The sequence below is a fragment of the Erythrolamprus reginae genome, chromosome 1 (genome assembly GCF_031021105.1).
Source record: "Erythrolamprus reginae isolate rEryReg1 chromosome 1, rEryReg1.hap1, whole genome shotgun sequence".
Taxonomy (NCBI): Eukaryota; Metazoa; Chordata; class Lepidosauria; order Squamata; family Dipsadidae; genus Erythrolamprus; species Erythrolamprus reginae.
This window is the reverse complement of record NC_091950.1, coordinates 264,885,986-264,947,843: the sequence shown is the minus strand read 5'-3', so window position 1 is coordinate 264,947,843 and position 61,858 is coordinate 264,885,986. Positions and strand designations below refer to the sequence as shown.

General features: G+C 41.4%; 4 protein-coding genes across 8 annotated transcripts in view; 3 read left to right on the top strand and 1 right to left on the bottom strand.

Annotated features, from left to right (window-relative positions):
* Positions 1–1,226: 1,226 nt before the first annotated feature.
* On the bottom strand, positions 1,227–9,714 carry LOC139156840 (small ribosomal subunit protein eS7). 2 transcript variants are annotated; one of them, XM_070732947.1, is made up of 7 exons: positions 9,627–9,714; positions 7,127–7,208; positions 6,709–6,780; positions 5,208–5,351; positions 4,958–5,022; positions 3,395–3,545; positions 1,227–1,348 (listed from the first exon to the last, which is right to left on the bottom strand). In XM_070732947.1, the coding sequence occupies exons 2-7, from the start codon at positions 7,199–7,201 to the stop codon at positions 1,271–1,273; spliced, it is 585 nt and encodes a 194-aa protein (XP_070589048.1). In that variant the 5' UTR covers positions 7,202–7,208; positions 9,627–9,714; the 3' UTR covers positions 1,227–1,270. The 2 variants fall into 2 exon arrangements, with proteins under 2 accessions (XP_070589048.1, XP_070589049.1); XM_070732948.1 differs by lacking the exon at positions 9,627–9,714 and adding an exon at positions 8,104–9,625.
* A 4,028-nt stretch (positions 9,715–13,742) lies between these two features.
* RNASEH1 (ribonuclease H1) lies at positions 13,743–41,350 on the top strand. 3 transcript variants are annotated; one of them, XM_070732945.1, is made up of 9 exons: positions 13,743–13,911; positions 14,130–14,201; positions 17,516–17,637; positions 19,856–20,020; positions 29,841–29,940; positions 33,516–33,570; positions 35,743–35,827; positions 38,515–38,639; positions 40,793–41,350. In XM_070732945.1, the coding sequence occupies exons 2-9, from the start codon at positions 14,152–14,154 to the stop codon at positions 40,868–40,870; spliced, it is 780 nt and encodes a 259-aa protein (XP_070589046.1). In that variant the 5' UTR covers positions 13,743–13,911; positions 14,130–14,151; the 3' UTR covers positions 40,871–41,350. The 3 variants fall into 3 exon arrangements, with proteins under 3 accessions (XP_070589046.1, XP_070589047.1, XP_070589045.1); XM_070732946.1 differs by having other exon boundaries at positions 13,785–14,004; XM_070732944.1 differs by lacking the exon at positions 13,743–13,911 and having other exon boundaries at positions 14,032–14,201.
* On the top strand, positions 20,174–23,476 carry LOC139156838 (tigger transposable element-derived protein 1-like). The gene is made up of 2 exons (XM_070732943.1): positions 20,174–21,407; positions 22,018–23,476. Exons 1-2 carry the CDS (start codon positions 20,999–21,001, stop codon positions 23,415–23,417), a joined length of 1,809 nt encoding a protein of 602 aa, XP_070589044.1. The 5' UTR covers positions 20,174–20,998; the 3' UTR covers positions 23,418–23,476.
* A 14,117-nt stretch (positions 41,351–55,467) lies between the features above and the next one.
* The window catches only part of ADI1 (acireductone dioxygenase 1), a 21,283-nt gene continuing 14,892 nt past the window's right edge, over positions 55,468–61,858 (top strand). Inside the window, exons 1-2 of one of the 2 annotated variants that reach the window (XM_070732941.1) lie at positions 55,468–55,657; positions 59,798–59,890. In XM_070732941.1, coding sequence (XP_070589042.1) covers positions 55,538–55,657; positions 59,798–59,890 — 213 coding nt within the window. In that variant the 5' untranslated portion in view covers positions 55,468–55,537. The remainder of the gene's footprint in view (positions 55,658–59,797; positions 59,891–61,858) is intronic. The other variant, XM_070732942.1, reaches the window with a different exon arrangement.

Here is a 61,858-nt window from a genome sequence, read left to right as displayed (position 1 = left end):
AAACTGCAGTTTCCATTGCTTTGACACCTTATCTAGTAAAGCTAAATCATTTTCCATATTACAGACACCTCCAGAAATATAAATCCTACTGCACACTTTAGAGTCATCGGCAAATAGGCAAAACTTCCCTGCCAAACCTTCCCGTCACTCACAAACATATTCAAAAGAATAGGACCCAGAACAGATCCTTGTGGCACACCGCTTATAAACTGTCTCTGCTCAGAATACTCGCCATTAGCAACAACCCTCTGATGTCTACGCTTCAGCCAGCTGCAAATCCATTGAACTATCCAGGGATTAAGTCCAATCTTCACTAACTTATCTATCAGCTCTTTATGTGGAACCATATCAAAAGCTTTGCTGAAGTGCAGATAGGCAATATCCATGGCATCACCTTCATTCAACACCTTTGTGACATAGTTAAAGAAATCAATGAGGTTAGTCTGACATGATTACGGTAATATAAATATCTAAAACTATAAACCCCAGTTAAAAACCCACAATTCAAACAATCCAATCAACACACGTCAAATTCATGGCCCCTATACCTGCCGGCAAAGCCAGGTCTTCGCAGCCTTTCGGAAAGCCAGTAGGATGGGAGCAGTAAGGAAATCGCGGGGGGGGGGGGGGGTGGTGTGTGTTTCCATAGGGGCGGCCACAGAGAAGGTCCTCCCCAGTGGCCCCTCCAACCTGCATTGCTTAGTCAATGGGACATGGAGAAGGCAAATCCTGTGTTGGTCTCTGAGAGGCATATGGCAGTATAAACATTTGGCACAGCCAAATAATTTAGAAATATGTTTAAGGTGACATTTATTGGTCGCAAACCAAGACATAAGGAATTTGATATGTTTTACACTAAATCGAAATTTTCAGCTCCTTTCATTACAAATCCTGGAATATTAATTTTCAGGATTCAGTATTTAGATGTATGCTTTAATCTTCCATATAATTTAACCCTCTTAACTCCACTTTGGGATACTTAAAATTAAAAGATAGGCTTCTGATGTTTTATGCTACGTATCATAGAAGTTCTTTGCCTCTCTTATCACTCAATAGGATGAATCAAACACAGAATTTCATTATTCAATAAGTGCCAAAATATGTAGTCATGACTTTCAATTATGTACTTTGACCAGCTATAAATTTGTTACGTCATCTTTTAATCAACCAAGTATATAGAAATTTTAGTTTCATACTTAAAGAAAAGAAGCATGACATTTAAAAAATATGAAGAATTAACTTTTATTAATTCATATATAGTTGTTGCACTTTACAGCTGAAATTCTGGAAATTCAAACACAACATCTTTGCCTGTCAGCTTCTTGTATACACCAGAAAATGTTTCAACCTGCAAACAGAATAATGAAATGTTAGCAAAAGTGGGAAACATAAAACATTAGTGATACTAATATCACAATATTAAGAAAGAAAACTATAAAATGATATGCCAAATCTGAAATTAAAGAAATATATATGGTAATACCATATATATTTTTAAAAAGCTGATGGCCACCCACTACAATACTCTAAGATTAATTTATACATCACTGAACATTTATAGGAACAATACATTTGGCACAAGACCATGGGAGCTGGCAGCAGAATCAATATTGACAATAGAAATCACAGTCAACCTGGCTGGTACTTAAAATGATAAACCACCAGAAACCCTCAGGGATGGCAGCTACACCATGAAATAAAAGAGCTAATAAATACAAGGCAGAAATAGCAACATCTGTAATTTGCCAAGAAAATAAAATGTGTCCATGTATTCACTAAGAATCAAGCTCGAAGTTGTCTCTACCTCCAATATTTTAATATTAGATTCAATATTATTTTCAAATAAAGAAGCAATTGAGAGTAATCTCATTACACAAATATGTCAGATTATGTATAAAGGATGTTTATTATTTGTGGTAGCCACATTCTAAAAAGTCACTGTGAATAATGAATTAGTAAATACTGAAATCTCAGCTAGAAGGGTGGGCATCAAGTATTTTTGACCTAAGCATTACATTTTGCAGCTACCGATAAATTTTGCAAGGTGGCAAATTCACAAATATGAAATCCGTGAATAAGAATTGAGTGTAATTTATATAGAGTCATTACACAAGCAGCATAAATCAAATAAACATAAATTAATCCCTTTACATAAATTAATCCCTGTTAAGCTAAATTCCAGTATGAAAATTTTCAAACATCCTTATTCCGGTTTGTTACCAAAACAAGGAATAGACAGAAACTCTATTTCCTGCCCAAAAGACGCAACTACATGTAGCAGATCATGTGAAATGAGGGTAAGACACAAGAAATTCAAAAACTATTATAAATGAATCTGTATTCAACTGCTATTACAAACTTCTTAGCGTTTTTGCAAAACATTGTTAATTCTTGTCCACATTTAGTTTGGGTTTTGGCCCAACCCAAAAAATATGATTTGCAATCTGCCTGACACGAAGTCCACTAAAATGAGCTAGAATAAACTGTGGTTTCACTCTATATCCAAGGGTCTTTTTTTTGGGGGGGGGGGGGGGTAATCCAAGATGCACAAAGTCCACTAAAATGAGCTAGAATAAACTGTGGTTTCACTCTATATCCAAGGGTCTTTTTTTTTTTTTTTTGGTAATCCAAGATGGTGATTCTGGAAAACTCCAGAATTTTTTCTTCTTGCAGATTTTATTATTCTGGGTAGTGATTGGGGTGGGCCATTCAATGAGCTGGGGTGGCGCAGCAGGTAAAGTGCTGTACTGCAGGCCACTGAAGCTGACTGTAGATCTGAAGGTCAGCGGTTCAAATTTCATCACCGGCTCAAGGTTGACTCAGCCTTCCATCCTTCCGAGGTGGGTAAAAGGAGGACCCGGATTGTGGGGGCAATATGCTGGCTCTGTTAAAAAGTGCTATTGCTAACATGTTGTAAGCCGCCGTGAGTTTAAGGAGAAGGGCGGAATAAAAATCGAATAAATAAATAAATATGTAAATTGTGTAAAGAAAAAGCATTTCTACATATTCTGGACATATTCTAAATAAAATATAGGACATGTTTAAATGCTGAACTATCATTTAATGACAATTTCAAAGTGATCTGTTCCCACATCATCAGATTCTATATATTCCTATAACATATGCCATAACTTACCTATATTCATTATCTAGCCTAAATAATGCTTTATATCCCTCTTTTCAACCAAAAGCAAAACAAAAGGTACCATATTTCAGCAATTCCACGAAAGTTCAATCACAGGACCAATTTTATAATAATCTCTGTCCTTTGATCATTTGCCAAGTTTTAGTTTTCAAATGTGTCAGCTTCACCAAATGATCTACTGCAGTTTATTTTATGCATTTTCCAAAGGTTTTTTTTTAGCAAAAGCAAACTCCTCCAACTTTTCCTTACCTTGTGTTCAACATTGTTCTGTTGCGCTTTGTCTAAATGGACCTTTATAAGCCGACTGCCATCCAGTTTTACACGGATTCTCTTGCCCACAATTTCACTGGGGAAAACCAAGTCTTCAAGAATGGCATCGTGTACTGCAGTAAGGGTACGGCTAAACAGAAGAGAATCAAACATTTGCTACAGTGCCTTCAAATTGTATACAACTACTAAGGCAATGGTCCCCAATCTTTCTACCTTGGTGGCCCAGAGTGGGGGTGACATGAGTGGCAGGATCATAGGCACCCAAATGGAGCTTTGCGCGTGAGCAGAGGTCCCTTGTGTGTGAAATTTCATTTGTGCTCAAATGCACTCGCAGAAGCAAAGGGCACAGGGGTCCGTCAATCACACAAGTATAATTTCTCACGCACTTGCCCATCGGTCACATAGCCCAGTTAAAAACAGACCATGCCTCAGGGTTGGGGACCCCTGTACTAAGGAATCATTCAGTTTTAAATTAAAAGTGGAATGGTTTAAATCAAACATTCTAGTTCAAAAACAACACTGCATTACCTAAACAGTAAGATTAGATTTAAAATTTTAAGTATAAATGACATTTTACATTCCAAGCTGACAATAAAAAACTCCGTTGCTTTTTAAATGATCAAATATTATCAAAGTACTAAATTCTGCAAGATTTTAATGTTTCTCAACTGACACATTTTCAGATGGTTTTGTTGTTTAAAAAAATTATTCTGGGAGATTGCCAAATGTTGTTTGCTAACCCAATTTAAGGTATAACTTTAGAAAACTACGTACACAATGAACTGTTTTAGTTCATTCCTGCTTATATCTAGGGAGCTATTCAACCAAATAACAGCAGCTTCTGATAGCAATTCCCATTCCTTCAATAGACCAATATAAATGAATACTTTTTGAAAATAATTTTATGCTTGGGTAGACATATTCATCTACCAGTAGTCTTCAACTTACAACTATAATGGGGCCTGGGATTTCCATCATGTCATGACTATTGGAAGTCGAGGCATCCATGTGACTAACCTATTTTTTTAACTTTTTTACAACAGTCATTAAGCAAATGCCACCATCATTAAGCAAACCCATTATCCCTAATAGATACTTTTTGTTAAAACTGTAAATAAATGTCTGTTTCCAGCCAAAACAACCCACATCCCCATAAATTAGTTACATGACCATTGGCTGCTGCAAATGGCTGAAACATGATGTAGTTGCTGGGCATCCAAGATGCAATCATGTGACTCCTAGGAAGTTGAGAACTATCTGTAATCCATTACTATTTGCTCCAAATTTTAACAGATTTCTATTGGCTTCTGCAGATGCCTTTATTATTTGGTAATTTATTGCCAAATTATTATAGATTAGACCTAACATTTCATTCAATGCAAACCATGTGCTATAATCTGCTACAGACCATTCATACCGAGACCAAATAAATAACCAAATAAACTCATACCGTTGCCATTAAATGTCTCAAACTTCCAAACATTAAATCACATTAACTTATAAATAGCATGGAAGAATTTTCCCCCCAAAACATAACATTACCTCCTGGGACGCTTCTGCTTGTTTTTTGTGCGACTTTTTCTTGTTGGCTTCGGTAAAATTCTTCTCTGTTAAAAAATAAGGTAACAGCATATTTATAAGTGACAGAAGACTTTTATAGCAAATTAGCTTTTGGTGAGGCTAAAACAAGTTTTCAGTGCAATACAAGGAACCGAGTAATCATACGCTGTGGACTACGAATGTCATAAATGAACTGATCTAAAATACAGAGTCAAATATGACGAACACCTACCTGGGCAATGAAAACAACGTGTTTTCCACTGAATTTCTTCTCCAGCTCACGAACTAGCCGCACCTGAATCTTCTGAAAAGATTTCAGCTGGGGAACTGGTACGAAAATGATGATTGCTTTTCTACCACCACCCACTTCAATCTCCTAAGCAAAGAAAAAGAACTGGGGATGAATATGATTCACATTTTAAAAGTATGAAACTAGCAATGTTATTTCCATAAACACAAATGATCCAAAAGTATCTTTATTTTTGGAATTTCTACAGGCAAAAGTATAATCTGGCAGTCCATCTCTTCTTCTGCATTAAATTCTAACAAATTGCTATGGAAAAATCTTAGACAGAATGTTTGAATCCAACTTAATGAAAATAATAATTCAACACCTTGGTTTTGTAGCAAGGAAATTGCATTTATCAAAACCTACTTAACTACCTTTTTATGAACCTGTAATCCCTTAATTCAGAGTAGAGTCGGGCAACTGGATAGAGCGGAGTGTTTGCAGGCAAAAACAGGCCCTTTTTTGCAAAAATTGGGGTGTTTTTGCCTTTTCCCAGCCCCCTGGAGGCTTCCCAAACCCTCCGCATGCCCTACACAGAGTGTTTTGGAGGCCTGCAGAGTGCTCCTGGGGGCTAGGGAGGACAAAAAAATATTTTTTCTTACTGACCTCTTTGAAATCTAGGTGCATCTTATACACCGGTGCGCTTTATAGTCCAAAAAATACAATATACTGACTTCAAGCCAAAGCATTATAAGTACCTTCTACAATTTTGTGATTGTAGTTAATGTACACCCAAGGAGTTTTAGGAACATACAGATTACCTTTAAGAAGCTTTTTATTCGGAATAGGTTTTTTGGGTATCAACAACTAATCTATTGAAGCTCACTTATGTGAGAATTACTTCACAGAATGCCTATACAGGTAGTCCTCGACTTACAACAGTTCATTTAGAGACTGTTCAAAGTGACAACAACACTGAAAAAAGTGGTTTATGATCATTTCTCACACATGACCTTTGCAGCATCTCCATGGATGCATGACTTACATTTGGATGCTTGACAATTGACTCACGTTTATGACTGTTGCAGAGTCGCTGGATCATGTGATCACCTTTTACAATCTCTGACAAGCAAAGCCAATGGGGAAGCCATATTCACTTAACCATGTTATTAATTTAACAATTAGTGATTCACTTAACAAATGTGACAAGAAAACCGGGGTAAAACTCATTTAGCAACATAGGTTTTAGGCTTAATTGTGGTTGTAAGTTAAGGACTGCCTGCATTGGAGTTTATTCAAGCCTACAGCAATTTCCAGGTTTCAATGATAAAAGTAAATCAATGGTATGGATGGATGAACTATAAAACGAAACACTAGGCATCATATCTGGATATATTAGATTACTGTTGTCCTGCATCCTACTCAATTGTCTGGGATCTTTGGGGTCCATGCATAAAAAATATGTATACAAAATATATAATCCCAACCAAAATTTACATATTACCTTTGCTGCTGTAATATTCAATTCTCTCAGCTGAGCCTTTAAGTCAGAATTCATCTCCAACTCCAAGAGAGCCTGAAGATAAGAATATTATTAGATTTATAACTTGGATGTTTTACTTTTCATAAATAATTATATAACCACAACATTTTGATTAAAATACATAGATGAACTACACAGTCAGCTGAAATATCTAGAAGCTATGAGTCCAGGTTCCTCTTAAATACACTGAAATACATAAGGCAATTTCCATTTCTATTGAAGGTATTTCAACCACATAAACCTTACTAAACTTTACCCCTGCATGTTGATTTAGGCTACACAAATCATAAAATCCTTAATATCAGCCAGCCCATTAATCATATTTTAGAACCGCTCTTATTTCCTTCAGCCTAAAATTTTCAACAAAAAGGGCACATACCTGGGAGATGCCAGATTCAAATTCATCTGGCTTTTCGCCATTGGGCTTCACAATCTTTGCGCTCGAACTGAACATGGCCTTTCTACAATCAAAAACAAAACAAAACAACTTTTAGTACGGAATAAAAAATATTCCTCCAAAAAGTTAAGGAATAGAAAATGTTGGCTCCCTGCGATTAATTTTTCTGCTAAATCTGAAGATTGTAATCTACAACATAAATGAATGTATGCTATATACTATTCAAAGCAGTGATGTGTTTAAGGATATAGGATTTAGAAAAAGAAAATCCAAGTTCAACCATCTGCTTGACAATAATATCTGAAGTGCATTTTTCACATGTGCATAAATGCTTACAAGAGTAGCCTATCTCATAGGAATATTGTACATGGTCAATACAGGTTGAAAAGTACAGTACATGACATTATTATTTTCACACAGCCCTTCACACACACATTTAAATCACAATGCTGGATTAACAGGATATTCTCAGAGCAGTTACAATAAAACATTCCATATGAATGAGGTGATCAATGACTTCTTTTCCAAATACCATCTAGAAATCAGATTGTATAATGGTACAGAAAAACAATTTGATTCTAGATGATCCCAAAGATGTTTTTTAAAAATGCCCCATGTGGACTTCGTTTCTTTCCCCTGCAGATGTTTTGCTTCTCATCCAAGAAGCTTCTTAAGTTTAGTTCAGAACTGAAGAAGGTTCTTGGATGAGAAACAAAAACAGCTTCAAGGAAAAATAAAGTCCAGTTGCCTTTAGGAAAAAACCACCTTTGGAACAACCAAGACCTGGAAGACAATGTCTATAAACAAAGACTGTATGATAATACACATAAATACTAGAGCAGCTTTCTAAAGAAAGAAAATAGATTTTGCCATGTAGGAAAGCAAATCTTAACTTCAAACAGTGATATGGTTGGTATTCAGTATGTGGGAAATGCAAATTGGGAAAAACTGCAACTAACCTTGTGTTAAATTCAAAGGCCTTTAAGCAAAATTGCCTGAATGATGATGATGATGATGATAATAATAATAATAATAGTAACAACAGAGTTGGAAGGGACCTTGGAGGTCTCCTAGTCCAACCCCCTGCTTAGGCAGGAAACCCTACACTACTTCAGACAAATGGCTATCCAACATCTTCTTAAAAACTTCCAGTGTTGGAGCATTCACAACTTCTGGAGGCAAGCTGTTCCACTGATTAATGGTTCTGTCAGGAAATTTCCCCTTAGTTCTAAGTTGCTTCTCTCCTTGTTTAGTTTCCACCCATTGCTTCTTTTTCTACCCTCATCTGTCATCTGCACCTCTATAACTGTCTGGTTTGGTTCTGCAACCCAACAAGACAGACACAGACTTCAACTGATAATCAGAACTGCAGAAAAAACAATTGCTGCCAACCTGCCTTCCATTGAGGACCTGTACATTGCAAAAAAGAAGGCTGTGAAAATATTTACTGACTCCTGGCAACCTCAAAAGTTGCTATAGAGCACTGCACACCAAGACAACTAGACACAAGAACAGTTTTTCCCCCAAACACCATCACTCTGCTAAACAAATAATTCCCTCAACACTGTCAAACTATTCACTAAGTCTGCACACTATTACTATTAGTTTTTTCTTTTCATTCCTATCACCCACCTCCTCCCACTTATGACTTTAACTTGTTGCTTGTATCCTTAAGATTTTTATTAATATTGTTTCCTGATTGCTTATTTGCCCCCTATGTGAATCATGAAGTGTTGTACCTCATGATTCTTGACAAATGTATCTTTTTCTTTTATGTAGGCTGAGAGCATATGCACCAAAGACAATTTTATTTATTTATTTATTTATTAGATTTGTATGCCGCCCCTCTCCGTAGACTCCTTGTGTGTCCAATCACACTTGGCCAGGGATCCCCAAACTTGGTAACTTTAAGAATTGTGGACTTCAATTCCCAGAATTCTCCGGAGACTCGGATATTACATTATAATACTGTATATTAGTCCATCCACCATGTGCCATCCATGAAAGCTAGACGAGCCATTTGCTACTGAATAAACATTGTTGTGAAGCAACAGGCGGAAAAGGGGGGCAGATTATTTTGCTGAAAGCTACGCCGCAAAAGTCCATTTTGCCTCCCGGATAACGCTGCTGGGATGCCCACGAACGCTGAACACGAGAACACGAGCGTTACGAGGCCTTGGCAAATTTGGGAATCTATTCAGCCCAAGTACCATCAAAATGCACAGTCGGCTAATATATGCTTCTTCCTCACGGGGTTTGTTTCCCCCACCATAACGTCCTTCCCCCACCCAAGACGACCAGGCTCCTTTCCCTGCCGCCAGAAGCCATCGGCCACTAAGAAAGGGCGAATCGGATGCATCCCAAGACGCTGGGCCTAGAAAAGCACATTGCCACCAACTCGGCGCCACATCGCCAGATCCTCCGAGGAAAAAAAACACGCCACCCCATCGCCTCCCGCCAGGCCCGAGCCGATCATACCCACCACTTTCAGCGCCGGCCTAGAAAAAGGAAGAGCTCTCGCGAGAACACCGCTTCATCCCCGGTGTGGGAAATGCTGGACTCCTCCCTCTTTAACTCTTCGAAAGGGTCAATGGGAAGCCTGGAAACGCGGAAGGTTTCCGCCCTTCGTGAAGATTGCTGGCGGGAGTAAACTCCGGGCGGAAACTCCGTGAAGCTTCATCGGCAAAAGTCCGCCTATGAGCGCTTTTTTTAAAAAAAGAGGGAAGCGAGAATCGGCTTTAAGCCGCTCGTTATATACGTAACAACATACGCGTTCCCTTTTCAAATATTATATGGCAGCCTTTATTAGAGAATGGGATACAGTCCATTTAATGCAGAGGTCTCCAAAACCTTGGCAACTTTGAAGACTTGTGGACTTCAACTCCCAGAGTTCCTCAGCCAGCAAAGCTCCTTTCCACCTCCTCAAAGCTGGCTGAGGAACTCTGGGAGTTGAAGTCCACAAGTCTTAAAGTTGCCAAGGTTTGGAGTACCCTGCATTAAATGGCTTGTATGAAAGTGTGGAGTGTGTGTGTTATTATTTTACTATTTTATTCTTATATGGTTTTTATGTCCGTGTAAGCCACCTTGAGTCACCATGTGCGAACAGGCAGCAATATAAATTTTCTAAAATAAATAAATTAGCCTCCTTAAAGTGGCAACAAAGCATGTCACCTTAAGTTATTCATTTATGTTTTTTTATTAAGCAGGATAAAAAGAGAAAAAATTGAAGGAGAAAGAAATTGCTCCAAATTGTTTGGAAATTGACCACTAAAACAAAATGTGAGAAAAGCCTTTCCATTCCTTGGAGTCTGACAATGATCTGGATTAGTGCCTGGAGTTTTATTGGCAAGATTTTCAAAAGTGGTTTTCCTTTGCTTTCTTCCTAAGATTGGTGGGAAAAAGTGACTGGGCTAAAGTCACCCAGTTAGCTGTCATGCCTCAGGCGGCTTTGCATTTGGGGGGGGGGGGGGGGGGAATTTTTGAAATTAAAAAAATGCAGTATTATAAATTGATTTTTTAAAAAGTACTTTCAAATTTGTTCAGCTGAGGACAAGCACATAAGATGAATAAGTAGGAAAATCAAATTTTGTAACAATAAAGACTATATTAATAGGATTACATTTTTAGGGTTTCAATGTTCACTGAACTTGGTTTTCTTCTTCTTAACATCAGATAGGACAAGCTTATGAAGGTGAAAGTCGAAAAATTAGAATATCGTGTATATGTTCATTTCTTTCATATTTTATAATGTGTAACTTAAAAAGTGAAATGTAATATATGATAGATGTTCATAACATGCAAAGCAAGATAGTTCAAGCCATGATTTGTCATAATTGTGATGACACAGACTGGAAACTTGCATCTCATTTGGAAATCAAGGACCCAGAGTATGGAGGAAGAATGGAGAGGCGCACACTGCAAGATGCTTGAGGTCCAGTCAGCGGTGGGCTACTAGCCGGAACGCTAAATTGCACTTGCGGTGGCTCATAAGTGCTTGCGGGGCCAGCGTGATTTTGCTTCTGCACCTATGGAGGCATGTGTGGAAGCAAAAAATAACTCATTGAAATATGGGCGCACCTGTGGCTCTGTGCGCAATTTTGTTACTTCCACAGGTGCAGAAGCAAAATCACGCTGGCCCCGCAAGCACTTATGAGCCACCGCGGCGAGTGCAACTTAGTGTTCCGGCTAGTAGCCCACCGCTGGGTTCAGTGTAATGTTTCCACAGTCTGTGTTGATTTGGGGAGCCATGTCATCTGCTGGTGTTGGTTCACCGTGCTTCATTAAGTCAAGGGTCAATGGAGCTGTCTACCAAGAGATTTTGGAATACTTCATGCTTCCTTCTGCATACAAGCTTTATGGGGATGGTGACTTAAATTTTCCAGCAGGACTTGGCACCTGCCTCCTCTGCCAAAAGCACCAAAGCCTGCTTCAATGACCATGGGATTACTGACTACACATCCTTGATGGGAATGTGAGGAGATTCAAAAGTTCTGAACTTTAATACTGAAAAATATAAATGGAATAGTTAAAAATGAATTGCGGGTGGGATGGGACATAATAGAAGAAATTCAAGGAATGAAGACAGAAGAACAAGTTAAGGACTATGATAAAAGCTGTTCATGCAACTATAGTACAGTATATGGATAGAAGGATAAAAGTATAAAACAATGGAACGATTATATATTTGAACAAGTACAAATGGAAATAACTCGTATTATCTCACTGAACTGTTTATGGGATGAAAAAGGTGAAAGGATAAGAAAAAAATTGGAAACTTTATTTTGCATGGGTGGAAAGGAATACGGTCAATAAAGACATAAAGAAGAAATTGTCTAGATTCTAGAACTCTGACCTGGCTGGGCCTATGAATAAGATAGAACTGAGGGAAGGGAGGGAGAGGATTAAGAGTGGAAAGTATGAAAATTAAAAATAAATAATTAAAAAAAATACTGTCCTTGATTGGCCAGCAAACTCACCTGATCTGAATCCTAGAGAATCTATGGGGCATTGCCAAGAGACAGATGAGAGACATGACACAGAACAATGCAGTAGAGTGAAGGCCACTATTGAAGCATCCTGGTCTTCCATAACACCTTAGCAGTGTCACAGACTGATAGCGTCCATGCCACGCCACATTGAGGCAGTAATTGCTGCAAAAGGGGCCCAAACGAAGTAATGAGTACATATGCATGCTTATACTTTTCAGAGGTCCGATATTGTTCTATGTACAATCCTTTTTTTATTGATCATAAGTAATATTCTAATTTTCTGAGATGGGGATTTGGGGTTTTCATAGCTGTACAGTCATCACAATTATGACAAATCATGGCTTGAACTAACTTTTAAGTTGCATTACTGCAATAAATATGTTTGCAAGATATTCTAATTTTTCACCCAATAAATCCCCATTCCAGTGACAAAACACTGTTAATGAAATATCTGGAAGAACCAAGCTCTGAACACCTAGGGTTTATTCTGATCTTTTTTATTGTTTGGATGCTATCTCAACTTATTTTAAAAGCATGCAGTCTATGTTTTTTTAAATTATATTACTTTAAACCAAGTCTATCACAGCCCATGCTGACCATGCCAGGTTAATTAAAGGGGAAAAAGTTCCAATATGTCACATAACTTTGAGACCCCTAAATTTGATACCCCTGCTTTAACAGGTTAGCTTGGATGACCTGGCAACTGTATGAATAAAACAAATCCATTATATGGATTGTTTGTCAGCTTTCAGAAGTGCCGAGCTTGAATTCAAGTACAGTACTGTAATCTATTTTTGTTCAAAAGTTGATTTCTAAGTTTAGTAATTCTTTTCCATCAATTTGCTAAGAACTGTGGTCAGGAGAGACCAAATAAGTCAACTTGCCTAGGAAACAATAGGGATTGTGTAAAAGAGGAAAAAGAGTTACGCCAACTGAGATCACCAAATAGCCCTACTCAAAAGTGCAAAACACTTTTATTTGGAATCCTATGCAATTGTTGGCTGTCTTACATTTCTCTTTCCCAGTAAGTTTTATATCCATCCCACTTTAGAGAGGATTTTCTCATTAAAACTTTCCCACATGAAAAACTGCGCAACTAAATACCACACATAGCTTCACAATTCAAAAGAGGTTCGTTATCATCTTGTTTTTTAGAAATGGCAGAAAATTTTAATTTACTCCTGGTCAATTTTTGTAACATGTGGTTTACAATATTTGTCACAAATTATAGAAGATACCACCTCAATCAGCCAGACGCTACTCAAAGAGTACTTAAGAACGAAACAGAATAGTAGTGCAGCCTAAGTGTTGTAAATAAATTCTGCTTTTAAAAATTAAAATCACTTAGCTCGTGTAATTTCAATCGTAAATCTAAAATAAATCACCACCAACTATTCTTATTGCAGCTCAAAAGCGAGCCGCCTGAATTTAATGGGGATCAAAATGGCTACCATTTCGATCTCAGAACAACAGAGTCCCTTTCCCGCCTTCAAAACAAAAAGCGAAAAACTCGCGCATGCGTCAAGGGAAAGCTCGCTTGCGCCTTTCCCGTTACCAGGGCAGAAACTAGAAGAAAACGCGATCGGCGCATGTGCAACACACTAACTTTCGTTCTCGATAGGCTCTTAAAACTGCCTTGGGCAAGGTGGGAGGTCCTAGAGACAAGGGGGAGGGGATCACGTGCTTCCGGTTTCCATCTAAGGCTTTTCCGGTCGAGTTGGCGCGCTGCTCGCAGTCACGTGGGATCGGCTTGCAAAACATTCTGCTCAGCCAATTTGTGTCAGTGTCTCCGGTTCTCGGTCCCGCGGTTGCGAACTACCTCCTGGAGGGCTTTCGATTAAGCTCGTCATCCCGGAAGCATTACTCTCGAGAGTGAGACCGGGAGGCAGTGCAGACGCAGGCGCAGATGGGAGGGAGCGGGTGGAGCCACGGCTTGTTATTATGTGGCGTCGGTCTGTAGATCTGCTTGTTCATCCATTTTTGCCCCCCGTTTCTAGAGCCCCCGATATCGGCGGTAACATGTTCTACGCGGTGCGGAAAGGTAGAAGAGTTGGAGTGTATAGCTCCTGGTGAGTAGCTACGCATCTTTCTCCCACATCGTAATGTTTCAGTCTCTCTCTTTAATAATGATTTTTATTAAGTGTAAACATTAAATTTACATTAAAATTATATTATTATTAATAGTTGACTTCTTTTTATTATTGCATTTTGTATTGTACGCCGCCCCGAGTCTTACGGCACTGGGCGGCATAGAAGTCGAATCAATTAATTTAATTTAATTTAAAACATTAAAAAAATACCTGCCATTATCACCGGCCTTTCTAATGAGTCAAATGAGAACTGTGAAAAAACATCAAAAAACCCAAGTAGAAGAAATTGAAGGACAGAATGGCTGGCGCCAAGAGGTCACCAAGACAAGCATCCAGCACTACTGGTGTTATGCAGTCAAAAAGAAAATCCAAATGAATTACTGAATGGATATGCAAGCTGTACAAATGTGTGAATTTTACTTAGCAATTCAGAGTTCAGATCTCTAGCTAAATATATATATTTAAAAATTACAATTCTGTACAGAAATTAATTTTATTATTATTTCTAGTACATGCGGATCCCCCCCCCCCCTAAAGGTGTAGTAAGGGGAAGATATCCGTTTATTTGTTAATTTTTCTGGTTTTGTAAAGTTTTGCTTAGCACTAGATTTAGTGTGTTTTGTAAAAAAAAAATCTCATAATTGTAAATTTATTTTTGTGTTTTCACTTTTCATAGGGCAAATACAGTACAGAGTGGTCATATTTTAGTCATTAAAACATATTGTGCTGTTTGTCAAGTACTGCATGTGAATAGTAATATTATTAATATTTAGTTAGTATAGTAATAGTAATTGAAAGGGTTGTATATGCCCCAGTCTTGGAAATTTAAATAGTTTTATTATATAGTAGGTTTGATGTATTTGTTGTAGAAAAGGACCAGTGAAACAAAATGAAATTGGAAGATTTATTAAATGTAGATTATCCTATTGCTCTAAATAAAACTCACTGACCCATAAAAAATAAAATAAAAATACATTAAAAACGAACATATAGACCAGATAAAACAACAATATAAAAAGAAAGTGGTTGGAAAAATTTGGGAGGAAATATGGAATGAGGGCCGGTGGTAGTATAAAAACAAAAAGGAAAGGGTTGAGAAATTAAAAGGAAATGGATGGGAAGTAATGGAATTTTGAAGAAAGTTTTTTTCTTTTTCTACATTATAGTTGTATTATTATTTTAACTTTCTAATAACCATTTCTTTTGACTAAATTATAATGAGATAATTGTTTCGATTTTGATACCTTGTAACCCAATATAATTGGTTAATCAAGAATGAAAAAACTTTTTTGCTTTATGCAGATATTGATTTCTAGTATTAGAGGTAGATACCTAAAGAGAATAGAATTCTGTATTGGTCAAGTATGATTGGACACATAAGAAATTGTATCTTTGGATTCATATGATCTCAGTGTACATAAAAGAAAATATACATTTGGTTGTGGCAATAGTTTTCCCGAATAAAATATTTCTTTTCCTAGTGGAAAAAAAACCATTTACAAAAATACATATCAACCTCTAACTAACCTTTCTAAAGTAAATTGTCATAACATTAAATTTTCATTTATATATCATTCATATAAACTATATTTCCTTTATTGTTTTCATCTACTAATCTAGTAATAAATATGTGTATCTTTTACAATCAAACTTATAAAATACTATATTCATTAACTAAACATCAATATATACATCATCTTTTTAAATTCTTCCTTTCCAACCAGTTATAGAACAAATTCCAAACTTCAAAGTATTCTGAATCCTCTTTCTGGTTTAATTCTATTGTCATCTAATTGCGCATTTTAGGATTTTTTAAATAATTATGTTTTAATCTCATCCCTAGATGATAGATTGATAGAGATTGATAGATAATAGATGTTTATTTTATTTTTCAAAACCATGTATAAGATAGCAGTTATTGGTATAAACATAAGCAAAGTAGGTACAGGTAAATTACAGGTAAAGGACAGTAAGACAGCAATGGTGTGCTTATGCATGTCCTTTAAATAGATTTCAATAGTCCTTAATGCAGGCAAATATACGTATCCCAGAATACAGCTACTCCTTGAATTATAAATATTCTTTTAGTGACCTTTTATAGTTCCAACAGCACTAAAGGTAAGTTTTATGACCATTTTTCACACCTGTAAGGGTTGCAGTCTCTCCATGGTCACCTGATCAAAATTAAGATGCTTGACAATTGATATTGGCAGCAGTGTTCCCTCTAATTTTTTGGGGGGGTGGGCGGAAAAGTATAGTGTCTGAGCGGCAGTCCCTTCGGGACTGGGCAGCACAGAAATAATTAAACAAATAAAAAAATAAAAAACCCACCCTGTTTTGCCTCAGAGAATTTCAAAATAAAATACTGTACTGTGTGTCTATAACAGTGAGCTCATAATAGGGCAACTCTATCAAATCAAAATGCCACTTAAATAGTTGAGCTAGTTTCAAACTAGATTTGATTTTCTTTCTCTCTTCCTTACTCCCATTCTTTCTTTCTCTTTTCCTTCCTCTCTTTTTTCTATCTGTTTCTCTCTCTTCCTCTCTCTCTCCTTCTCTTTCCCTCTCCCTCTTTCCCTCTCGGCTTCTGGGCAGGTTTGGAAAACACTGAGTTGATGATGATTTTTAAGTGAGCTATTGCTCACTGCTCAGCTTAGAGGGAACTATGATTGGCAGTGTCCTGAGGTAATGTGATGATAGTCTTTTGGGACCTTCTAAAGCAAAGTCATTGGGGAAGACGGATTAATTGAACAACTGGGTTACTAACTTATCAACTGCACTGGTGTATTTAATAAATGTGTCAGGAAAAGTCATAAAATGGGGCAAAACTCACTTAACAAATTTCTCACTGAGCAAAATCAATTTTTAGGCTGAGTTATGGTTATAAATACAGCAGTACCTGCAGTATTGCAGGATCCAATCTAAATCAGTCACCTGGACCAGAGGTTTATTATTTGGGACTCATGCTGGTGCACATCCTCAGGGAAACTTTCTGTTCCTGGGCATAGTATTTATATGGTGCCTGTTTTGTGTGTGGTTTTTAGTAGTTTTAGTTAATTGGGGTGTTGCTAGTTGGCTACTGAGTGTGGTTTCCTTGTTCCAAAGGCTCCTATGTATCTGATAAACTGGTGATAAATCAGCACTGTTTTCATTTCACACAGGTCAAAAAAACCACCCCTTAATCAATTTTAAAATCTAAAAGAAATCTCAAAAGAAGCTAAGGTTTTCCATTACGGGAATTTGTGGTTTTGTAATCTAAACAATATTCTGCCCTTTTCTAACTATTTTGACAGGGATGAATGTAAAGAACAAGTTGATAGATATCCGTGTGCCAGATTCAAGAAGTTTGGGTCAAAGAGAGAAGCTTATGATTTTATAAATGAAGATGCAGGAGAGTCATCAGCTTCCTCATCAGGTACATTATGCAACTTTCTAAATTTTAATAGCAGAAATTTTTACCCATTTTCCTTTAGTCCTTCCAAAATTTCACTCTTTGTTAAATCTCTTTTTATCCCATTTATTTAACTTCTTTTTCTTTTTCTTACATGTCTTGTAGCTTTTCTCTTGAGTCTTTTTTCTCTTTTTTAAATTTGTTGTTCATGTGGTTCCCCCAAATTTCTCTAATCTCTTCCCACCTATCTGCTTTTTACCCTTTGGTTGATTCTTTTTTAAACACTTTTCTCCTCCTTTTCAACATTTCCCTCGCTATTGTAAACCCCAGTGAAATCATGCAGTTTTTTTTAATCCACCTCTTTTATTATGTTTTCTTGTTCCTCATTTCTCTTAACCACCCTCTTTTCTATTTTCTGCTCAAAATCTTCCAACACAGTTTCTGACTATTTCATGTCCAATCCGTTTTCTAATTTTTTTATCACCTTTTACAATTTTACCTACAGCTTTTAATATAGCAAATTATTCTTCATACGTCCAATCCTCTATGTCAGCGTTTCCCAACCAGTGTGCCGCGGCACACTAGTGTGCCGCGAGACATGGTCAGGTGTGCCGCCAAACTCCTAGGGCAGCTCCAACTGCCAGTGCGGCTACTTTCCGATGCCGCTATTGCTGCCGCTCTCCTGCCCCAAAGAAGGAAAGCGGGGAAAAAGGAGAGCTTCATTCTTCGCACCGGCAGCAAGAAGAGGAGGGCGCCATCAGCAACGGCACCAAGTAGTAGCTGGGGGATGGCGGTGGCAAGAGCTCCAGGGCGGAGGCACCAGCAGCGCCCCGCCCAGCTGGAGCTTCCCTGGCGGGGGCGGCAACCAATGTCCTTTGGGGCCCGGAGGGAGGGTGGTGGGAGCAGAAGGGTGCTGGGCCGCGCACGCCTGCGCCAGTGCACCCCAAAACACCCCCCCGCACACCCTTTTCCAAGGGCGAAGCCGCGGCTGCCGCCCCCACGCCTCTAGGCCCCTCGCGCCCCTGGCTGCTCGCCGCTGCCTTCGCCGAAAGCGCTTTTGTCCCGGGCTCTCACGAGGGGGCTGCAGGAGAGGCGGCGAAGGCGATCTCTCTCGTTCTCCGGAGGCTGGAGAAAGTGATTTTCAATGTCGGGGGCGCGGGCCGGCGTGCGCTCTCCCCATCCCCCTGCCCCATTCAAAGTAAGCCGGCAGGGGGATGGGGAGAGCGCACGCCGGCCCGCGCCCCCGACATTGAAAATCACTTTCTCCAGCCTCCGGAGAACGAGAGAAATCGCCTTCGCCGCCGCTCCTGCAGCCCCCTGGCTGAGAGCCCGGGACAAAAGCGCTTTCGGCGAAGGCAGCGGCGAGCAGCCAGGGGCGAGAGACATAGCAAGAGAGACAGAGAGAGAAAGAAAGAGAGATAGCAAGAGAGGCAAAGAGAAAGAAAGAGACAGTGAAAGAGAGAGAGAGAGCAAGAAAGAGAGAAAAAAGCAAGAAAGATAGCAAGAGAGACAGAGAGAGAGCAAGGGAGAGAGAAAGACATAGAGGGAGGGAAGGAGGGAGAGAGAGCAAAAAAGAGGAAGAAAGAAAGAAAGAGGGATGGAGAGAGAGAAAGAAGGGAAGGAAGAGAATGAGGGAGGGAGAAATAGAGCGAAAGGGAGGGAGAGATTTTTTTTGTCCAAACTTTTCTTTAGCCGCCTCCCCCACCCTCCCCCCGTTTTGAAAATATGAATAATGTGCCGCGGCTCAAAAAAGGTTGGGAAACACTGCTCTATGTTGCCAATTGTTGATAGTCAAATGCTCTCTTTTAGTTACAATTTAAGCATGGAAAATTGTGCATATTTTTTTCTAATAGATATGAATATTATCGGTGTTACCTTTCACCTTTGGATTAAATTGATAAAGAGAAAGGATTATCTCTTAATACTGTATATGGGAGTTATTTTTCACACTTTAATTTTTTTAAAAAAAATTATGAGACTTGCACAAACATTAAACAAGGAAAGTCTTGTGTGACAAGACCTTTGAATGTATGATTTAAACCGATTAAAATGTATACGTGAGGAACGTAAATTTGTTTTAATCACTGGATTTGTATTGTGTCCTGTTGTGAACCGCTCCGAGTCTTTGGAGAGGGGCGGCATACAAATCTAATAAATAAATAAATAAATAATAAACTCCAGTGATATTCTTCGATATGAACGTTTCAGTTTAATATTTGTATAATTTTCTTTTTTCTCTAAGGCTATGAGCAGAACAGTGATAGCTATTCCTATGACTCAGGTTATACTCAAACATACAAAAGACCATACCAAGAGTATTCAGAAAGTAAATATACAAATAGGCGTACAAAATATACAGATGTTCCTTATACTTCTTCAGCAAATAGGAATGAATTCGAGTATAAAGGTAACTCCTCTTTACGCAACTTGTTATAGTGCCTTTGAATTTGTTTTGTTTTTTGTTTTTTCTCTTGATGAAAAACTATGTCCTTAACTCTTATAGAAGTTTGGTACTAGTGCCTTGCTTCTATGCCAGATAACTAAGAAATAATAAAAATTTGGGATTTGAATGTTACAAGTTCTATAAGTATGTAAAATAAAAACTAGAGAACATAGAAAAAAGAATGCTAGCAAACGATCAAACTAGCAAATAAGGGGTAACATTTGTTTAACTGGGGAATGTGTGATGGATGCAGTCTGGATTCCCAGGAGGGAGGGGCTACATTCCAGAGGGCCAAGAGGCAATGAAGTTTTAATAGTTTGGTTGAACTTCTCAGAGTATGTCTTTAATTATGTAAGTACAGTGATCCCCCGTTTATTGCGTCCCCAACCATTGCGAACAGGGTACTTCGCGATTTTTGAGCAATTGCTACCATCTCGATCGTTGCGAAACGCTTTACAGGCTACATCGCGATTTTTCAAAAAAAAAAAAAAAAGTTAAAAACAGTACTTGCCCGGTTTTTCCCGCCCAAACTGACCAAACTGACGTGTGGCATTGCTGGTTGGCCGAAATCTCGGCCAATCAGCTTTGCCATTGCAATGGCAATGGTGATACAGCAAAATTTCAGCCAATCACCATTGTCATTGCTGATGGGCAGAAATCTCGGCCAATCAGTGATTTGCTTTGCTTTCCTTTGCAACTTGCAACTTGTGCAGCCGTTTCTGTCTTGGAACTTTGTGAGCTGTTGGTCGGAGCTGTTTCTTGCATTGGAGCTCTGTCTTGGATCTGTTTCTTCGATCTCTTGCTTGGAGCTCTTTCTTGGATCTGTTTCTTCGATCTCTTGCTTGGAGCTCTTTCTTGGATCTGTTTCTTCGATCTCTTGCTTGGAGCTCTTTCTTGGATCTGTTTCTTCGATCTCTTGCTTTTGTGAAGACTTCGTGGAAGATGGCACCTAAACGTTCCATGCGGAGTGGAGCCGGAGATGCTAAAAAGAGCAGGAAGATGCTGACAATTAAGGAAAAGATTGAACTTTTGGACATGCTGAAAGCGGGACATTCTAATGTAGAGGTTGGTCGGCATTATGGGATCAACGAATCGACTGTGCGATACATCAGGAAAGAGGAGAAGAAGATAAGGCAAAGTTCTCTGATATCATTCAACAAGGGTGCAAAAAGAATAGTGACGCCTAGAAACAAAAGGCTAATGAAGATGGAAGCTGCTTTGTCTGTGTGGGTACAAGACTGCCGCAAAAAGAGCATTGCTTTGGATACCAACACTATAAGAACCAAAGCACAACAATTGTACAACCGTCTTGAAGACACAGAAGAAGGCGATGCAGATGAGGGAAACGCAGGTAAGGGCTGAGGTTTTTTATTCTGTCATTACATACTGTATTTAAGTGTTAAGTGTTAAGGGTGGAAGGATGGATGGAAGGAGGGAGGGATGGATGGATGGGGGGAGGGAGGGAGAGAAGGAGGGAGTGATGGAAGGATGGATGGAGGGAGGGAGGGATGTTAGGAGGGAGGGAGAGAAGGAGGGAGTGATGGAAGGATGGAGGGAGGGAGGGAGGGATGTTAGGAGGGAGGGAGAGAAGGAGGGAGTGATGGAAGGATGGAGGGAGGGAGGGAGGGATGTTAGGAGGGAGGGAGAGAAGGGAGGGAGAGAAGGAGGGAGTGATGGAAGGAGGGAGGGAGGGATGTTAGGAGGGAGAGAAGGAGGGAGTGATGGAAGGATGGATGGATGGAGGGAGGGATGTTAGGAGGGAGGGAGGGAGAGAAGGAGGGAGTGATGGAAGGAGGGAGGGAGGGAGGGATGTTAGGAGGGAGGGAGAGAAGAAGGGAGTGATGGAAGGATGGATGGATGGATGGAGGGAGGGATGTTAGGAGGGAGGGAGGGGAGGGATGGAAAGACTGTATGCTTTCATTCAAGTCACTTCTCTCTCCCTTTCCTGTCATTCTCTGTAGATGACTCTGAAGATCCCCAGCCATCAACATCTTCTGCTTCTTCAGCCCAAGCCACATTCACAGCAAGCAAAGGGTGGTTTGACAGATTTCAACGGCGCTATGGCCTGAAGAGTGTGTCATTGCATGGAGAAGCTGCCTCAGCAGATACAGGTGCAGCTGAAAACTTTGTCCGGCACACCTTTAGAGATCTAATTGCAGAAGGGGACTACCATCCAGAACAGGTGTTCAACATGGATGAAACAGGCCTGTTCTGGAAGAGGATGCCTTCACGGACTTTCTTGATGCAAGATGAAGCCAAAGCCCCTGGCTTTAAGGCCATGAAAGATAGAGTGACTTTGGTCATGTGTGGGAATGCAGCAGGCTTTATGCTGAAGCCAGGGCTAATTTATAAGTCACAAAATCCAAGAGCCCTCAAGAACAGAAATAAGAATGCATTGCCAGTGTACTGGATGCATAATGCTAAAGCATGGATTACAAAACCCCTCACGCGGGACTGGTTTCATCACTGCTTCATCCCACAGGTGCAGGTTTATTTGGCTGCCAAAGGACTAGATTTCAAAGTGCTTCTCCTAATGGACAATGCCGGAGGCCATGATGATCTGGCAGATGAACATGATGGGGTGCAAGTCGAATTCTTGCCACCAAACACCACGTCGCTTATCCAGCCGATGGATCAAGGTATTATCCGCGCATTTAAGGCACTGTACACGCGCAATTCTCTTGGAAGCATCGTGGCAGCAATGGATGCTGATGCAAACTTCACATTGAAGGCCTACTGGCGTCAGTACACAATTGCATCTTGTCTGACGAACATTCAGAGTGCCTTGGTGGATATGAAGTCGCAGACAATGAATGCCTGCTGGAAGAAATTGTGGCCAGAAGTGGTGCATGATCACAGGGGATTTGCTCCCGAAGAAATCCAAGATGCTGCAGTCCAGAAGTCTGTGAAGCTGGCACAGGCACTGGGTGGAGAAGGCTTCGTTGACATGACACCAGCGGAAGTCAATGGTTTGATAGATGAGCATGGCCTACCGCTGACAGACAAAGATCTGGAGGAGCTGACCAGGTCAGCGAGTGAAGAAGAGGAGGGAGTTGTAGAAGCTGAGGAAGAAGAAGATGTTGGCCTAACGCTAGAGCGGCTTGCAGAAATGAACAGAACTGCTGCACATCTGCAACGCATGGCGGAACTTTGGGATCCCAACATGACTCGCTCTATACACTTTAAGGCCTCCCTTGACAACACCATTGCACCATACAGAGCCTTGTTAGCCAAGCAAAAGAAAACGCGCCAACAACTGCCCATAACTATGTTTCTCACGAAAACCAAGAGGTCTGCCACAACATCACCTGCAGCGTCCATTGTAGACATGGTGATAGAAGAAGATCCCGATTTATCCTAGTTATGCTAACCCCCCCCAAAAATGCAAAAATGTACAAATAAATATTTTTATTGTTTCTATCTAAGTGTTATTCAATGTGTACAGTACAGGTTACAGGTACAGGTAGAGGTACAGCAAGGGGATGGGAAATGGTAATTTGTGGGTTGAAAGTGTTGGGACTGAGTGGCATAGAGAAGAATGAATGAATGACTGAGTGAATGAAATTCAAACACAGGTGAGGGCTGGGGTTTTTTATTCTGTCATTGTTTAAGTGCTTTTTACTAAAGGAAGGAGGGAGGGATGGAAGGAGGACATGAGAGCCAAAAACCAGGTAAAGAATGGTCTTTAAAATCAAAAGTGGCAGGTTTTACTCACTGAGAACTAGGAACTTGGCCAGAAGAAACCCTGTTAAAAATGGACTTTAAAATCAAAAGTGGCAGGTTTTACTCACTGAGAACTAGGAACTTGGCCAGAAGAAACCCTGTTAAAAATGGACTTTAAAATCAAAAGTGGCAGGTTTTACTCACTGAGAACTAGGAACTTGGCCAGAAGAAACCCTGTTAAAAATGGACTTTAAAATCAAAAGTGGCAGGTTTTACTCACTGAGAACTAGGAACTTGGTCAGAAGAAACCCTGTTAAAAATGGTCTTTAAAATCAAAAGTGGCAGGTTTTACTCACTGAGAACTAGGAACTTGGCCAGAAGAAACCCTGTTAAAAATGGACTTTAAAATCAAAAGTGGCAGGTTTTACTCACTGAGAACTAGGAACTTGGCCAGAAGAAACCCTGTTAAAAATGGACTTTAAAATCAAAAGTGGCAGGTTTTACTCACTGAGAACTAGGAACTTGGCCAGAAGAAACCCTGTTAAAAATGGACTTTAAAATCAAAAGTGGCAGGTTTTACTCACTGAGAACTAGGAACTTGGCCAGAAGAAACCCTGTTAAAAATGGTCTTTAAAATCAAAAGTGGCAGGTTTTACTCACTGAGAACTAGGAACTTGGCCAGAAGAAACCCTGTTAAAAATGGACTTTAAAATCAAAAGTGGCAGGTTTTACTCACTGAGAACTAGGAACTTGGCCAGAAGAAACCCTGTTAAAAATGGTCTTTAAAATCAAAAGTGGCAGGTTTTACTCACTGAGAACTAGGAACTTGGCCAGAAGAAACCCTGTTAAAAATGGACTTTAAAATCAAAAGTGGCAGGTTTTACTCACTGAGAACTAGGAACTTGGCCAGAAGAAACCCTGTTAAAAATGGACTTTAAAATCAAAAGTGGCAGGTTTTACTCACTGAGAACTAGGAACTTGGCCAGAAGAAACCCTGTTAAAAATGGACTTTAAAATCAAAAGTGGCAGGTTTTACTCACTGAGAACTAGGAACTTGGCCAGAAGAAACCCTGTTAAAAATGGTCTTTAAAATCAAAAGTGGCAGGTTTTACTCACTGAGAACTAGGAACTTGGCCAGAAGAAACCCTGTTAAAAATGGTCTTTAAAATCAAAAGTGGCAGGTTTTACTCACTGAGAGCTAGGAACTTGAGAGCAGGAAAAAACCATGAAAAATAACCATTGCCAGCCTCCGAACTGCCGTCGCCCCACCGTCTGCGCACGCGCGGACTTAAAATAATTAAAAAAAAAGATCGCGCATGCGCAGACGGTGTTTTTACTTCCGCAGCGCTACTTCGCGATATTTCGCTCATTGCGGAGGGTCCTGGAACGGAACCCTCGCAATAACCGGGGGATCACTGTAGTTGCTTTAGTTTGGCAATACAGTGTTCCCTCGATTTTCGCGGGTTCGAACTTCACGAATAGCCTATACCACGGTTTTTCAAAAAATTCAATTCAATTTATTAGATTTGTATGCCGCCCCTCTCCGAAGACTTCGCAGTTTTTTTCCTATACCACGGTTTTTCCTGCCTGATGATGTCATACATCATCGTCAAACTAATAATTTTTGCAAATAAATAACAAAAAAAATAATTATTGTTAATAAATAATTATATTTATAAATACCAGGATCACTAAGTGTCTTATTCAATGGCGAGTACTAGTAATAATGGTGACTAAATGGCTGTTAAGGGAATGGGAAATGGTAATTTAGGGGTTTAAAGTGTTAAGGGATGTCCATAGCCAAAAATGGTGTATTTACTTCCGCATCTCTATTTCGCGGAAATTCGACTTTCGCGGGTGGTCTCGGAACGCATCCCCCGCGGAAATCGAGGGAACACTGTATTGATGCAAGCTCCCCAAGAACGATGTGTAAAATTACTTCTAGCAGTTTCTTTTATCGCTCCTCACCATAGATAGAACTTTTAGGGAGGAGCTCTCTTGGTCTTCTTTCTCTCAGCAAACTAAACTTCCCTCTGGAATATAGCCCCTCCCTCCTGGCAATTCAAATATAGAATTGGAGCAAAATGAAAAACTTGGGGGAAGGGAGGAAGGAATAGGTTTGGAAAAGGATTTGAGGGAAAGGAATTTTATCCAATTTTAAATTTACATATTGTTTTCCAATAGTGGAGGGAAGTTATCCAAAGCTGAATTATGCATTTCTTCTACTTCAGCAAGCATGACCAAAACCATAAGGGAGAAGAATCCTCTGAGCTAGTTTTCTAGGCCAGGTCTATGACCTCTCGGGTCTACCATCTGGCCAGTGCCATCTTGATATGGGACAGCACCTCAGGAAACTCACCCTGCATCAACTTGCCACGTCCCTGTGGCAGCTGTCAACCACGGCATTGCAATAGGCCAAATCTTCGGATCAGGTCTGGCCTCCCATGTGTGTGGCTGGTTAGTCAGTTCGGAGGGTGTGCTCTGCCTGACTATTTGCCCGCACGTGAAAGATACATCCTGCTTGCCGGGGAGGCATTCCATTTGATCTGCGTTCAGCTGTTCTTTTTTCCCCCTGCAGCCTCTTGCAGGAAAGTGGCATCCATGCCAGTCTCATCAGTGCAGACCTCCAGTGTGCTGCAGTGGACCGTGACTGTTTCCAGGGCAGGGAGAGGAGCCAAGAAGGGATAGTGACAGCCATCTGGCAGCTGTCAGTGACTGTCACTTAGCTTGCCTTTCCTGGAAGAGGGTTGTCCTCGGAAGGCTTCCTTGCCTGATTTTCCAGCACCCTCGACAGACAGCTGTGCATAGTGCACAGGCTCTGACCTGACCAGCTGACCACACCACGGGATTCCAGATTGGGGACGTGGTTTGTCACAATATTGTGTGGATGATTGGGGACTGGAGGCTAAAACATACGAAGAACAGTTTCAAGAGTAGCCGCCCCAAGTCTGCAGAGGGGGGCGGCATACAAATCTAACAAATTGTTATTATTAAGAACTGGGCATGGCTAGTTTAATGAAAAGAATGACTAGGGGAGACATGGTAGCAGTTTTCCAATATCTCCGGAGTTGCCACAAAAAAGAGGGAGTCAAACTATTCTCCAAAGCACCTGAGAGTAGAACAAGAAGCAATGGGTGGAAATTAATCAAGGAGAGAAACAACAGAACTAAGGATAAATTTCCTGACAGTTAAAACAATTAATCAGTGGAATAGCTTGTCTCTAGAAGTTGTGAATGCTCCAACACTGGAAGTTTTTAAAATGTTGGATAACCATTTGTCTGAAGTAGTGTAGGGTTTCCTACCTAAGCAGGGGGATGGACAATCCCCTCCAACTCTTATTCTGATTATTGTCTCACATGGAGGGAGATGCTGTGAAAAGCAAAGCAGGTTGTCCCATGGCAAGTTTCCCATGGCTGTTTGGCCTTGCCAAGGTGGCTGTGGAAAGATGGTGAGGCCAAGTTGCCCCATTTCATTCCAGGCCTGCCAGCTCCATTTAAGACATTCCTATTTTCCTTAATACAACTTCTAAGGGATCGGAGCGGACAGTTTCCACTCTGAAGTCAGGCAAGCATTCCTGAAGCTGGGCTCAGCAACCCCGATTCTTTGCCTTCAATCAAGCTACTTTTAGAGGAGCTATGGTCGTCTTCCTAGGCAATTTTCCCTCTATAGTGCCCCAGATTCATTTTAACCTGGAAGACCTGAATTGATAGATGTCTGTTGCATGATACCATTTTGCATGGTATCTCAACTGAATTTGTGGGGAATCTCAGGATAAGAGTGAATGGGCCTCTGGAGTGAAGAACTGCTGATTTGTCTTCCATTAAAGATGGGATTGATCCTCTTACCCATGGCATTCTGCTATTGAATTTAGGCAAATAACCATTATTTTCTATGTCTGATCCTCTCACTTTTCTCCTAGTTCCTTAGCATGCTTGCCAGATAGTGGCCTAATATGTTTTCCATATAGATGTGATCTTATCAAGAATCAGTGATTTTCACTGACTTTTCTACCTCTATCATTCATAGGTTTCACTCTTGAAATGTTTATGTGGCTTCTAAGGCATTGATAACTATTACATATAAGGCATTTTGTGAAGTGCTCTTCAGTTTCTATCCTACAAAATATAATTATAAATTAATTGCCCACTCCTTCCTTCCTTCCTTGTTCCTTCGATTTCTCCTTCCTTCCTTCCTTCCTTCCTTCCCCAGATGGAGAGAAGCTTCTGTCTCTCTGATTTTCTCTGCTTTTTATTTCTGCTTTTGGGCAATTCTTTTCTTTCAAAATATTCCTTTCAGGTACCTCTCTTCAACTGACCTACATTGTCAGTTAAGAAAACAGTGGAGGCTTTGCCTGAAAGTAGCTTTGGATTCCTTTTCTTCCTCCTCCTCCCTTTTTTTCTCCTGAGAGGTGGGGTGGGAGTTTTGCTTTACATTTCTTGAAAAGGCCAATGAAACCAATGAACAATTAAAAAATGAGCATTTATTGGACTTTTGCAAAAGGGCATGGAAAGAGAATTTCTCCTTCCTCCATTTCTCCTCCCTCCATTTCTTCTTCCTTCCAACCTCCGCAGGCAGGTCACAGACGGGCAGGACGTGTCCGGCCCCCGGGCCGCACTTTGCCCAGGTCTGCTCTATAAAGATGTTTTGCCATTGTTCCATCTCAAGTTTATTGTTGGAGTACACAGCGCTTACTATAATCAACCTAGAATTGACCCACTTTCCCGAGTTTGCTGTGAATCTCAGTCTGTTCTTGTTACAGCAAATCCTAGTGCATTCCACTAGAGTGCAGCCGTTGCTAACAATGCTCCTTTAAGAATTTAGCTTTATGGTCCATTTTCTCTTCCCTTTGAATTGTAAGCTTTGGCTAATGTTACCTTCAGCAGGAAGGTGTTTTTAACTGTGTGATGTCCTGGGTGCAAGCTTTTTCTTTATTGAAACCCTGTTCTTTAGTACTAGTTGCAGTTACCATCTGCTTGAAATGGAAGTATGGAGAAATTTTTCCTTCTATAGATAGAGGGGTGGGGGAATATATGTTCTCTCTCTCTCTCTCTCTCTCTCTCTCTCTCTCTCTCTCTCTCTCTCTCTGAAAACATTTTTCAATTTATCAGCTACTTTTCAATTCTGGCTTAGATTGTATGCTTAGATACAGTGATCTCTCGGTTAGCGCAGGGGTTACGTTCCAAGACCTCCCGCGCTAACCGATTTCCGCGTTATATTGGATGTGGAAGTAAAACCACCATCTGCGCATGTGCGCCATTTTTTTCATGGCCGCACATGCGCAGATGGAGTTTGCGTGTGGGCGGCGGGGAAGACCAAGGGAAGATTCCTTCAGCTGCCCAACAGCTGATCTGCTCCGCAGCGCGGAGCCGAAGATGGGGTAAAGGCAAAGGGGAAACCCCATCTTCGGCTCCTCGCTGCTGCCGCGCTGCGGAGCGGATCAGGTGTTGGGCGGCTGAAGGAACCTTCCCTTGGTCTTCCCGCCAGATCACTTGCCGCTTGCTGCTTGCCAGTCCACACACGCCCCCCTGGATGAGCGGCCCCGCATGGCCCCAGTGCCGGACTCCGTTGCCGGCGGGAGGAAAGCGAATGCCACGGGGCTGGGCTCGGCTCCCCCCTCGGCTTCCCCCCTTACCAGCCCCGCCGCAGAAGGCTCCATTCTGTTCCCTGCCGGCCCGATTGAGCGGCCGGCGGTCTCCATTCAGGGAACAGACGTCCACCCCCTCCTCGGAGTCCCCGGCACCCAGCGTCCCCACGCCGCCTCCACCTCCCGGTAATGCGCCCGACCTCTGCCTCTCTCTTTCTCTCTCATATACCACGCCGGCAACAGGGAGAGAAAGAGAGAGAGAACTAGCATGGACTTATTTTTTATTTTTTAATATTTTATTTTTTTAATTAATATTTTTTGAAAAACCGCGTTGCAGCGTTTCGCGCTAATCGAGAACGCGCAAATCGAGGGATCACTGTAATACAAAAGTTTGCTAAAACTGGCTAAATATTGTATACCATATTATAAAATAGTTTTATTTGTGTTTAAATGCAGTTTCCAAAAACAATCTATTTAAAGTTCTTTAGGAAATTTGACATCGTCTTGTGCTGTTTTAATGCAAATCTGCCTTTATAGGAGATTATGCAGTTGTTTACACGGATGGGTGTTGTTCAAGTAACGGACGCCAGGCAGCACGTGCTGGAACGGGTGTATATTGGGGACCTGGCCATCCTCTGTGAGTAAACTTTGTTTTTCTTTATATCTGCTAGGAGAGGCTTTGGCAAGGATCATGCGATCTCCGCTATAACGTTACAAACATATCATGCATGATCAATTCCAAAGAGGAATGCATGTGATGTTTAGACGAAGAGACTAAAAAGATGTTTGGACAACCTTTTTAATATTGGATTCACGGCTGGTCATTGTGAAACGGAGTCAAATTGGCAGTGCAGTTTTCAGAGTGAAGAAGCTCTATCAAAGGACCCCTGTCCAAAGCAGACCCTGGCCACTCCTGCTTTTGAAATGCAAACTTTGCCATGCAAAGCATAACATATCCCTCAAACCAATAGAAATTCCTGCATACCTGCTCTTAGCAGTTGCCATTCATTTAATAAATCAACACTATTGGCTGCAGATTGTGACATAGACACAACCATTTTGCTTATGCCCAAATTATTAGTGTATAAGTGGAGTACGGGTAGTTCTCATTTAATGACTACTTACAGTGTTCCCTCGATTTTCGCGGGGGATGCGTTCCGAGACTGCCCACGAAAGTCGAATTTCCACGAAGTAAAGATGCAGAAGTAAATACACTATTTTTGGCTATGAACAGTATCACAAGCCTTCCCTTAACACTTTGAACCCCTAAATTGCAATTTCCCATTCCCTTAGCAACCATTTAGATTATTACTCACCCTGTTTATTTATTAAAGTTTATTAAAAAAACTATTTATTAAAGGCAAACAAAAGTTTGGCAATGACATATGATGTCATCAGGTGGGAAAAACCGTGGTATAGGGAAAAAACCCATGAAGTATTTTTTAATTAATATTTTTGAAAAACCGTGGTATAGACTTTTCGCGAAGTTTGAACCCGCGAAAATCGAGGGAACACTGTATTTACTTTAAAGTACATGACTGAAGTTAACAGCGGTGAATTAGGGAATGAACAACCACTTCTCAAAGTTACAACCATCACAGTGCCCCTGCAATAATTTAATCACATTTCTGGTAATCCAATAAGGACACTGCCATTTTCAATCTTCTCTAACGGCTTCCCACAAGCAAAGTAAGTGGGGAAGCCTGCAGAAAACTGTAAGCCATGGTCATGTGACATTTCACTTAATGACTGCATGCAATTTACTTAACAATAGCCACTGAAATTGCCATTATAGGCTGGCACAGCCACATTATTTTTTTCAATTTATGAATGCATCACTTAATGAAGTTGCCAGTCCTAATTCCCATTTGTTAAGAGAGGACTATCTGTATTGAAGTGATTTTATATACATGTTAGTCTTTTTTATTTTTTCTTCACAATTTCCATTTTATGTCAACACATATATTTATGCATTTTTGTTCAATCTATCAAGAAACAATGTCCTATTTCACACCTATTTTTATCATGTTCATCAGTCTGTTTTCCTTCATTTAGTTACATTCCCCTACTTCTATCCATCTACTCCTCCTACCTTCTTACTCCTCTCCCCATCCTTCCCTTCACCTTTCTACTTCCTCTTTCTCCCTCTGTACCTCTCCCTCAGTGCTTCTTATCCTAGTTCATTTCATATTTAACAGACTGATGACATATACTTTACATTTTTAAACTAATGGTGCCTCTTCTATAATCAATGTATTTATATCTTTTCTGTATACAGTGAACCCTCGAGTTTCGCGTCCTCAAGTATCGCGAAAGGGCTATTTCGCGAGTTTTCAACCCGGAAGTAAACTCCACCATCTGCGCATGCGTGCCCTTCCACGCATGCGTAGATGGTGGAGTTTCCCCGCTGGGCAGAGGCTTCCCTGGGTCTTCCCCCTTCCCCCAGAGGCTTCCCTGGGACACCCCAGCTCCGCTCCCCAGCTGGGAAGCGGATCTAGGGAGTCCCCACCCCGCGCGCGTTGCTGGGGAAAGCGCGCGCGCTTGGGGACATCCCAGCTTCGCTCCCCAGCTGGGAAGCGGATCTAGGGAGTCCCCACCGCGCGCGCGTTGCTGGGGAAAGCGCGCGCGCTTGGGGACATCCCAGCTTTGCTCCCCAGCTGGGAAGCGGATCTAGGGAGTCCCCACCGCGCGCGCGTTGCTGGGGAAAGCGCGCGCTTCGCTCCCCAGCTGGGAAGCGGATCTAGGGAGTCCCCACCGCGCGCGCGTTGCTGGGGAAAGCGCGCGCTTCGCTCCCCAGCTGGGAAGCGGATCTAGGGAGTCCCCACCGCGCGCGCGTTGCTGGGGAAAGCGCGCGCGCTTGGGGACATCCCAGCTTCGCTCCCCAGCTGGGAAGCGGATCTAGGGAGTCCCCACCGCGCGCGCGTTGCTGGGGAAAGCGCGCGCGCTTGGGGACATCCCAGCTTCGCTCCCCAGCTGGGAAGCGGATCTAGGGAGTCCCCACCGCGCGCGCACCCCAGGCGCGAGCAACGGGGTGGGCGGGCGAAGGGCGGGCGGCAGTGGAAGCAAAAACACCATCTGCGCACGCGCAGATGGTGTTTTTACTTCCGCACCGCTACTTCGCTAAAAATCGATCATCGCGTGGGGTCCTGGAACGGAACCCTCGCGATGATCGAGGGTTCACTGTATATAAATTTTTACTCTAGATATATGTTAGTCATCTGATGCTGCCTCTTCCAAACGTCATTTTATCTCCCGGCTCTACAAACAATTACTTTTTAATTTTATTCCCAAATTAACCGTTATAACTTAACTTCCAGAATATTTATTGTCTCTCATGCCTGTTAATTCTAAGCCATACACAGTGGTAACTCTACTTAAGAACTTAACATTCTGTGACCAGGTTCTTAAGTAGAAAAGTTTGTAAGTAGAAGCAATTTTTCCCATAGGAATCAATGTAACAGCAAATAATGCGTGCAAAACCATTAGGAAAGAAATAAAAGCTCAGAATTTGGGTGGGAGGAGGAGGAGGACAGTTGCTGCCGAAAGAATAAGGTGAGGTGAAGGGAATAAAAAAAATCCAAAACTTTAAGGCTTAAAAAAAAAAAGAGGGACTCTGAGGCGGCAAGGAGGAGCACATGCCTCCCATACGCCCGGCATGAGGCTGCCTCCCATACACTGGCTGCTGCTACCTGCTGCCTCTTCCTTCCCATGCTGAAGGGCTCCGCTCGCTCGCTTTGTAGCTGGCACCTTTCCTTCGCTGTGGTCACTTCTCGGCTGCCCACAGCGAAGGGAGCGTTTCTTTTCTCTGGGCACTGGCAGAGATTTATTCCCTGTCCAAGCGCCCAGTGAAAGGAAAATGCTTTGTTCACTCTGGACTGCCAAATTCTCCTTAAGCGCCACCAAAAGGCTCCTCTGGCAGCCCAGATAGCTGGGATTAAAGGGGGAATGGCAGGAAACTGGCCGGGCCTTCGTGCCGCTCTCAGATTTCTTGGGAAATATTTCCCGGCTCGGGTTCTTAAGTAGAAAATGTTTCTTAAGTAGAGGCAAAAAAATCTTGAATACCCGGTTCTTATCTAGAAAAGTTCTTAAGTAGAGGTACCACTGTATACACCTTCGTCTAAGACTACATTTACACTGCACCTATTTTTGTATTAAATCACATTTTGACTTAATGCTGTTTTCAATAATTTTGCTGTATGTTCCCCTCCACAGAAATAATAGTGAAAGACTTGAAGGACGGCAGACAAATCAAAGGGCTGAAATAAATGTAAGCAATAACTGAAAAAATGTTAAACTTCTGCAGGCAGGCCATACATCTTATTTAACTTTGCTTGGGAATATGGTCTGACTATTATTTATCTACGAGGAATTGATCTGCCCTACTATAAAATGGAAAACCATGCTTTTTATGTCTGATATAGAGGTAATATTTGTTTAATGATGGTACTGAATGAGTAAAATGGCATTAACCATTGTCACATTGTCTCTGGTCATGTGATCAAAATTTGGGCAATTGGCAACTAGCCTACATTTCTGACCATTGCACTGTCCTGTGATCACATGATCACTATTTGAGACTTCCTAGCTGATCTCCAACAAAATCAGCTGGCAGAAAGCCACAAGACACGACTTTCTGCTTAACCACCCATAGAGTCCTCACTTAACAACTGCCATAAGTCATCACGTTCTCATAGGATCCTCATTTAATGATTGCATTGTTCAGCAGTACAGTTTCAGGTCCCAGTTAGGTTTGTTAAGTGAGGGCTACTTATTTATTGTTGGAGCATTCGCTACCAAACTTCAATATTTTGCTTTTATGCGAATGTGAAGCATATAGTCCTGTGATGGCGCATAGAGCCATATCTGAGGGCACGTGAGCTTTTGCCCTATGTCAGCTCCAGCATGTTGGGCAGCTGACTTTTGGCCTTCTGGAGTGGGGGAGGTCGTTTTCCCCTTCCCAGGCTTCAGGAAAGCCTCCGGAGCCTGTGGATGGAGAAAAACAGACCCAACGGCCCAACTGGATGTTCAAAAATGAACTTCTGGTTGACCCATTGTTCACCTTCCCCAGGCTTCAGGAAAGCTTTCTGAACCCTGGAGATGGTGAAAAATGGCCTGACCGGAAGTTCGGAAATGAACTTCTGGTTGGGCCATTTTTCACCCCCTCCAGGCTTCTGCTTCCAAACTTCCGCCAGTTGCATCTTTTCCTGGAATCACATACATGGCCTTTCATAACTGCCATACAATTCCCAAAACAAGAAGCATGTTGTTTGAAAGAGTTGCAAACAAGTGCTTCCAGGCCACTTTTTCACTTCTAAACTGATCTAAAATGGTACCTTTCTTTTTCCACAAGTGTTAAAAAAAAAAAAAGATTTTATTCAGGTACGCCCTGGGATGGGAATTTTACCGCAGGAATGGATCAGTATTAATGTTTGGAGGGTGATCTAGCCCAGTGATTTTCAACCTTTTTTGAGCCACGGCACACTTTTTACATTTACAAAATCCTGGGGCACACCACCAACCAAAATGACACAAAATGACACTCTAAGACAGTACATATTACACATCTTATCCCCCCTTTTGTGTGTGTGTGTGTGTGTGTGTATACACACTTTTGAACCATTTCAAAAAACAAGTGAGGGCTAGGAGGTTTTCCTCTTATTCTTTGGGTGATTTTTATCATATGCTTTAAATCAAGAGTCAATTTTCTCTCTTTCTCTCTCTTCCCTTTCATTTTCTGCCTCAATCATTTTTTCATATCTCCTTTTTCTCCCCTTTTTTCTCTCATTTCTCCCTTCCTCTCCTTGTCTCTTTCTTGCTTTCTCTCTCTCTCTCTCTTGCTTTTTTCTCTCACACTCTTTCTCTCTCTCTCTCGCTTTCTTTCTTGCTCTTTCTTGCTTGCTTTCTTTCTCTCTCGCTCTCTCTTGCTTTCTTTCTCTTTCTCTCTTTCTCTCTCCTCTCGCGGCACACCTGACCATGTGCTGCGGCACACTAGAGTGCCACGGCACACTGGTTGAAAAACACTGATCTAGCCCACTGATGGATTTATTGTCATTGAAATAAAACTACAATTTCTTGAATTCCGAGGAATTGTAGTAGTCACGCAAACATTCATTTCATCTCATCTCCAGCAAGAAAATTCATGTCTAGTTACACCTAAGGAAATAAGAGCCAATGAAATATTTACAAGAAAACTCAGTGAATGTCATGGCACATAGTCAAACATGGCTTACATCCTCAGTTCAACCCTGAGCTTCAAACTTTTATCTAGTGTCGGTATGGTTTGCATCCTTCAGAGGGAACTTACACATTTCTGTAGATAAATGTGTCTTGAATTGCAACTGAATCACAGTAATTTTGTGAGTTACAGTCCTAAAATTAAAAGTAGTATTTATTCAGCTTCTTTACCTCCTAAAGTATGTTCTCTAAATGTTTTCTTCAGGCAGCTTGCAAGGCCATAGAACAAGCAAAGAGTCAAAATATCCAAAAACTGGCAATCTATACTGATAGCAAATTCACCATTGATGGTAAGCATTTTAATCACTGAGAACTGAAATAGCCGCCTAAAATCATAACACATTTAAAGAAGGCATGGATTCTCTTGTCTTACTAGACATGGTCAACATCTATTGTACTATATTTTTTTCGGCTTTTTATTTATTTTTAAAGAACATCAACATAAATCCAAAAGAAAGAATGCATAATATTCCTGCAACAAGCTGGGATCTGAAATTTAATATACTTATGGTGATTGTCCTGATGACATTTTCTGTGTGATGTCATACTTAACCCTTGTTGCGTGTCTTTATATTTGGACAAATATGGTGGCCTATGTAAAGAAGTCTCTGAAATCCCTTGATTTCCCTTGAAATCCCGTGTTCCAATGACCTGCACTGCTTCCTTAAGCAGACCCATCGCCTCCTTTTACATGTATTTAAACATGCAGCTCTTCCTGTAAAAAGAAAACAGCAAAATGAAATGGCAGATACTATTAAAATATGATAAAACAGAATGTATAGTTATGCAGGTACTTCCAGGTCATTGAATATGCCCGTAAGCAAATACACTGCATATTCTGTAAATACAGTAGTACCTCTACTTACAAACTTAATTCGTTCCGTGACCAGGTTCTTAAGTAGAAAAGTTTGTAAGAAGCATTTTTCCCCATAGGAATCAATGTAAAAGCAAATAATGCATGCGATTGGCAAAACCACAGGGAGATTGGAGGCCCTGTTTCCTCCCAGGAGATTCCTAGAGAGGCCCCACGGAGGCTTCTTCCCGCCTTTTCCGGTTACAGTTTCGGAGGGTCGGGTTTGTAAGTGGAAAATGGATCTTGAGAAGAGGCAAAAAAATCTTGAACACCCGGTTCTTATCTAGAAAAGTTCATAAGTAGAGGCGTTCTTAAGTAGAGGTACCACTGTACTGGGTATTTATAAGAATATCTCTGCCCACAACTGTAGCACCCAGATTTTGTAATAGTTCTGGAGCCCACAACAAGGTCAGAGCAGGAAAGCAAAGCTGACTGAGGAACTCGGGAAGTTGAAGAGCTACCACTGTATAGCATTAATTTTTGACCATGCAAAGTAGAATTAACCAATCTTTCCATTGTGAGATCAGAGAACTAGTTCATAAACAGAAAGCAATATGTACCATCAACGTTGTAAAAGAATCGTTGTTTTTGGTTACTCCCCATTATTTATTATTTGTGTAATGTTAAATACCAAATGTTTTATATATAAAGTAGAAAAACAACCCATACTTTTAAAGTATACTGCTGTATCCAAGATCGTATCAATAGATTTCTGGATATTACAGCAAAATAGAAAAAGCCTATATCATACAAGCAAGCATCTTTGTCTTATAATGACATTTTGGCATAGTGGATTTGACAGACAATTGTAAAGCATTATATGAGATGTCTAATAAATATGAAAAAACCCATTTGCTGAATTATCTTAGTATCATTAAAATCATTGTTAAAAGACCATTACTCAAAACTCAAGTACTGTTTGCAATTTAGGAATCAGGTGCTGTGCTGCTGCTTTCAGTCCAAATTGTAAAATCAAGAGGTTTTGATTGAGTATACTACTATTTTACAATTTTAGGCAGCCCAAATTTTTTTTTGCAATAGTTAAGATTATTCAAGAATTTGATTGGCAGTATTAATGCTCGTATTAGTCCTTGAGTTAAGAAGGGAAATAGAGATTGATTTATACTGTGGTTTACAGGCTGGAGTTATACTTAAATTTAAGTTTACTGTGTAAATAAAAGTAAAAAATATATTTCTTTCTAAAGCTTTTTATGGATTTCTCCATCTGGCCATCAGATTTTTAAGCTGGACTTGAGCGAGTTGTTACCTTTTTTACTTTTGTCTTCAACAGTATGTATACTTGCCATTTCCTAAAGTACAATATTTTTAAACACATTTATTTATAAATGTGTATTTTGTATTTCCATTTAATTAAAAGTAGAAAATACTCCTTGTCAGGCTACATGTTGTGGTCCTACTGTCAGGGTATACAGTAGAATTGAAATGAATGGAAGCTATCACTTCTCCTTTCTCTCTCTGCCCCCTGCCCCACTTCCCACCATCACCACCACCCTGGCATGAGATTTACCACCCATTATTACCTGTCAGGATTTATCATCTTTCAATTTGCCTTCATTCAGTCCTACTCTATGGTCCGACGTTCAGTAACATACTGAATTGTTCAGGCTGGAGATCAGATTATCACTGGAGCCTCAGAAAATTGATGAAAACGTAGCCAATGGTAACTAAGTAAATTAATAAATTGCTTCAGCTTTTGGAAGCAGAACGTAGTAACGAGTTGATAAAGAAATTGTCTAAATAAACTTTTATTTGGAGTCAGGATTGAATAACTGCAGGGAGATGTCCATATGTCAGGTTTGATATTAGCAATTCTGTTCTGACTCGCAAAAGCAATTGACCTCAAAACTAAATGATAGAGAATCACAAATCAAGTAGAACGCATACTATTTGTCTGAATTGCAATGACAAACTGTCTTGAGCCAATAATAGGGACTATTTACTGGGCAACTTTGGTTTATCAAATTTTGAGCCTCTGGGAGCAGCTCAGTTAAATGGGATTGTTTTCAGATGGAGAGGCAGAGGAGAATTTCAGCAGATAAGCCCAGACGTTCTGAAGCAGTCATCCAAATCGTCGTCTCACAGTAGCAGTCATTTTTTTGACAGGGGTGACAAGCTGGGTCCCAAACTGGAAGACTAATGGTTGGAAAACCAGTGCAGGAAAAGAAGTAACAAACAAAGAAGATTTTCAAAGGCTTTCTAACCTTTCCGAAGGCATGGACATCCAGTGGGTAAGTGATGTTCTTCTAAATTGACTGAAATTGAAACAAATTCACAGGTTGCTGCTTTTATTATTTGTTTATTTATTCATTGTATTTATATGCTGCTCACTCCAAACGGACTCTGAGCAGCTAACAATTGGAATAAATACAACAATAAAAACAGTTAAAATCTAATGATAAAAGACAGTAATAATGACATAAAAAAACATACATACTTGCAATCAGCCTAATTCCAGGCCTCCCGGAAAAGCAGGTCTTAACGGCTTTCCGGAAGACCGGTAGGGTGGAGATAGTGCAGATTGCTGGAGGCAGTTGATTCCAAAGGGTCAGAACCGCCACAGAGAAGGCTCTTACCCGAGGTCCTGTCAACTGACATTGTTTGGCGGACGGGACCTGGAGAAGGCCAACTGTGGGCCCTTATTGGCCACAGCGAGGTATGAAGGAGGAGGCAGTCCCGTAAAGAGTCTGGCCCTGAGACATTCAGAGCTTTAAAGGTGATAACCAACATCTTTGGTTGAAGTGGAACCTACTGATTAAAGAAGCTATGATAAATAGCAAAATGTACAATGAGTTATGTCAACCCAAATGAAAGAGATTTATTTGAAATCTGTGACTAGGTTCATATACCAGGGATCCCCAAACTATGGCCCGCAGCCTGCTGAGGCCATTTATCCAGCCCGCGGCAAGGCCACACAACGGAGCCGGGTGTTGGAGTTGGGGGCGGGGAGCAGCGAAAATGCGGAGGCCGGCGGTTTTTCTTATTTTGAATGTTGCGCGTGTGCGCTCGCTCCCCATCCCCCTGCCAACCCACCAGGGGGGTGGGGGGGGCCACAGTCGAGAGGCTCGGCACCCACCCATCCATGGCGGGGGCGGGGGCAGCTCCCTTTCCTTCTCCCACCGCCTATGTCTACTGCCTGCGGCTGTCGCCACGAGTTCCTCAGGTGGGAGCTGCCACGTCCCTCTGGGCAGCCCAGCCAGGCGGCCGTCAAGAGTGCAGAGGTTATTGCACTTTCTACAGCTGCCTGACTGGGCTGCCCGGAGGGAAGTGGCAGCTCCCGCCTGAGGATCCCGCGGCGATGGCCGCCAGCTTGGCGGGAGGCACTGCCGGTAGACATAGATGGTGGGAGAAGGAAAGGGAGCAGCTGCCGGTGCCCAGCCTCCCCGCCTCGCCCCCTCCTCCCCCTAGGAAAAGAAAAACCTTTGCCGGCCTCCGCAGAGAAAAAAGGAAGAGAGAAAGAGAGAACAAGAGAGAGAGCAACATAGAAAGAAAGGGAGAGCAAGAGAGAGAACAAGAGAGAGAAAGCAAGCAAGAGAGAAAGGGACAAAGAAAGGAAGAGGGAGAAATAGAGTGAGAGGAGGAGAGAGAGAAAGGAAGAGAGAAAAGGAGAGAAAGGAAGAGAGAAAGAGAAAACTCAGCAAGGAGTTGGGGACTTGCTCCACTTCTCCTCCTCCTCTTCCCCCAGGGTGGTGTTAAGAAAACCGCAGGGGTTTTTTTATAGTCCGGCCCTCCAACAGTCTGAGGGACAGTGAACTGGCCCTCTATGTAAAAAGTTTGGGGACCCCTGTTGATATACTGTACCAAGCTATAGAGCCGTGATGGTGAACCTATGCCACGTGTGCCCAAAGTGGCACGTGTGCCCAAAGTGGCACGTGTGCCCAAAGTGGCACGTGAAGCCATGTCAACCTTGCCTGTTTGTCTCCTGATGTGCATGCACATACAATAATCAGCTGTCCTTCACACTTGTGGCAGTGCCAAAAAACGCTGTGTGCATGCACACCGACCTGCTGACTCAGGTGTGCAAGTGTGCCAGGACCTGGAAGTTCAGCTTTTCCGGGGCGTGATTCCTTCATGTGCACAGCAGTGCTGAAAACTGGCCTGTGCATTTGTGCCAGCCAGTGGATCATCATGTGCACATGTACGGTAGAGCCTGGAAATTTGGCTTTTCTGGAGTGCAGCCCTGATGAGCATGTGCACAGTTGACATTTCCGTGCGATACTGAAAAGGTTCGCCATCGCTGCTATAGAGTATATTCCTTTGGACTCCTCTGATATGAATGCTGTGCCATAAGGCATAGAGGAAGCTAAGTGAATATTGCAGATAGTTGTAGAACACACATTGTTATATGTCTGGAGTAATTAATTTGGACTCTTGTTATCAACAGAGGCATGTTCCCGGTCATTCTGGCTTTCCTGGAAATGAAGCAGCTGATAGATTAGCAAAAGAAGGAGCTGGAAAATAATTTTAGCATGTCATAACCCAAATACTCTACTTAGTGATAACAATAAAGATTAAGGTTGTTTCAAGTTAAGTTTTGTTGCATCTCAATATACTTTAGAATAAATGAGACATAATAGTTAAATATTGAAGAATTTGAATGGGGGTTTTTTGTACCCTATATGTTGCCGGAGCTTCTCCTCCATTTCTCAATCTGTGTCCAAGAGTTTGCATCATATTAGTTGGTATGTATGTATATGTATGTAAGTAAGTAAAACAACTACTTGCTTGGATAACTATGTTCTTAAGGGTTTTTTAATGTTATTGTCTTTACTACATATAATACAATATTGTACGATACAGAAAGGAAAGGTCAATACAATACAAAATAAAAATTATTAAATCATAATGGTGCAAACGCTGAATGTAAGATCAATGTTCACAGGTGTTTATAATTTTGGAGCAGATTGCTTTGTTGTTTATATAAATAAAATGATTTTTTTAATAGTGTTGTCATACTTGTTTGCTGCTTATGGTTTCATTTTTACATGCATATCCCACTATTTATCTAGGAATTTAAAGTGAATTGACACCTTGAAATATTTAGTACTTAGCGATGTAAATGGGGCTGATTAGCCTCCACTCCCATTTTGATTTTCTGTAGTTGAGGGTGGATTTGAATTTTGATCAACCAAGTCCAGGTCCAGAATCTTAAAAACATACTGGGTGTGTTTTATAACTTATTTACTCTACTTACATCCTTTTTCCTCCAAAGTTCACACTATTCCCTTCCGACAGGAAGCAATCTACATAAGAAGTAACATCTATTCTTACCACGATCAATTATTATAGCCTGTAGAATTGGAACATGTATCTATTATGCCTTCTAAGGAATTGGGATAGATAGGACAAGATTTGGTGCTCTATTTGAGCTGCTTATCCAAAAAACTAGAATGGTCACTTCACCCATCTGCCTTCAGTGCACATATTTAAGCTCTTGTAATGGAAATTTTTAATGACCTGACCAAGGAGATTGGAATTTTGTACTTGGTTGTAAGCAACATAAAATATTTACATCAAAATGTATTTATTTCAGAAGAAGCGTGATCAATTTGAGAAATGTTTCAGCCTATCACTGCATGAATGAATGTCCTTTTTAAAACCATAATCCATCTTTTGGTGTAAGATACCATAGAGTTTCTTCTGGGATATGTTTGTGGCTTTAATAAGCCAACATTTTTAAATTAAACATGTATTGATTCTTCAGGATTGTAAAACAAGGTTGCTGTACTCTGATGCTTGTACAAAACAGATCACCGTATGCCCTAGATTTTTGATGGCGAACCTAAGACACACTTGCCACTGTTGGCATGCGGAGCCATATTGGAGGGTACGCAAGACTTGGTCCTGTGTCAGCTTCAGCGTGCATGCGTGTACTGGCCAGCTGATTTGTCAGCCTTGAGAGTACGGGTACACAGGGAATCTTCCCTGAAGCCTCGGAGGGGGAAAAAAATCACCCAACGAACAAACCGGAAGTTCAGAAAAATGTACTTCCAGCTTGCCATTGTGCTATTTTTTGCACTACGGAGGGTTCAAAGAAGCTTTCTGAAGGCCAGGAGTGCAAAAAAAAACCCCCAGCACAATGGGCCAACCGGAAATGCGTTTTCCAAACTTCTGGTTTGTCTGTTGTGCTTGTTTTTTGCACTCAGGAGCTTCGGGAAGCTTCTCTTTACTCTTTGGAGTGCAAAAAACAGCACAATGGCAAACAGGAAGTGCGTTTTTCAAACTTCCGTTTTGGGCATTTTTTTTCATGTACTAGGCCTGTGCGCATGCACAAAGGGCAGTGCAGGATGCGTTTATGCACGAGGGGAGGGGTGTGGGCACAGGCACGCATACTAGTACGCCCACACACCCTTAGCTTTGTCAGGATTTGACAGATTCCCTTGATTTTGTTTTGAAAGTGAAAAAGGTATAAGCTGAAGTGCCATCTCCCTGCAATAGGAAACAGCCATTTTATTCAGCATTTTTCTCAAGGACCTGAGAAATTGACGGGGATACATTTTTTAGTTTCACTTAAATAATAAATATTGAATAAATCTTTAGAAAGAGAATTTAGAAATCTGTAATGCATAGATAATTGAGCCATAGGCAGATTTTATATGAAAAAAAAAAATCAAATCACAAATATATTCAATAAGAGTAGAACCCAGACTGCAAGTAAGTTGAAGTAGTCTGCTCTTGTAAAATGCCTTGCAATTTGACTTTGATGGTGAACTGGTTCTGTTAAGATTATTAATGACCTCTCACAAGCAGGCCTCTTTCATATCCCCTTCATCAATCAGAGTGTACTTCTGTTGATGGGTCTCTCCTTGAACTTCAAAGGCCAAAAGTCATTTGCTGATCTCCCTGAGAAGGGATAGTACAGAATTTACAACAGATGTTTTCATGCACGGCTGCCCTCCCTCCTAGTTCCTCCTCTTCTGTTGAGGACAGGGCTTGTTTTCCAGGAGGGAAGATTTTCAAACTGGGAGCTGAAAAAATACAGCCATTACTGTCTTAAGTAGATCAGTTATGATAGGTTGTACGGATTATTTTCTTCAGGCACCTGCAAAACGACACTTCTTTTTACTCGGTTGCCTAATACCCTTTCTTAAGAACTGGAAAGGGTAGGAGTCAAGTATTAGTCTCTATTCTTATTCCGGCTAAAATCACACAAGCTTAATGTTGAGAAAAGTCAAGTGCATAATAAGACTTTAATTGTACTTTGAAAACTTGAGCAAGACAATTGGCCAGACCAGGGTGCAAAACTTAGAAATCTAGCTTTAATTGTGGCAGGTATTCCATTTCTATGAGCACTCATCTCACCTTCCTGATTCTGGATAGCTTGCAATTAAAGCAGCAACAATACCCAAACAAGAAAATTAAGTAACCATATAACCCAGCGATGGTGAACCTATGGCAGGAGTGCCACAGGTGGCATTATTATTATTATTATTATTATTTATTGGATTTGTATGCCGCCCCTCTCCGTAGACTCGGGGTGGCTAACAACATGTAACAATCCAATACTAAAACAACTAAAAAACCCTTATAAAACCAAACATACCATGCATAAATTGTAAGGCCTAGGGGGAAGGAATATCTCAGTTCCCCCATGCCTGACGGCAGAGGTGGGTTTTAAGGAGCTTATGAAAGGCGAGGAGGGTGGGGGCAATTCTAATCTCTGGGGGGAGCTGGTTCCAGAGGGCCAGGGCTGCCACAGAGAAGGCTCTTCCCCTGGGTCCCGCCAAATGACATTGTTTAGTCGACGGGACTCGGAGAAGGCCCACCCTGTGAGACCTAACTGGTCGCTGGGATTCGCGTGGCAGAAGGCGGTCCCTGAGGTAATCTGGTTCATGCGGAGCTATATCTGCTGGCACACAGGCCATTGCCCTAGCTCAGCTCCAACGTGCATGTGTATGCCAGCCAGCTGATTTCTGGCTCGCACAGGGGCCCTGCGAGGGTGTTTATGGCTTTCAGAGAGCCTCTGGGGAGATGTGGGAGGGTGTTTTTATCCTCCTCCAGCTCCAGGGAAGCCTTTGGATCCTGGGGAGGATGAAACATGAGCCTATTGGGCCCACCAGAAGTTGGAAAACAAGCTGTTTCCGGCCTCTAGGGGGCAGGGGAAGCTGCTTTCGCCCTCCCCAGGCATTGAATTATGGGTATGGGCACTTGTGCATTCACGATAGTGCACGCACACACTCTTATAGCACCTGAGGAAAAAAAGGTTTGCCATCACTGATAAAAGCAATACAAAGTATATACAGGTAATCCTCATTTAACAACTGCCTTACATGGCGTTCTTCAAAGTTATGATGGGACCTGAAAAAGTAACTACTCCTGGTCCGCATATAATCGGAGCAGAGTCCTTGAAGCCCTGTGGTGGAGATTCAAACTATATGCAAAACTGGTGGGTGTTTATGATTGTTGTGGCATCCCGCATATGAACACCATTTATGCAAGCTTTTAACAAGCAGAATCAATGGGGACATAGGCAGTAAAAATCACCTCAGAGTCATGGGATGTATTGTTTTAACAACACTGATCGTTTAGTGGTCCTAGCAGAAGTGAAATTGTGATTCCATATCAGCCAGAGATCGCGCTTAATGACCACATCACGTGATGGAGTTGCTGATCCCAATTGTGGTTAAAGGAGGACTAACAATAGTTTTGATCAGTTCAGCTATTGCTCAAATTCAGGAAGGTAGTGAACAAGGAGGACTCGTGATGGCATGGCAAAGTTGCAAGCATTGCAGCATCTCCATAGTCAATGATTGCATCTTAGGTGCCTGGCTCATGATCACCACTTGCAGCCTTCCTTGACCGCTTCCCACAAGCAAACTCGATGGGAAAGCCAGCAGGTAGTGTTGGGCGAACTGAACTTTACGTGGTCTGGTATACTGAACCCGAATTTTTGCAAAAGTTCAGCAAAAGTTCGGGTTTGGGTTCAGGTTCGGGAGAGCGCCAGGAAGCGCTGCCACCCAGCTGTCACCTTCCGAAACAGCGGGGGAGCTGTCGGCCAGTCGGGAGGCAAAAAAGGAGGTGGGGAATCCCACGAGGAGATTCCAGGGGCGGAGCTTTGACATCACTGAGACGTCCTTCCTGGCCGGCAGTGACATCAAAGCTCTACCCCTGGAATCCCCTTGAGGGATTCTCCACCTCCTTTTGCGCCTCCCGACCGGCCGACAGCTCCCCGGCTCTTCTGGGAAGCGCTGCCGCCCAGCTGTCACCTTCAGAAACAGCCAGGACGCTTCTCGGTGGACTCCCAAACGCCGAACCCGGAAGTTCGGCAAAAGTTCAGGTTTGGGAGAGGGCTGGGAAGTGCCTGACTGTTCCGGAAGTTGACAGCTGGGTGGCGGCGCTTCCTGGCACTTTCCCGAGCGCCGAAATCAAAAGTGGCAAAAGTTCGGGGTTGGTACCCGAACCCGAACTTTTTTAAAAATTCGGGTGCCGAACCCGAACTTCATTGGATTCGCCCAACACTACTGGTAGACTTCAACTCCCAGAATTCCTTAACCAGCAAAGCTTCTGAGTATTCTGGGAGTTGAAATCCCAAATTCTGGGAGTTGAAGTCCACAAGTTTTAAGGTTGCCAAGATTGGACCCCTAATATAAGTGGAGAAATAAATCAATAAAATGGTAGATATAACAGTGTAATTAGAGCTCAGCCTCCTTCTATTCCTAATACCCATTAAAAGAGGTAGAGTTTCAATCAGGTATCTGCAGACAATTAATTTGCCTTTTTTCATCAATGCCATCTGAGCTTCTGTTTCCAAATTCAATCCACCTGGTCCTCCATGATGCGGTTCAAGGTAAACATATCCAACACACTTTCTTCCTCCTATTTGCCCCACCACAATAATTGTGTTGTGGTTAGCTCTGCCCCAGCTCCTGCCCCATGGAATGTGCAGGTGGATGTGGGGGAGACATCCACATGCCGCAGGCCTGTTTTGCTCCGGATGGAATCTGCCGATGAAGCCTCCTCTGACCAAGGAAGATGAGTGACAGGGAGGAGGGGAGTTTGGCAGACAGCCCAGGAGATCAATCATCTGTATCATCCTTGAATTCTGAACAAGAATTAATGACACATCCATGCATACATAGAATGATGCATAGGAGACAACAACTGAAGGATTATTACAAGAGAAAATGAGGCCACCTGTGGTTGGGTGGGGCTCCAGTAATTAGCAGTGTGGGTTTGGCCATTGTGAAAGAGTATCTGATCGCAGTTCTTCAGGAATCGTGTTTTGCTGTTTTCTGGGCTTTGTTGATTTTTCACGCCTTTGAAACCAAAGCAGAGCAACGTGTGTGTGTGTGTGTGTGTGTGTGTGTGTCACTTCATTGGAAGAAGAAGTACTTAATGACTGCTTAAGGGAAATTGTACAGACTACCCGGTTGTTTTGGGACTAGTGCTCTTTGTAATACAAAAAGTCTCCGAGTCTACTGAGAGGGGCGGCATACAAATCAAATCAAATCAATCAATCAATCAATAAATTATAAATAAATAAATAAATAAATAAATAAAAGAGTGCTTAGTTTATTTTGAATTTGGGGATAATGAACATTGTTTTGAATTTTCAAACGTGTGTGTGTGTGTGTCTGAAATTTGTACCCTTGAATTTTCCTACCAGAGAGCCTGGCAGAACAGATTGTGAGAGAATGACTAGCCCAAGGTCACACAGCCAACTTTTATGTCTCAGACAGAACTAGAACTCATGGACTCCTGCTTTCTAGTCTGCTGCCTTAACAACAAGATCAAAGTAGATTTCATATACAAGCATTGGCAGCTCCCCTCTTGTGCCCACTCCCTTTTGAGCATGGTTATTTTAGTGCCACTTGTGGCATGCTGGAATCCTAAACAAAAGAACGAGACCAGGGTTTTATAGGTAAGATATGCTGATTGCAAATAGACCATATTTACTCCTCTTTGCTTCACTCCAAGTAAATGTTAACTTTCCTTATACATTTTTAGTTGTATAATAGTAATACAGTATAATCGAACTATGTAACACTTGCATTTGATTTTTATTTTATTCCTAATTTAATAATAATTCTTTATGTACCTCCAAGCTTGGTAAAACCATTGCATGCATGACTGGCTATTGATCAAAAAAATTTAAAAAAATGTTTGCATTTGTTGTGAGTCACTCCCAGTTGTTTGAGATAAGCAGCTATACAAATCTTTTAAATAAATGTATAAATATTTGGACTCACTTCCAACACAATGTGTTATGATCAGGATGGATGCATAAAAAATGTCTACATACTTTTATGTGTTTTAGCAGAAGCAAAGCTGCTTTAGTCTTTCGGATGAGACAGCATTCACTTTTTCAGCATACATAAAACCCTCAGTTTTCTTTTTGGCAATAAAAGGGGGAAAAATTCACTGTTATCACATACCTTCCATATCTCTAAACAACTCAGCAAACGGAGCCCCAGAAAGTGCTAAAAACAGTGTACATATTTACATTCTTAGGGATTTCATTCAAAGGTTTTCATTTTTTAGAAGGCCACAGAATGTTAGAGTGATTTCTGTTTCTTTCGCATGAGAAAAATGTAAACCATTGTAAAACATCAACAGTCTATTTTAACAACTAATGTTGACTACCAATGACTGAAGTACCTGTGAAGTGGTAAGAGAAGCTAGTATCTCATGGGATAAGCATAAGTAACTACAAGAGGTATGAAAGAAGCAGGGAATGCATATGGAAATAGTTATAGATTTACAACATTTTGCATAATCTGCCCAAGACTAGTTTAATCAATTCTCTATAACAGCGAAGTTCTTAATAGCATAACTGTCAAGTGTGTCTTCTACGAAGGGAAGAACAGATTGTTTATTTACTTATTTTTTATTTGTATCTCACCATCGTTTCCACAAATAACTCAATATGAACGAACATTTCCAATCCACTTTCCTCCTCCTATTTTGGATGATACATGATGGGAAGTTCTGCAGGAAAGAGAAAGGGCTTCATTCAGCACAGCATTTGGGACTTTCATCATTGGGACTGGGCAATAACTGGACTTTGCTTTAGGGTGCTCTTATAAATTTGAGTATACTGTTTGATTATTTTATGTGCAGATCTCTAGAAGTTGCAATTGAAACAAACTGTATATTAATGCTGTAAATGAAAAACAAACTGGGAGTAAACTATTCTCGTAGACCTTATTTTGAAGTAAACATATACAGTACATGTAAATGACGTATAAGGACAGGAATGGGTTTTGGGTTTTTTTGGGGTTTTTAAAATTTTTTATTTACATATATACAATGAGACAATAACGACAAACAATACATTTACATAAAAAAATGAAAAAACAAGCAAGAGGTATGTTCTTCTCTCCTCCTGTAGTAGGAACTGTCCTCTCTTCTTTTTTAAAAAAATTCTTGGCGGTGTTAAGACCAGTGGTTTAAGTTGTATATTGTTATAATTGAGTTCTTATGTTATAAATTCTTATCAAATAAACAAGACTAAAATTGTGTTAATTGTTTAAGAAAATTTGTTATTTAAATTGTTTCTTTATCTCGCAGCACTTAAAGAGATGTTCTTTTATTTAACCAGATGTAGAATTCTTCCCATATTTGGTAGTATTGTTTTTTCTTTTTCTTTTAGTTCCATTGTTAATTTATCTGCTTCAGCACAATCTAACATTTTTTTTATTAAATTCCGTTCGTTTGGCATATTTTCATTTTTCCAAAATTGTGCCATAGTTATTCTTGTGAATGTTATTAAATGTTGTATCAAGTAGTAATGTTCCTTATTCATCTGATTTTCAATAATACCAAGCAAAAATATTTCAGGTTTCATTTCCAATTCTATCTTAATTATTTCTTTTATCCATTTTTGAAGTTTGAGCCAAATTACTTTAACTAATTACTAAAAGGAATGGATTTTGAATGCAATCTATTCCGGTTCCACTACAGTAGTCCTTCTCAAATAGTGCCCCCCCCCCCGTGTGTGTGTGTGGAGCGATGCCAGGAGGGCACGTGTGACCCCAGAAATATGCCTGGTCCCTCTTGATCAATTCCCCCAAGTGTGGAGTGTTTTCTCAGTTGCACGCTGCTCTAAGCCCAGAAAAGAAGGTGGCCAGGCAAAGAAGGGCAGCTGCCTGGGTTCTTGTTCTCAGCGGGCGCTGCAGCAGCCATGAACTTAAGGGGACCTGGCCCCATGCCAAAAGAGAGCCCTAACCACGGTATCCTATGCCTACCTAACCGAAAATAGGCTCCACTGAGTTCAGTGTGACTTACTCCCAGATAATTGGGTAGAGCAGCCTCCCCCAACCAATAGTTTGCTTGCAGATTATAACAAGTAAAATAATAAATATTAACACTAAAATTCCATTGTGGCCTAGATTGGAGAGTTGGGGGGTGGGACATAAAATGTTTACTTCTTCCTAGCAGAAAACAATTGAGAAGCATTGCGCTACAGGGATCCACTTCTTTGGAATCAACAATGGATGGCCATCCAGCCTACTTGACCCTCCAATCACAAGTAGAGTCCACTACCTCTTCAGATGGCCTGTTGCATTGTTATTCAGGATTTATCAATAAGGAATTTTTATCGATGCCCAAGCAAAATGCATTCCATTGTGATTCTGACTATTGTTTCTGTCTTCTAAGACACTTCATGTGTACTATATGATAGAAGATGGTCATGGTGTCTCCCTGCAGTCATCTTTTCTCCGTATCAAACATGACCCGGGTCTTCAATCTTTCTTGAATATGTTTTTCCTTCAACTGCTTATTTAATTTTGTTTCTGTTCTCTGGCCAACACTGGAATAACACAGATAGTCCTCAACTTACAACTGTTCACTTAGTGACAGTTGAAAATTACAATGGCCTGAAAAAAGTGACGGGGCCATTTTTCACACTGAACAACCTTTGCAGCATCCCCACGATCATGTGATCAAAATCCAGATGCTTGGCAATTGGTTCACATTTATGACTGTCACCCTGTTCTCAGGTCATGCAATCTCCTTTTGCAACTTGTGGACAAGCAAAATCAATGGGGAAATTACATTTCAATTAACAACCATGCTACTTATCAACTGCAGTGATTCACTGAACAACTGTGGCAAGAAAGGTCATTAAATGGGGGCAAAACTCACTTAACAAATGTCTCACTTAACTACAGAACTTTTTGGCTTCATTGTGGATGTAAGTCGAAGACGACCTATCGTCTAAGTGAAATCTGAACAACACAGAATAGAAATGAAAAATTACTTCTCTTGATCCTGTATCTGTTCCAACTATTTCCTCTATAGCAGTGATGGCGAACCTTTTTTTCCCTTGGGTGCCGAAAGAACATTCATGCATGCTGTTGCACATACCAGTAATTCAATGCCTGGAGAGAGCGAAAACAGCTTTCCTGACCCCTTGGAGGCCCTATGGAGGCTGGAAACAGACTATTTCCCATGTCTGGTGGGCCCAATAGGCTCATGTTTAACCCTCCCTGTTCTGTCGGGCTCTCTGGTAGAATCCTCCCGAAAATTCACAGGTACAAATTTCAGACACACACACGTTTGAAAATTCAAAACAATGTTCTTTATAACGAAAATTCACTTAAACTAAGCCCTCTTTTTGTATAGCAAAGAGCACTCGTCTCCAAACAAACTGGTAATTGGTACAAGTCCCTTATCAGTTCTGAGATACTTAACTTGCAGCTGTGAGGCAATTCACAGTCCTTTCACAAAGTAAAACACACTTTGCTCTGGTTTAGTTTCAAAGCGGGCAAAAAGCAACACACCAAGGTCGAAGTCAGCAAGGCAGGCACGAAACACAAGGATCAGATAATCCTCCACAATGGCCAAACCCACATGCTGCTCTTTATAGCAGCCTCACTAATTACCACAGCCCCACCCAACCACAGGTGGCCTCATTTTCTTTGATAATACTCTCTCAGTTGTTGCTGCCTATGCATCGCTCTCCGCATGCGTGGCTGTATCATTAACTCTTGTTCCGAATCCAAGGAGGAGAGAGATAATTGATCTCCTTCTGAGCTGTCTGCCACACTCTCCTCCTCCCTGTCACTCATGTCTTCTTGGTCAGAGGAGCCTTCATCATCAGATTCCACCGGGAGCAAAACAGGACTGCGGCATGTGGATATCTCCCCCACATCCACAGTCCTTGGGGCAGGAGCTGGGCCAGAGCTAACCACAACATACCCCAAGCTCCAAAGGCTTCTCTGGAGCCAGGGGAGGGTAAAAATGCTCTCCCCCATCCCCCAGGAGGATCTCTGGAAGCCATAAACTGTTTTGTTGCTATTGTTAGCCGCCCCAAGTCTGCGGAGAGGAGCGGCATACAAATCCAATAAATAAATAAATAAAATAAAATAAATAAACACCTTCCCAGAGCCCCTGTGCGAGACAAAAATCAGCTGGCCGGCACATACATGCATGTTGGAGCTGAGCTAGGGAATGTTTAGTTTAATTAGTTTAGTTTAATCAGATTTGTATGCCGCCCCTCTCCACAGACTCGGGGCGGCTCACAGCAATAACTGTGGCTCGTGTGCCAGCAGATATGGCTCCACATGCCACCTGTGGCACCTGTGCCATAGGTTCGCCATCACTGCTCTCCAGCTTGGAGCCATTTTGGGACAGATATATGGGAGCTGTAGGGAAAAGGAAAGAAATCCATTCCACCAAAATCTCCATTTCATTCAAGAATAGGCATCATTGGCAATCATCTATTGATCTGTTAACTCTCAAGCACATTATATCAAGGGCTTCGGAGCTAAAAAGCCAGTGTTGTGGATAAATGTATCAATTTTCAAAGGGTTGTTAAGATTCTGGCTTTTCTGCAAGCTAAATTTCAAGTAATATTTATATTTTTAAAACTCTTGACCTAAAAGTCTTATTACTGCACTTATTTGACTTTCTCCGCTTGAGCTATGAGACTAGAGGAAAAAATCAGATAGCCAGGTGCTGACAGCTGTTGCCCAGCTACTCAATCCTGTCTTCTAGCTAGAGCTGAGCCATTTAACAAAGTCTTCCATTACCTGCACCTTTAGAACTCATTTTCTCTCTGCCTATCTGTCTTTCCCAGACAGCCCACTGGCCTGCTTAGCTTAGAAGAAATTCCTTCAGTTTCGCCTAGAGGGACTAAGGGGGTATTGAGAGCAGCATCTGACTCAGAATTGATTTGCTGGAGCACTTCGTGAGGTGCATTTCCTGCAGTCCTGGGAGCTGGAGAAAATGCAGGCCTGGAGGCATCCACGAGAACGGGCAAGTTTAGAAAAACCCTGCTGATTGCTTCTGATCCTGCCCTGTGTCGGTTTTTGGATGCACCAGCAAACTAAAAACCATTTGATACATGGCAAGCTGTGCTAGGCATATGCTTGGAAATCCACAAGCAAGAGGGGAGCTAAATTAAAAATAATTGAGAAAGAAGCAAACACAACCAAGATGCAGCATTTGGTGTTTCCTTAGGTTCCAGCTGTGAGCGGTGCCTGTCTGGAATTTAATGTTCAAGGCGAAGCGTATATCTATAGCTTGAGCCTTAAGCACAATAAATTCTTGGTGTTCTACACATGCTCCATTTCTTCCTTGCTAGACGAAAAGGCAATAATACTACCCAAATTTTCCTCTGCCAAGAGACCCAAGATGACAACAAGCTTTCTGCTTGGCTGATTATCTGAAGTGGAATCAAACAGATATAAACATTGACATACACCATTCTCCTTCGCAAAGCCACGCGATGTGATCTCGTCCTCTGGCATCACAGCTACCCAGTCTGTTCCTTGGCCAGTTTCTGGCCTCTGCCCTTACGTTTCCTGGGAATGCTTGCAGCACTTAAAGGTTGCAGACCTTAGCTTCTATTGTACGTAAAGATTGGGGAATGGGAGGATATGGTGTGTCAGCTCACTCAGAAGAAAGCCCCATAGAACAAAGAGTTTATTTCCTACTGCGGATGCCCAAAATAAATCTCCCTCCCTGAAATTATTTAAGAAGTCCTAGTTGTAACAAAAAACGGGCTGGACAGAGATTCAAGGATTTCCAAGTTTTGTTCAAGGTTGGCTAAAAGCAAAAATAGGGTGGGAATACATCATGGATAAAGTATTTTCTGTACTGTTGCATTGTGTTTTCGTCTAACCTTCTTTCAACAGTGCATCCTTTGCCCTTAAACATATCTAATAAAGGAGAACCCAATGCATCCACCATGGTAGGAAGACAGCTGTGTTAATCTGTGGTGGTCAAGACTCAAGAGCCTGGTGCCATCTTGTCCTGCTAACCAAGTTTATTAAAAAGCATAGGCCTTTGTTAAGTGCAGCTCATTTCACCAGATGCATTCCGATTTTCATCCCCTCCAAGAAATTGATCTCTCTGTGGAACTGCTTTCTCAATCTTTCCCTAACATTTAGCCCAAAGGCTTTCCCATAATTTAAATCCATTATTCCATACCTTTGTTCCAAAACGAAAGAAAACAGGTCACTGTTTTGGATACTGTAGCCTAGAGGATAATTCTCTGCCTTACAAGGCAAAGGTTGCAGGTTCAAGTCCCAGTGGGTATGGCTAGCTGATGAGGCCAAAATAAGGCCGAAATAGATCTTTCCTAGTCTCCCTTAATTTTCAATATATTTACAGCAGCACGAAGCTTACAACTTCAGCCTGATGATGGTGAATGTGATTTCACCGAAACGTTGCATGAACACTCAAAATATTACACAGGGCAAAACCCAAACTCAGAACAATCTACATACATATACCCGTGAAAATCTACGAAAACAAATATACACACACACACACACACACACATATATATATATATGTTTTTTTTAATGTCGGATCACCCTGGTATATTTCAAGGAACGTCACAGCTCCTTTTTGCCTCTAGGCCCAACCCAGGGCCACTTCAAGGCAGTTAATTTATTTATAGCCGACAACTATATTCTGTATGTGTCAAATGTTTTTTTAGTCAAATGTTTTTTTATTAATGAATAAAAAAAACCAAAAACATTTGACATATATATATATATTTGTTTTCGTAGATTTTCACGGGTATATGTATGTAGATTGTTCTGAGTTCGGGTTTTGCCCCATAGACACTCAAAATATTACACGGGGCAAAACCCGAACTCAGAACAATCTACATATATCTGTATGTATGTATGTATGTATGTATGTATGTATGTATGTATATGTGTATATATATATACATATGTATGTATGTAGATTGTTCTGAGTTCGGGTTTTGCCCTGTGTAATGTTTTGCATGTCTATGCGACGTTTCGGTAAAATCACATTTACCATCATCAGGCTGGAGTTCCAATCTCTGTGTTTTTGCAATGTATGTATGTATGTATGTATGTATGTATGTATGTATCATGAATTTTTAAATTTTTTAAAATTAAGGGAGACTAGGATAGCGCTATTTTGTTCTGGCCTCATCAGCTAGCCAGACCCTTACTGGGATCCAACAGAAAAAACATATACAGTATATATATATACTGTATATATATTGTATTTTATATTGTTTTATTATTGTAAGCCGCACAGAGTTCATTTAGAATTGGGTGGCATATAAATATTACTAATAAATAAATAAAAATAATGAATAAAAATAAATTCACTGAACAGCTTTCTCACTTAGCAACAGAAACGATGGTTTCAAACGTGGTCTCAAGTGGATGGCCACCTGTATTCAAGCTCCAAAGTAGCTATCTGCATGGCGGGGAAAGTGAGGTAACAACACGCCTCAGGAGGTTGACCATCTTCCCGCAACAGACGACGGCCAAACAACAGAACTCGCTATAAGACGTGGTGGGGGAGGGGAGGGGAGGGAGGAAGGTGATCCAGGATACTAAAACCGGACTTGCACCTGTATTTAGACACGGACGGAAAGCCCCGCTCTGCTTCCCCATTGCGAATGCCCGGCCTCTGCCCTCTCCTGCCAAACCCCTGGGAAGGGAATCGGCCTTTCCGTAGCAAACGGTAGAGTTTAGTTGGCCACCCTGGGAAGTTAAATCGCCTCGGGTTTAAAGCTTAGCGCTCCTGGCCGAGGCAGCGCCATCCGCTCCAGGCCAGAAAAGCCGAGGCCACTGTCCTTGCAGCCGGCGAGGGGCGGGCCGAGGAGGCGTCTCCCTTTCCCTTGGTCCTGGTCGGAGGCGGCGCGGGAGGCCTCGGGAGCGGAGGCTCGGTGGCGGGCGGGACAATGGTGGAAGCTTGGTATATGGACGATTCCCGGGAGGACCCCCGGAAGCCTCATCGCCCAGAGCCGGATCGGCCGGTCAGCCTAGAGCAGCTGAGTCGGATCGGCGTCTTTTACTGGAAAGTAGGCAGAGGGTGGCGGGCCGCGTCCGAGATTTGCAAAAAAAAAAAAGGCTGCCCTGGATCTGGCTCCGGCTTTGTTTGCACCGAGCTTGCGCCACATCAGGCTGGGGGATCTGGCGCGGGAGCCCGAGGCAAACGCGACTGATTTGTGCTCCGTGGTCGGGATCGCTTCTCTGGCCTTGTCTGGGAGGGGGCGAGCTCCAAATCCTTTCCTTTCCTTTTCCTCTCTCCCCCACATGCATGCACACACTTGTTTTCTCTTTGAACTTTTCCAGGCTTTTTTTTAAATTTGGTGTAGTGGCTTCTCCCCCCCCCCTTTTTTTTTTCCTCTAGAAATTTTTTTTTCATTAAAATAAGCAATCCAGTTGGGGAATTGTACAGGGGAAACCGATGCCTTGAAAAACCGACAGCTCCTGCAAGTTCTGTTTTTCACGGATGGCATTTGTTTTAATGACAAAATCCGATCGTTTTCAACATTTTAAATTATGCTTTGAATTACCCCCCCTTCTATGTTTATCCCTTTGATCGGATTTTGTCATTAGAATAAAGTCAGGTTACCCCATTTTCTGGATTTCACACCACCCAAACTAACTGAACCGGAGTAATGTGTGAACACACAACCTAGCCAAACTTATCATCTACTGTACAATATTGCCAGTTCAATCACTTCCTGGCCTGTTGAAACTTGTTTGGAAGTATGATCCCTTGGCCCTTTTGGATCTAATTTATCCCATGGGATCATTAGTGCAGTTCTCTGGGACATTAGTGGGTTGTGAAAGGAAATTTGTGAAAGTACAATTATTAGTAACAGTAATCATTAGTATTTTATTAAATAATTTTTTTTTAAAAAATGGATTTATATGCCATCCAACTCCCAAAGGACTCTGGGCAGCTGACAACCAAATACACATAAAATGAAATCCAAAACCAGCAATTAAATAATTAAAACAGTTACAAGACCATGCATATCTTTAATGGCCAGATCCCGATGGCATGCCATCTGATCAAAGACCCCAGGCCTGCTGGAAAATCCAGGCCCTTACACCTTTTCGGAAGGCCAGTAGGGTGAGGGCAGTCCGGATCTTGGGAGGTAGCTGGTTTCAAAGAGCCGGAGCAGCCACAGAGAAGACCTTCCCCTGTGTGCCTGCCAGCTGACACTGTTTAACTGACGGGACCCAGAGAAGGCCAACCCTGTGAGTCCTTATCGGTCCCTGGGAGCTATGCGGTAGAAGGTGGTCTCGAAGATAGTCTGGCCCTAAGCCATGTCGCTGATAATATCTGCTGATCCCTTAACATCTGACAAATGTATCATGGTCTAAGCTTCCATGCGTTAAAATTAACCTTTGCAGGTCCATTTTGTGTTCCGTTTAATTGACCAGAAGAAAGCCATGCATTACAATTGTAAATATTGATACCAATAAGCTATGAAGGCAAGAGATGTATGCAAATTACAAACAGCGATTCTCCCATAAATGCAAAACACTCCCCCTCCCTAATTCCACACAAATAAAAAGACAGTTGAGTAGACCCTTCCTCTTTGTCCTGATTGACTGTTTGAGCTGGGATTGATGAGAACTGAAGTATGGAACTGGAAGGAAGCTGCTCAGGGAAGACTTGACTGGACCTCATTTAGTTACAAATCATTTTACTTGGAAGAAGAACAAGGTTTGTTCTCTGTTGTCATGAAAATACAAAAATCCTTCGGTTCCTTGGACTTCTTCCCATTGCTATAGGACAGATTCCTGTCTTGTGAGGCAGAGGGCAGGATTCTTTTTAAAAAAACATACAGGATAGTGTCTACATTGCTAGATACTAATTTCAGTTTTCTCCGAAAGCTAAAAAAAAACCCTCCAAAAGCCAGATTGTGTGACTTAACTGAGGGGTTGGAGAATCTGTACCTTCATCTCATTTTTCCTGTTGTTTTGCATGACTTCTATATCGTTGGGGAGGGAGCAGCTGCTGCAAATTATATTCTTACTATGTGGCAGATAGGTTGTTCCTACTCACTCGCCTCGGATTCTGACCAGACAGGCCCTGTTGAAGTGTTCTGATCAAGATTTTGTATAATTATCCTGTTTTCCCCAAAATAAGACATCCCCTGATAATAAGCCCAATCGGGCTTTTGAGTGCATGGCAATAAGGCCAAGCGCTTATTTCAGGAGTTAAAAAAATATATAAGACGGTCTCATTTTCAGGGAAACGCGATATCTGAAGCAATTTTTAGTCCTGTGACTCCAGAGGAAGTGAACAGGGTTCTCCAGTCTTACCTCAGCTACTGTTTGTTGGATCATAGCCTCTGGATAATTAAGCGGTGTGTGATTGGGTCCATGTGGTGTCAACTTCTCTGAAGAAAAGGCTCAGATCTATGTCTCTGGTGTGTGTGTAAGTCCGAGTGAGATTTTGCTTCTGCACATGCACAGGAAGCAAAATCTCGTGAGGGGACGAACACACAAGAGATTTTGGTGGGTTTTTTTGTGTGTGCTTCTGTGCATGCACAGAACCAAAAAATTGCTTAAATCTCATGATTTTGCTTCTGCATATGCGCAGATGTGATTTCAGCTATTTTTTGCTTCGGTGAATGCACGGAAGGGAAACAATCACCGAAATCTCTCTCGTGCACATCCCCACACGAGATTTTGCTTCCTGCACATACGCAGAAGCAAAATTTCACTCGGGACACATGCGTGTGCATGCCGGAGCCACGGAGCCAGATGCGCAGGTCAATTTTCACTACCAGTATGGTGGTGTACTGGTAGGAACCTGCTACTGGTATGCCCTCTTTTCAGGAAGACACCACTGGGCCCAAACAGTCCCAGACAACTGTCATCCAGTCTCCGGCCTTCAATGGTTTGTTTTTTTGAAATGTGGCTAGGCTTTAGCCCAGGGGAAAAAAATAGATTATTTGGACTCATTTCAGTTGGCTTTCAGATTGGGATTTAATGCCGAGACAGCATTGCTCATGTTTGTGGATGACCTGTGGTGAAGCTAGGATTGTGGCTATCCTTTCGCTCCATCCTCTCTGAGCAGCTTTTGATACCGATTGATAATTGGGATCGGACTTTTCACTTTTAAGTGATGCGGTCATAAAGGGGAACATCACATGACCACATGATGTAGCAATGGTAACAGTCCCTATTGTCTTTGCTTAAGTGGGGATTGTGGGCTGTTAATTTATTTATTTTATTTATTTATTTATTTATTTATTTATTTATTTATTTATTTATTTATTTATTTATTTATTTATTTATTGTTAGAGTTGGATCATGTGGATCATCAAGTCCAACCCCCTGCCTAAGCAGGAACCCTATAGCATTCTAGCCAAATGGCAGTCCAATTTCCTCTTAAAAATGTCCAGAGTATTGGAGTTCACAACATTCGCTGGTAGGCTGTTCCACTGGTTGATCGTTCTGACCGTCAGGAAGTTCTTCCTTATTTCCAGGTTGAATCTCTCCTTGGTCAGCTTCCAGCTGTTGTTCCTCGTCCGGCCCTCCGGTGCCCTGGATAATAAAGTGATCCCCTCCTCTCTGTGGCAACCTCTCGTACACCTGTAGACTGCTATCATGTCCGCTCTGGCCCTCCTTTTCTCTAGGCTATCCATGCCCAGTTCCCACAGTCTCTCTTCGTAAGTCTTGGTTTCTAGACCCCTGATCATTTTGGTTGCTCTTTTCTGCACCTTCTCCAGAGTTTCAATGTCTGTTTTGAAGTGTGGTGACCAGAACTGAACACAGTACTCCAGGTGTGGTCTGACCAGGGCGTAGTAGAGTGGTATTAAGACTTCCCTGGTCTTGGAGTGTATTCCCCTGTTGATGCAGCTTAGGATTGTATTGGCTTTTTTGGCTGCTGCTGCACATTGTTGGCTCATGTTTAGTTGATTATCCACTAAGACTCTGAGATCTCTTTCGCCATCGCTACCGCTGAGAGGGGTTTCTCCCAGGCTGTATGTGTGTCCAGGTTTTTTTTTACCTAGGTGAAGGACTTTGCTCTTGTCGATGTTGAATATCATTTTGTTGGTGTGGGCCCACTGTGTTAGTCTGTCCAGGTCTTTCTGTAATTTGAGCCTGTCTTCAAGGGTATTGGCTACCCCCGCCAGCTTGGTGTCGTCTGCGAATTTGATTAGTTGCCCTTCTATTCCCTCGTCCAGGTCATTGATGAAAATAAGGATCTCCTCACAGGTGGTGGCTTTCAACAAGTAAAGCCATTGGGGATGCTGTTAGGAAGTTGTGAATCCTGGCAGGTGAGAAAATGGCTATGGCGGTCCAGCGAGTACAGCCAGGAGGGAATGAAAATCCCACTTTTTTGTTTTTGCTGTTCCCAGCTGACCTTTGCCATCTTCTGCTGTTGCTGAGGAGGTGCACCCAGCCTGGACCTTTGTGAAACTGTGGCTAACCATGGGCCTCTGTGGCCTTGCAAAAATGCCTTATGTAACTAGTAGCTGCCTTTTGACTGCAAACTACCGCATCAGCAGCAGGAGGAAGAAGATGGCAAAGGTCAGCTGGAGGTGGCAGAATGAGTGGTCATTAAGCGAGGACTACCTGAATGCTTATTTAACGAGATCATGAATTTCAATCCTCAGGCATGTTTAGCAAATTCAGTTCATGACATCTACTCGTTACGTTCACCACATAATAATTATATGGAACATCACGGGGACTGTTTCTTGTTATAATCTGGTGATTGCATATGATTTCTTTCGTTTCAAGATGAGATTGTGGAAGAAAATGCTAATGATAAAATTGCAGTCACTACTGGTTTTTATTTTTGCTGATTGAATAGAATTCCATCTTTACTTGCAGAATATAGAGTTGGTTTAAAATGGATGATCCTCCAATCATGACCATGTTTGGAGTTATCGTTTACTTTGTTGAAAAGGAGTATTTTTTCATTGACTTTGATACCCTTTTGCTAATAAGGATACTTATTCATTTTTCTGTGATTCCTACAGTAGAAAACCTTTTTATTATTATTTTTATTAATTGGACTCTTTTTATTATTATTTTTATTAATTGGACTTATGTACCGCCCCCCTCCGTGGACTCGAGGCATATAAGTCCAATTAATAAAAATAATAATAAAAAGATTTTCTACTGTAGGAATCACAGAAAAATGAATAAGTGTCCTTATTACCAAAAGGGTATCAAAGTCAATGAAAAAATACTCCTTTTCAACAAAATAAACGATAACTCCAAATATGGTCATGATTGGAGGATCATCCATCGTTCCTCCTTTAATTTGGTCTTTTGGATATGGCCTATTTACAATGGATGATCTTTCTGAAAATAAAGCCTCTCAGCAGCATTATTTTTGGTATCATTGCAATATGCAAGGACCTTTAGGGCTCCAATTATGAAGTCCACTGTTCATCAATAATTTGTATTTATTTAGTGCTAATGTTTATTTAATAATAGAATTGGCTAATTTAACCAGAAGACCTTAAAAACCTGTATCTTAAAAAAAAATCCAAAATCTCCTGCACCTTTGCTTTGGCTGCTACTTTATTGTACACCTAAAAAAGTGGAAGGTTGTTACCTTATAATAGCTTTTCTCAGCCTGATTCCCTTTGGATGTGTTGGATTTCAGCTACGGTAATAGAAGGTCATTTTGGTTTGAGATTATGGGAATTGAAATCCAACACATCTAGAAAACAGAAAAACTGCATTAAAGAAGCCAGGGCAGCCTGCTGACCTGGGCAAGATAGATGCATTTGTATTTCTCCCAGCTTTATACTGCCACTCCTTCCTTTGAAGTAGAGCTATTACATTTAGAACAGAAATCTCCAACCTTGGCAACTTTAAGCCTGGAATTCTGGGAGATGAAGTCCTCTAGGCTTAAAGTTGCCAAGGTTGAAGACCCCTAATTTAGAATGAGGGCAAATACAGATATTGCTAATACAGGCCTGAGCAGTACCAAAAGTTGATAAATATGCCAGGAAAGCCCTATTAGTCTTGCCAGGATTTAAACTTAATTTCATTTGTTTGTTCGATTCATGCTGCTTTCCGTACTAAGGCTAATTTCGTTGTTTTGGAAATCCGCCCTCTTGGTGATGGCAAGCTGCCTTAAGGAAAATCCAGGGAAGGGCTTAAGCAAGGGTTTAAAACTCGTTTCCCCATCTCTGGAAAACGTAATGATGACATTACAAGGCTGGCTTTGTCATAATCTCGTTTATGAAGAATCAAAATGATCTATAAAATAAGAATATTATTGC

Excerpts from the sequence above, each read along its gene's own strand:
- LOC139156840 (XM_070732947.1), bottom strand. The coding sequence starts at position 7,201 with ATGTTCAGTTCGAGCGCAAAGATTGTGAAGCCCAATGGCGAAAAGCCA. Across the intron at positions 5,023-5,207 it reads ACGTTGTTTTCATTGCCCAG|AGAAGAATTTTACCGAAGCC; the intron begins GTAGGTGTTCGT and ends ATTTTTTAACAG. Across the intron at positions 1,349-3,394 it reads AGAACAATGTTGAACACAAG|GTTGAAACATTTTCTGGTGT; the intron begins GTAAGGAAAAGT and ends TTCTGTTTGCAG.
- LOC139156838 (XM_070732943.1), top strand. The coding sequence starts at position 20,999 with ATGGCACCTAAACGTTCCATGCGGAGTGGAGCCGGAGATGCTAAAAAG. Across the intron at positions 21,408-22,017 it reads TGCAGATGAGGGAAACGCAG|ATGACTCTGAAGATCCCCAG; the intron begins GTAAGGGCTGAG and ends CATTCTCTGTAG.
- RNASEH1 (XM_070732944.1), top strand. The coding sequence starts at position 14,074 with ATGTGGCGTCGGTCTGTAGATCTGCTTGTTCATCCATTTTTGCCCCCC. Across the intron at positions 17,638-19,855 it reads GTCATCAGCTTCCTCATCAG|GCTATGAGCAGAACAGTGAT; the intron begins GTACATTATGCA and ends TTTTTCTCTAAG. Across the intron at positions 35,828-38,514 it reads TAGCAAATTCACCATTGATG|GGGTGACAAGCTGGGTCCCA; the intron begins GTAAGCATTTTA and ends TTTTTTTGACAG.